The sequence below is a fragment of the Thalia democratica genome, chromosome 3, assembly GCF_965202585.1.
Source record: "Thalia democratica chromosome 3, ktThaDemo2.hap1.1, whole genome shotgun sequence".
NCBI classification, from domain to species: domain Eukaryota; kingdom Metazoa; phylum Chordata; class Thaliacea; order Salpida; family Salpidae; genus Thalia; species Thalia democratica.
In genome coordinates, this window is record NC_139167.1 from 47,361,982 (window position 1) to 47,434,070 (window position 72,089).

At 25.3% G+C, this 72,089-nt stretch overlaps 6 protein-coding genes across 7 annotated transcripts in view; 1 reads left to right on the forward strand and 5 right to left on the reverse strand.

Moving 5' to 3' along the window:
* Window positions 1–2,101: 2,101 nt before the first annotated feature.
* Window positions 2,102–4,231, reverse strand: LOC145831300 (solute carrier family 35 member G1-like). Its single transcript, XM_082938499.1, has 2 exons — window positions 3,364–4,231; window positions 2,102–2,260 (listed from the first exon to the last, which is right to left on the reverse strand). The coding sequence occupies exons 1-2, from the start codon at window positions 4,186–4,188 to the stop codon at window positions 2,141–2,143; spliced, it is 945 nt and encodes a 314-aa protein (XP_082794625.1). The 5' UTR covers window positions 4,189–4,231; the 3' UTR covers window positions 2,102–2,140.
* On the reverse strand, window positions 4,013–27,252 carry LOC145831298 (uncharacterized). Of its 2 annotated transcripts, XM_082938498.1 has the most exons (10): window positions 27,158–27,252; window positions 23,068–23,161; window positions 13,727–13,848; window positions 9,308–9,400; window positions 9,008–9,169; window positions 7,672–7,820; window positions 7,207–7,402; window positions 6,416–6,690; window positions 4,420–5,539; window positions 4,013–4,130 (listed from the first exon to the last, which is right to left on the reverse strand). In XM_082938498.1, exons 1-9 carry the CDS (start codon window positions 27,221–27,223, stop codon window positions 4,447–4,449), a joined length of 2,250 nt encoding a protein of 749 aa, XP_082794624.1. In that variant the 5' UTR covers window positions 27,224–27,252; the 3' UTR covers window positions 4,013–4,130; window positions 4,420–4,446. The 2 variants fall into 2 exon arrangements, with proteins under 2 accessions (XP_082794624.1, XP_082794623.1); XM_082938497.1 differs by lacking the exon at window positions 4,013–4,130 and having other exon boundaries at window positions 4,341–5,539.
* LOC145831622 (uncharacterized) lies at window positions 18,358–20,111 on the forward strand. The gene is made up of 2 exons (XM_082938930.1): window positions 18,358–19,138; window positions 19,243–20,111. The coding sequence occupies exons 1-2, from the start codon at window positions 18,358–18,360 to the stop codon at window positions 20,109–20,111; spliced, it is 1,650 nt and encodes a 549-aa protein (XP_082795056.1).
* Window positions 27,253–42,383: 15,131 nt separating the features above from the next.
* LOC145832324 (uncharacterized) lies at window positions 42,384–45,274 on the reverse strand. Its single transcript, XM_082939642.1, has 3 exons — window positions 45,149–45,274; window positions 43,995–44,175; window positions 42,384–42,549 (listed from the first exon to the last, which is right to left on the reverse strand). The coding sequence occupies exons 1-3, from the start codon at window positions 45,246–45,248 to the stop codon at window positions 42,384–42,386; spliced, it is 447 nt and encodes a 148-aa protein (XP_082795768.1). The 5' UTR covers window positions 45,249–45,274.
* Window positions 45,275–56,762: 11,488 nt separating this feature from the next.
* On the reverse strand, window positions 56,763–60,794 carry LOC145832044 (small ribosomal subunit protein uS4-like). Its single transcript, XM_082939410.1, has 5 exons — window positions 60,761–60,794; window positions 60,309–60,439; window positions 59,048–59,141; window positions 57,104–57,290; window positions 56,763–56,975 (listed from the first exon to the last, which is right to left on the reverse strand). Exons 2-5 carry the CDS (start codon window positions 60,432–60,434, stop codon window positions 56,810–56,812), a joined length of 573 nt encoding a protein of 190 aa, XP_082795536.1. The 5' UTR covers window positions 60,435–60,439; window positions 60,761–60,794; the 3' UTR covers window positions 56,763–56,809.
* Window positions 60,795–70,476: 9,682 nt separating this feature from the next.
* LOC145831692 (dynein light chain Tctex-type 5-B-like) overlaps window positions 70,477–72,089 on the reverse strand; it is a 1,946-nt gene continuing 333 nt past the window's right edge. The window contains exons 2-3 of the mRNA XM_082939005.1: window positions 71,603–71,819; window positions 70,477–71,092 (exon numbers count right to left, since the gene is read on the reverse strand). Coding sequence (XP_082795131.1) covers window positions 70,889–71,092; window positions 71,603–71,819 — 421 coding nt within the window. The 3' untranslated portion in view covers window positions 70,477–70,888. The remainder of the gene's footprint in view (window positions 71,093–71,602; window positions 71,820–72,089) is intronic.

The window sequence follows — 72,089 nt, forward strand, 5'->3', positions numbered from 1 at the left end:
ATTAATTAACTATTAAAATCTAAATTTTTTTTAAGACATGTAGTAGCTTTCTTAAAAAAGTATGTTTTTAACTTATAAATGAGGAAAAAAGTTGTTTTTTGTGTTTCACAGCTAGCATATGTAAACAAGTTACTTTCAGATTTTCAGTAAATAATAGTAATTACAGTATTATATAAAAGAAGCAGGAAGTTGAATAAAAAAAAATACTTTTGAAGTCTTTATATATTTTCTTATTAAGATAGTAAAACATATTTAATAAACATTAGTTCTTAAAAATTCTGCTCAACTAGTCCTTTCCATTAAAAAGGCAAAAACTTACTTTTGTCTTAATGGTTTTAAATTGTTGAACAATTAAATGTTGAAGGATTATTTTCAACTAACACAAAAATGACCTATAACTCCTTTGTAAAGTTTAATTGTAAGCAAAGAGATTTGACTTATGTACAATATAAACTTTTATTTTAGACTAAAAATGTGATTTACCATATTATTAGTGTCCTCTACTAGTAACCAAACCTTAAACTAGGGCCCGCGTAGAATTTGTTTTCAAATTTTGCCTCTGACTAGCAAACACCAGCAGATCCCTAACAAATTTTAAGCGTTATTTTTATAAGTTAAAAAGTATAGCTATTAAAAACAAGAACAAAAAATCAAACTATTCTTAAGTGATCAAGTTTAAAAAATAAATGATTTGATATACCATTTTAAACTTTATTTTGATCAATATCTTATCATGTTTTTTTTTTGAAATTTACAGTATAACTAGTATAGGTACAAGTATTAGAAAAAAATATTTTCTTATGATAAGAAAACAGTCATTAGACCAACTGTAGTATAAGAAACAAGTTTTTTAACTAAGTACATTTTACAATTAAGAAAAGTCAAGTTTCTGGCAACTTGTTCACAATCTTTTTTTCACTGTATTGCTATTTTTTTACGAAAACAATAAATCAATGATAAAATTGAAATACTTTTAAGTTTTTCGCTGTTTTTTTTATTAAATAAAGTAAGTAAAAACTACTTTGTTCAAAACTTGTAGTAATTGATAAAAACTTTTTATACAATACAGTAGTTTTATATCAAAAATGTTACTTCCATAATGTGGATATTTTTAATTTTCAGAAGCTATTGAATGTTTAAAACTGAAAACTATTATTTACAATATATTGTTTATTAAACGATAGAAGAGCGCTCAAAACGTTTGGTCTAAGAACTTGGTGAAAGAAAAGCCTTTCGGTTGTCAAGTCATAAACCTATAAATTTTTTATAGGCTTGACCATACAAATATAACTAAAACTTTTGGAGATTAACTCTTTGCAGGTTTAAGAACTAAAAATTGGGTGCACGACCACTATAACTCTTACAACTCAAACGACGGAAATTCAAATTATAATAATCAATTTGTTATGGATATTTTTTACATGATAAATGCTATTTTAATAGTTTTTAACATCATAATCTTATTTATTAGACATACAGGAGCTTTTTTTTTTAGACACGGCTAAAAGAAGTTTTAAACCTCTGTAAAACATAGTAATTTTCACTAGTTGAAAATTTCTATATTTAATTTACATCATATTCTTATTGACTAGATCCACAAGAAGACTTTTTTATTTTATAAAAATTTTTTGAGATGTGGCTCCTTAAAAGTCTTTAAAAGAATTTGAATTGTCAGAATTACAATTTTCATGTAACCCTAAAAATTAGAATGAATAATAATTTTTGAGTGATAAACAATCTAAAATTTTAACAATTTTAGTAATTAGAAAGATTTTTTTTTATCAAACATCACTACTGTGAAACTTTACTACTTAAATACTAATAATCGATCTAAAAACCTAAAAAATGAGTATTTATTCAGGAAAAAAACTATGTTTAAAGAAATTAACAAAACTTATTAAAAATTATTTGAAATTTTTATTTTAATCAATGATGTATACCTTTTTTTGTGAAATATACTCATAATGTAGTGTGTTCTTGCAGATTTCTAATTTAAGATAATTTTACAACATAAATAAAACACTTTTTTCTTTAAATGGTGTTATTAGAATAATCAACACTATTAGTTTAAAGCATACAAAACCAAATGATTGCACAGTAGATAAACTTGAACAGTATAAATAGTTTACAAACAATAATGTTATTCTTTTTTACTGTTTTCTAGGTAAAACTTTCGAATAGTTAATCCTAGAACACTAGAAAGCAGTAAAATTGCACCAAAAATAGTCAAAGTATTTGGAAAGTCATCGAATAAAATGATCTGTAAAGAAATAATTTTAACAAGCAAAATAATTTTAAGCTAGAATGAAACAAAATACAGAAGAGTAAATAAGAAAAAAATGATAAACCTTTAAAAGCTTATCAATCAAAAAATGAATAATTTTTATTATGTTTTAGTTTTGTATAAAAGTTCTAATGGTGTTTTTTTTTTTTAATAATTAAATATAATTTTCAATGCAGATGATTCTACATATTAACTTTTTTTATCATTTTGTACATGATCTATAAAAGTGTCAAGATAAAAAACTAATGCATTTAACTAAATTTTTAAGTTGTCAATATCAAAAAACAACATTTGCTTTCAATTTTATTTTACAAACATTTCTTCATCACTGAGTTTTGAAAATAACCTAAGAAAGTCTTTTTAAGTTAAAATGTTATATATAACATATTTATATGCTTATAAAATCTATTCAAATCCTAAAACTTTTATGTTATCTCTATGGAAGAGTTTCCTAAAGGAGGCAATATTGCATATGAGAAGATTAAAAATGAAGACTCAAGATTTTTAGTGAACAGCTTGTAAAACTAATAATCGTTGGCTTATATAGATAATATATGTTTATTTATAATGGTAGCTAGTTTTTAGCAAGCTTTGATTGTAAGTCTTGGATTTAAGTACAATTTTTAAAACACAAAATAATAAGTGGATTCAGAAAAATTGGGGGCACCAAAAAAATTATAAAAATTGTTTCTATATTTTTGAAAATCATAGAAAATTTGATGAAACATACTTAAAAAAACTTTATTATTATAATTTCAAACTGAGCTAAATTAACTAATCAATTAAGTAATTAATCAATCGATTTAACTAGTTAATAAATTAACTAACAAATTAAAATGAGTCATTAGTTTGAGCTACAGCGGCAAAACTATTTTTTTAGTAGTTTTTAGTGACTTTTCAAATTAATCTTTTTAAAAGCGTTGTTTAAAACATTTAATTTGATTTTCACTAGACTAAAATTGTTATGCAACTAGGTTGTTTAGAATTAAAAATTACTTAATGTTTATATACCGTGTTGATTAGTATAAAACACTTTTTTAAGTATTTAACGCAAACAAAAAAATTAAAATTTAACTTACTTGTATAACAAATACTAGGATCAATTGCATGGACCTAAAAATTGCAACAGTGCTTGCTTTCTCCGTCTGCAACGCTTTAGTTATAGCAATCTGAGAACCTAGAGCCACTAACCCTATTGCAAACACACAAACGAGCTCGCTCATACAAGGAACATAAAATTGGTTCATTAAGAAAGCCCAAACACCACCTATTATGCTTCCGCAAAAACTAAAGTAAAACACATTTAAAACAGGGTTCACTTTTCCAAGACTGCGAATGGCAATCATTACTAATGAAATAGCAATGGCATTGATCAGAGCAAGACCAACACCTACAAGCTCATAACCCTCATAATTTTTTTCATCCTGGCCAAAAATAAATGATGGTTTAGAGATTAAAACGACGCCAGCGAATGAAACAGTTGCAAAAAAAAAGTCTAGAAGTGTGTACTTCTCGTTCAAAAACAACTTTCCGAAAATTCCTGCAAAAACTGCATTCGTGAAAGTTATTGAAACAGCATCGCCTAACGAAATTCTATCCAAAGCATTATACAACGCTATCGATCCTAAAGGTCCGAGAGTTCCTCTTATGAGCAAAACTTTTATTTTCTCACGATCAAAAACATCCAATTCATTTTTCTTAATTTCACGAGTGATAATTGGTAGAAGACAGAAAAACTGTACGCAGCTTCTAATGAAGAGTTTGAATTCAGCAGGAACTTGTGAGAACTTTACCAGAGTGGAAGCAGTAGCTAACAAACAAACATGCAACAGACACCAGGCAAGTCCTGTGTAAACACTATTCTTTATTTCACGTTTTTGTTCTTCATTAATGTCACTTGTCATATTATATTCTTATTATTTTATTTTTATTAAATATTACTTAGCACAAATATTATATTAACATTAAAAACTTATTTCTTTAAATGGAACATAAAATAGTTAAAATCTTATACTAAAACTCTTCACACGACAATACGAACTATAATTAAGAATGATACAGTAATAAAATTTATTAGAAAGTATTGCCTAGTTCGATAAAAGTATTGAGAAGTAAACGTATAAAAAATTGTTCACCATTTTTTTTACAAATACGTAAGAAAGTTAACATTGCAATTGCTGCTGATATAAAGCTGTTCTCAAAGGCGGACACACAAATTTAAAATTGTTAGCATAAGGCTGACTGTCCAAGCAAGACATGTGAAACGTTTGCGAGCACCTGCTGCATTGGATTTTCGATAAATGTTTAGTTTCCTCGCACGACAGCTTACAGTTTCGGCAGTGATCTCTCTGCGACAGGGGATCATCAAAGCAGTGACCGGCAACCGCGTCGTAAACGTGAATTCGACACGCGTCCATGTCAATCGGGTCGAGGTCGAGTAGCGAAAGGTTGACGTTTATTGATTCAGCGAAAATGCGAGCGTAAACGCAGATCATCACGCTGCAGTATCTCGTTTCTTTTCCGAGCCTGATGCACGACGGAAGGTCTCGGCTTTGATGCATTTTGCGGTCTATTTGCGTCGGATGGAAATTGTAAAACCTCTCACTCAAGCAGCTAATTTCTCCTTTGACGGAAAATACTTCGTGGTTTTCCATTTCACGCAGAGGGTTTAAAATGAGCAGTTGGCTGGATGTCATATCAGCAACAACGAGAATCATGGCTTGCTGAAAAACGGGTATGAATATCAACCTCTTGCCTGCGAAATCTCTGTCTTCCAAAACAAAGTTTGTGTGCAAGTTGTAATTTGAAACTACGTAAAACAAGTCGGAAAAGCAGTCACATAAAACTTTTAAGTAGCAGTTTATGATGTCTTCATGCACGAAACCTTCAACAAACGATTTGTCAATTTTTCGTACCAACTGCAATTCTTTCTGCAATAATTCTCGCTCTATACTTTTAAGTTTAAGTAAAGTCAATGAAGTTTGTACATTGTAGCTTCCATAAAAGTTTTGGTAAGTAATACTCTTCCGCTCATCTAACGCACTTACACAAGTTGCTGGTGGAGTGACCTTTATTCGACTTTTACAAACTAAATTAAGCGGCATGATCTTGTTTGTTGGAAAAAAACCCTCAATTTGGCTGTAGTTTGAAAATTTGTTTTTTGAGCTTCTATTTATTGTATTCCTTATTCCAGCTAACGATTCAATAAATGAATCTAAAAGAGAAACGTCCATCATATAATAATTTTCTTCAAACCTGTTGTAAATTTATTTTTTTAAGTATTATTTAAATCTAATATTTAAATAAATATAAACATATTTTTACTATAAACAGGTTAGCTACTTTTTGAACTAAAAACAATCATTAGTCACCTAAATTAGGTTTATGTCGGCAATAGTTTATATACAAGGCTTAAGTAAAGTTTGAACCTCTTTCATAATTCATTTTTACTTAGGCTTATAATTATTTATATGTTACTGTAAAAATGCTAAAAGCAGGACTGACATTAAGTGAAAACAATTGCCATACAGCTAAAAAAAAATTTCCGTAGTATTACAAAGAATTTTTTTTTTATAAGACTGAGAAATTTAAATATAACTTTACAAACAATTGTAGTATTTTATAATTTAAATTCACTTTTTGTAATTAACGGTGATTATGAAATTGATGTATTTATAAAATAATTAAATTATCAAACAAATTTTAAGTTTTTTTAGAAAGATTTATCTTAAGTGCTTAGCTTTGTATTTAGTTAGAAGATTATACGAATTTGATTCATAAACATAACTTTTAAGTAGTTTTACCATCAAAATAAAAATTGAATGCAATAGAGATCTTTTCTAAAGTAAAAAAAATACAAAATAGAAAACAAATAATGTAATAAGTAATACTTATTCAGCAATATTAAAATAAATAAACAGCATTTGTTTACGAAAAATATAAGTTATTTGTTATAAAGTTTTGTTATAAAGGTTTAAATTTTAAGCATTTTTATCACAGATTTAAAAAAAATTTCTAGCTTCTTAGTCATTATATACTTACTAATATTTTAACCGTTCGTCAGTTTATAAATTAGATTTGTTAAAATTTTATTCGGTGAAAACTTTAACATTAAAAACTCATTAAACCTACCTTGCAGACAATTTTGTTAATTTTTCTGTAACTTTTTTTATTTTTGCCTTTCTTACTTGCTCTTTTAAATACTTTTTTGACCTGGGGTGACAAATTTTTAGGAGAGATAGATACCATGTGGAAAAATATTTTTTTACTAATGCTAATGTAATTTTGTATGTATATTCTTTTAAACACATCAATGACAGCATGTGTTTACAAGGTACAAGCGTGTCGTTAAACGTGCAGTTTTTGTCGTTGCATGATGGAAAACTATCGTCTGTTCCGAAATTCACCTGTGGTTTACAATTTCATAAAATTACATTAAAATAGAGATCTGACTTAAAAATTGCATTGGTACATTTATAACGTAAATAGCATAATACATGTTCAAGTTAATGACAACTAATCTCACTTTAGCTATGAAATTTTTATTAAATCAAGACTAAAACCATACAAACATTAATATTTAGACTGTATAAACAATATTTAACATATTTTAGATTACTTTTATTTTAAATAAATTCAGCTTATAAAACAATCAACAAAAAACATCGGCGAAAGTCTGCAGAACAGAAGTCCGGACTTTCGTTTGCCGTGAGACAAGCTCAAATTTAACAAAAGGATTGATCATGCCAATTCGATCATCAGACCACAAGTTTCGGTAGACCGGTCTCAGTCTACCGAAACTTGTGGTCTAATGATCAAATTGGCATGATCAACCCTTTTGCTTATAAAACAATAAATATAATTTTAAAAAGCTTAAACTATTAAAAAAGTTGAGTTGGGTATGTATTTTTTTTAATGCGAACCTTGCAAAACTTTTTCAAAGTATTATCAACTGGAACTTCTGAAAGTTTTGCGAAAAATCCCAGATTATTATCACTTAGTTCTAAGGACCAAGTCAATATTTGAGACGTAGTATTGAAATAAGGTTGTAAAATATCTTCAAAATCGTTTTCATCGAAGCATAACTTGACATTATGCATTTGATTTTCATCAACTTGCCTTTAAAATTTGATTAAATTTTTTTATTTGTCTAAAAAACTGTTTTGGGAAAATATTGGCAAAATTTATACTAAATTTCTATGTTATTTTATAGAATAAACTCGATAACTATAAAACTTTAGTAATTAATTAAATTTATAGAAAATACTATATCAATTACAACCTAATATTGCTAGGTTAAATTAGGAAAATATTTAAACATGGATACTCTGCTTCACTTAAAATGATTAGTTATAACAACAATAACAATTTACAAAGTATAAACTAACTGATCTCTTAATTTCTCATCATTACATGCTTCTTTTACATATTCTTTCATAGCATTCACAATGATTTTAGGGTTAATTCTTTTTGTTTTGTATAACTCATATATTTTGTGTAAAACTTTTTGTGGATCAATCGTCTGAAAATCCACCATCTGTATCATTTAACTTTTGTTTTTAATAAACAAAACTATAAAAGTACAAGATTGTATAACATGGTTGCTACTAACTCAGACAAAAAACTATTTTGAGTTAGTGTGAGCTTATTTTTTTTAAGCTTGAATTTCGTTTTTTTCTTATTAAAAGCTGCTATATAATTTTTTTTCAGGCTTTAAATATATGTTTGCACATTCTATGTGTACAAAACGCCATACAATATACATCTGTAAAAAGGTCAATACCTCGAAATGCGTAACAATAAATATTAAATATTTTTTATCCAGTACTGGTAGTCTACATGTTTATTTTTATCTTTAAACAACAGTACCATATTTCATTCTAAAAGTGATTACAAAGAACTAAAACTACTGATTGAAGACATATTTAGACATAGTTTTAACTTTAAATATAAACTAAAATATTGTATAAGTATCTACAAAATCTATGTACCACTAGGTAAAATATTTTATTCTAGAATTTTATTTTAATAAAAGCTCAACTAAATCTTATTTAAAGTATTAAATAAAAAATTTCAATATATATGTATATAAAAAGCGTAAATGTAGAAATATACTTAATTAAAGAAAAAGAAATGTACACTACAAAATAGTATAAATAAAAATGATTCAAGAACTCGTTCAAGATATGTTAAAACTCAATTTCTCACAAAGTTTTTAAAAATATGTTGACTAGATTGAATTACATTATTACTATTATGAGTTTGTCTACTAGGTCAAAATGTACAATCTAGCCGCGGTTATACGGAGTGTTTTAAGGATTCTTGATAGGTAGAAACATTGCTTTTTAAGAAACTATTAAAATTGATTAAAATTTTATTTAAGTTTAAAAAAATAATAACTACTTTGTCAGAAACAACATTAAGAAAATATTTTCTTATATACTTGGTATTTTTAAGTACAGAACAAATTAGTTAAAAACATGTTAAAATATACTCTCATAGTATACGCAAAGCTAATATCTTTTTTAGTCTTATTTATATATACAGTCTTAGGAATGTCTCAATATCAACGTATTAACAAAATCATTACAATATTTTAATATCACTTTTACTAGTCCAACGCATCTTTAAATGATTTTTCTATAAAAATAACAAAGTTATTTAAGCACAAATATTTTAAGAGTTTTAAATTTATTTTCAAATAAAACAATAAATTGAACCAACTGGTAAAACTTCATGACCGCTATGGTCTGTTAAATTAGGAAGCTTGATGTAACATCGGTTTTCTTGCATGTACCTGGAAAGATCATTTTCATTAGGATTAGAAAGAACTGCACGCAAGTTTTTACTCGATCGTTTTCTAGCTACCACATCAAAGATGTCTACCTACGTTAGTATCCATTAATGTTAATAATAATATACTATGTTTATGTATTTAGTATATAAAATATAGTTTAGAAAACTTATTAAAAAAACTAATAAATATTATAAACTCAAAACTAACTTTTAATAACAATCACTGACCTTAAACTCTGGAAACATCTTCACTTCTAAAGTGTTTATACAGGCTTTGCATCCTTTTTTGTTCGATGTTTCTATTGTACTAAAATCATCAACCTGAGACAATTTAGTTTTAAAGTTTAAATAAGTATTTACATAGCTATTTGATTTTCTAACTTAAACACACTACTTAAATAACTTAAACTGTTAAAAAATAGTGTAAAAATTTTCCTTGTTTATAAATGATTAACTAACCTTTTTAAACAACTGTTAGTGTACAGAAATATTTAATTAACTGACTAGCATGCTACCCATAAAAGATAAATAGCTTTATTAAATCCGAAGTACTTATTTATTAATCATATTAGAGCAAGGTTGGGCCCACGATGCAATTAATAGATTGAAAACAAAGTTTTAAAAACATATAAAGTTGAGCTTTTTCATAACTCACATTCAAAAATATGCTCCTACCTAGACTTAAAGTATTAGTACTGCTTATTAATGATAGTTTCATTACAACTTTTAATCTAAATGTTTTTAAGCTTTTTAAGCATATTTATCCCTAAAAAAGACTTTTTTATAATACATACTCAAAAAAATAGTTTGTGGTATAAAGTTAAATTTTAAATTAAAGATAAAAACTCAAATTTTACTTTATGGAGCAATTTAACTTTATATCACATACTATTTTTTAATTCTCAATTTTTGCTGAAATACTGTAAATCTTACTTTCAGTACTATAAAAAAGTAAGTAAAATATTATATTGAAACAAGGGGCTAGCTACAAGGCAGAAAACTAAACCTATACCTTAAATTAAAAACTGTGAAGTTAACAAAAACAAAATGGTAAAACATAACTTAAGTAAAAATAACAAAACATTGAAAACTAATCATCTCAATTTAATTTTAGTTCTAACAATATACTATAACTTATTTATTTGGAAACCTTTTTTCTAACTTTGAATGTATCTATCATTCAAAAGTGTATTATGGTCTAATCCATAACAGACAACTACGGCCGACAGGCTAGTTCCGGCCATAAACTTGGCAGAAAGCTAGGCCCAAGACAAAAATAGTTATACTTAAAATAACTTTTTTTTAATATTCCTTACTTAATCCTTTATGAGTTATGATGCTAATTTAACTGTTATATCACAAAGGTTAGAAGTTTTAACTATAAAGTTAAAAATTTACAAAAAGTAACATTGGAATGATTATTATTAAGCCTAAAATATAAACCATTTACTACTTTTTATAAAAACTTAAAACATTTTAATTAAATTTCAAGGTAAAAAAAATTTTGTAAAATTTTTTAATTCAAATATAGGAAGAAAACTTTTCTGTGAATAATTTTCTCGGAAATTAAAAGAAAAAACATATTGATTTTTTTTTAATACTAAAAACCTCAAATTTTTGGAAACTGTTTGTTGCACGATTATAAAAAAAGTACTTAAGCATTTAAAAGTTGATATAAAAATGGTATTTTATGACTTATATTTTGTTAATTCAATTTTTACAAATGTTAAAAGAGAATCATAATAGATTGTTTGGACTATAACTAAATACTAGACTTAATAAAGTTTGTTTAAAATAGATCTTTGATAATAGATTTTTTTAAATTTTAGTTTGCTCCTGCTGCCAAGTATCTATCGAAATCATTTACTTTAATCCACTATATCAGAATAGTACTTTGAAATTTAAAATTAAGAAAAATAGTAATAATACATTCAATTCATTCCTATTGTCAGACTTATACTTATACTTTAACAGTTTAATTTTCAATATTTTTGGAAGCCATAACTTAATTATCTATCATTTATTAAAGAAAACATTACATACATTTATAAACATAAAAAAACAAAAGTATATAACTAGTGAAAGTATCTTGCTTTAGGAATTAAACAGGGTTGCCAAAGGTTTTTTGTAAATTTCTTCCTGGTTTTTATTCAAAGTTCACAGAATTTGAAATAGATACAATTATGCACACATGCAAATCAGTCATGTTCTATGATAATACTATGTGGAAAAAACCAACAGTAATGACAACTTCGACGTACCTATGGGCTCATTTCACGGCGCTGAAGTATGTGACCTCGTAGTTATTACCTATTACACAATTTGTCTACGATAATTAATACTGAGTCAATTGGACTCTATAGAGATGATGGACTTGCTATTATCAAACAAATAAGTAAGAGTAATATTTGCAAAATAAAAAACAAAAAAACAAGAAAACTATCAGACATAGGATTCGATATTACAATCAGCGCAGGTGAAACCTCTACCAACTTCAAAGACATCCATTTAAATCTCCTAACTGATGACTATTGCCCATATATAAAACCAAACGCAAAAACTATTTATATTGACAAAGATTCGAACCATCCTAGAACGATTAAGAAAAATATCTCAAAAATGATAGATAAAAGAATTTCAAAACTAACAAAAAGCAAACTATTATTTGATAACACAAAACAAATTTACCAAAACGCTTTAAACAAAAGCAACTTCCATTACAAGCTCGAATATAATCCGACAATTGATAACACCTAAGTAAAAAACAGAAAAAGAAAGTGTATATTTTACAACCCACCTTTTTGCGAATCAGTGAAAACAAAATTCGGAAGCCTTTTTCTAAACCTGCTGGACAAACACTTCCCGAAATAAACTGAACTCTACAAAATCTTTAACAGAAATTACATAAAGATATCATATTGTTGTTCCCGAACATAAAAGCAATCATAAGTGGACACAATAAAAAGCTGCTCGAAAAACCACCAACAGAGTCAGAACTATGCAACTGCAAAAACAAAAAACAATGTCCAGTCATGAACAAATGTAAATCCGAAAAAGTATCTACAAAGCAATTGTCTCATCTAATAAAAATTAAAAAATGTCATATATTGGATCCACCCGAAGACCTTTCAAGAACAGACTATACGAACATAAAGCATCGTTTCCTAAACCCAACAAGATGAAGCCCACCAACTGTACACAACTCGCCAACTACATATGGAAATTGCATGAAAAATAAGAAAAATACACAATTGAATGGAAAATACTTAGACAGACCAACATCAGATTCAAACCAAACTTTATGTGCTCACTATGTAACCTAGAAAGACTGTATATAGCAAACGCTAACCAAAGAAAAATCATTAATAAGTAAAATGAACTGGTCTTGCAGTCCCTCATTACCCTAGGTTACATATTTTGTACCTAGGATACACTTTTTGGTTTATTTTTAACCGCATTAACTTAGTTAATTTTATTCTATTTTACTTATTGTTTCGTTATATTTATGTTTTTATTGTGTATATATTTTTGTTTTTGAATTACAACCTTTTCGTAAAAAGACCATTTCTGTTTTCTTAAAATCCCCTATAAATCCTAATATTTACACTTTTTCAAAGCTTAATATATAAAGTGTATAGTTAATAGATTACTAAAACTAAACTTACCAATATTTGATTTTAATTTAATTTAACTTTTGTAAACAGTATGTTAATGGTAACTCTTATTTTAAATATAATTGATTAATTTTTTATGTGTACTTTTGTTTTCTAATTCATCGCTGTGTATATTTTTGTTTTTCAGCTTTTATTAGCTTCTGATGAATTGCTCTGCAGGGAAACGGCGTAACGCAATAAAAGTTAGACAATAAGTTAGTATAATTTCTTCCTGGTTTTCTAAATTTCATCCAAGTTTTGAGAAAAACAAGTTTTTTGATCTATTTTTAGCATAAAATTTAACTTTAATAATAAAACTGTCTTCAATAGCTTAACAACGTTCAAAAGATACTGTAAAGTTATTTTAAGACTAATTTCAACGAAAAAAATTAATGATACAAAAATAATTATCTTTATGAAAGACTTTTCGTATCTAATCAAAACTTTCTAACTTTATTTGTAAAAATAGCTTAAAATACCAGATTTCTTTCAAAATTTATCAATTTACAGTTTTTCCTGATTTCAGGGTTGCCAAATATTTTTGGTAAATTTTCACCAGGTATTCAAAAACTTTTCCAGGTTTTTAAAATTACATGTTTTAGGGTCTATTTTTAGTTTAACATTCAGTTTAAGGTAAAAAACTGTGTTTATCAGTATAAAAACATTGAAAATTTATCTTAAAGCTTCTTTAAATGTGTTTTTTAATAAAAAATTTTTTGATGGTGACAAAAAGTTTTTATCTAGTTTAAAATTCCAGGTTTTTCCAGGTTTTATAGTGATTTTTATTAAAAGTTTTATATTTGTTTTTTAACTTCTCAATTTCCAGGTTTTCCAGGATTCCAAGTATTTTGGTAATCCTGTTATTTGTTTTGTACAAATTTTCAAAATTCAGGTTTTCCAGGAGTCCAGGTTGTTTGGCAACGCTGATTAAATTAAGAAAGTAAGGATAAAAACAATAAATAGTTTTATTTAATAAATTTTTAGAATTTCTGACCTTTCTCTTTCTGTTTACTTTATCATCAACTCCATGATACTCACAACAATATACTGTTGAAGAAAGAATAATATATGGACACCCATCTCTTAGATCCCATCTGACTTTACTCTTTTTAGGATCTGCATGAAAGTTTAATTTAAGTACAAAATATAAAATATTATGTTTTATTAACATTTATTTCAATAACAAAACATAACATTTAAATTTACAAAAAATAACCATTCTAAATCATTTTACTGTTTAAAAGCCTTATTTAAATAATAAAAAATCTATATCTACTAAACAATGATTACTAGTTTAATAGTAATCATTAGATTAAAACGTTTTTAGTTTTCAATATAGTGCTTCAGCTTTATTATCTTTTAAACTTTAATTTACTTTAACTTTATTTTTTATAGTTCACACCAGGGGCGTAGCGTGGAGAGGGACGCTGGCGCATGCGTGCCACCCAAAAAAAAAAGAAGTAAAAAAAAATGTAATATCTTTACTCTTTATTGTTTATTTTTTCTGATTAATTTGCCGGTTTTCAACTAAGTTTTTCTAGTATTTGAAAAGTAAAACGAAATTTCAAATACCAATTAGTGACAAGTTAGGGAAATCACCCAGTATACTGATTCGGTGCGTAATTTCAAATGTGCACCAATGTTGATGCAAAACTCCATAAGGAAAAAATTTATAACTTCATTAACTTCATAAGAATTTACACTCAAACAGTACGCAACCAGTTAGTGCACCGCAGTAGTATAACCTTATGAGAGAATTTTCTACAAGGACAAATGATAACATTTTGTTAGCAAACCATAAAGCTGAACCTGTTTTATAGTGATAATGATTCAAGAATTAACAAATAGTAGTAAAAATAGCAATTAATAACTGTTTATAAAATAAAAATAAATTGATAATAAGAACAAAAAATATTAACAACATAATTTAAAAGATAAATAACAAAAAAAAAATAAAACAAATAATAAATAAACAGTTCATACTGTGATTGCAGTTTTAATCTCACTGTACAAAAAGTGTTCTTTAAGTTACCCTAAACTTAAAATTCTTATTAAAAGTAGTTTCTTTTTTTATTAAGATAACAAACAAATCAAACTTTGCTATTCTATCGGCCATAAAGTTTAAAAATTAATCAATTTTTGTAGCTAGTTATTTTAAAATTTCTTCAGTCACATCATGAATAATATTATAGCAACTTGTAAAACAGATTTTTTACAATCAATATTTAGTCTTAAAGACTTAATTGATTAATTTCAAATTAAAATTTATTTAATTTTAAATCAAATTTTAATGGTATTTATTTTCTACCCACTGTTTGTAGTATTTAAAAAATGCTATTCCCTATAGATCATAGAAAAACCGATTTCAAGATAAATGAAAAGCTATATTTCTTGTGAATTTTTAAAAGCATGGAAAAGGTTGACCTTCAAAAATTTATCTTTTAAACTTTTTGTTTAGTATCAGAAACATTTAGTAAAATCTTTCCACACACTCAGGATAACTCAAGATTCTATGAAGTTTTGGAAAACTTTAGTATGACTCAGTTAAAACCAGGATAACTTTTTTAATATTTTATAAAATTAAGTATTTTTAAGCTCAGGCTGACTAAGGATATATTTGTTTTTTTGTTAACTCAGGGTAGATTTAGTGGTTTTAAAAACTTTTTTTAAGAGCCTAGTTTCTATTAGTTTTAAAACAATAAAAAATATCTTTAAAATAATTTAAAATGCCTATGATGACACATGATATTTTTAAACTAACTCAGGACAGTTATTTTGACTCAAAGAGTGGCAAGGCATCCTGATATCTTCAAAGTTGGTTGTTTTTTGAAAATTTGTGTTATAATACTAAAAAAAAAGTAAAAATCTGTTTTTAGACTATTATTTTTAAAAAATATGCAAAGTAGTATTGTATGGAATGTTGCAAATCTAAAAATATGTCAGATAAGAAAATTATCTGAAGTTCAAAAACTTGAATTGAAAAATAGCAGACCAACACCAGATATTGCTATTACTCAAGACTGCAGTTCAAGTGGTATGAAATTTTAATTTTTGTTTATATTTCAGATTTTCTTCATTTGTTAAGATATATTTTTACAGTTTTATATTGTAATATAGCCAAAAATGTATAAGTTAAAACAAAACAAAAATACTAGCTCTTTAGATTTTTTCTACAAATAAATTAAAAATTTAAGACTTTTAATTTTAATACTGAAGATTTAACATTTTTATATAAAAGACAGAGATAGTATATTAAAAGCTGCAACAAACTAAAAGTATGAGTTATTTTGAGTTTAATACAATTCTATTTGTTTATATAAAATAGATATTGAAAATTATCTAGAAAATGCACAGAGAAAATGTTTAGAGGCATTAACTGTTATACTTAGTTGACTATTTATTTGTAGTTTAAGGCCATAAGGGGGGGGGGGTAAGCCATGTTTATTAGAAGTTGATCTTTATTATAAAATTTTTTTTAAGCAATAAGGTGCTTTTTATTGTTATAAAAAATTCGAATTATTTTTTGAGATATGACTAGTCAAAGTTGGGCCGCATAATAGGTTCCCTATGGGAAGGGAAAACTAAAACAGCGAGAAAGACTATTTTGTTTAAAATCTATCTCCTCCTAAATTTTTCAAGCAATCTTCTTCCAACTTTAACAGCTTAATCTTTTTACAATAATAAAATAACAATACTTGTGAATTTAAAAAAATTATAGTAACAATGTATTTTTTATGAAAAATAAAAATAAATTTTAAAGTTTTTTTATAAAATTTTTATTTATTTTAATTATCAAAATTCATAAATTACATTTTTTTTTGTAAAGTAAGGATCATTTTCTAAAATTTATAAAGATTGCTTGAAAAATGAAGAAGAAGATGGATTTTTAATAATCTTTTAAATTTCCCAGAAAATTGACCCTGAAGTAAGTTTACATTTGTATAAGTATAAGTAGTTCTAATAAAGTTTATACTTTTTTTAATTGTTTAATTTTGTAATAAATAACTATTTTTTAAAACAGTTGCTTTGAAGTTATTTTACTTAATGAATTTATTTCAATTATATTACTTATAAAAGATATTTTTATAGCTAATTACAAAAGTTGCAACTTAGGGGATTTTTTGAGAAAAAAATTGCGCACCCCCTGACCAAAACACCACGCTACCGCTACGCCACTGGTTCACACTTATTTATAACTAAGTCTATCTTTGATTACAAGGATTTAATTACACAACATTTATATTTAAATAAGTGAGCATAATAAGAACTTAAAAAAATTATTCCTTCTCAATCTAGTTGGCGCTGGATAAAAAAGACCTTTTTAAAAGCTTAATTATGTAAAAACTATCAGCTAGAAAATGTCTTAGGTTATTTAACCATTTTTGTAAAACTTTAAAATTAATAAATAATCGTTTAATTAAAAATTAACAAGGTCTTTTACTAAATAAAAATATATTTCAACAATTTTCATCAGTGTGTTACAATTGTTACAAAATAAAGAAAATATTAAACTTATAACAATTGTAAAACACTGATGAAAATTGTTAAAAATTTTTTGTGTAAAGTAAAAGACCTTGTTTATTTTTAATCAAGTACAATGGCAGACAAATATTTAAATTGTTCAATTGTTTTAGGGACCTAAAAAATTTGAACTGTTCTTCCATTAACTTCATCAACTTAAAATTAAAAGTCAACTTTTTTTTGTATGAAAGTGTTTAAACTTGATGCAGAAGCAGACTTTGAGTATGTCACAATTACGGGTCTAGTAAACTCTTTCAATATAATATTTCAATACAATATTTCAATCAGAAAAGAAAACAAACTATCAGAAGATACAGCAGGTAAACTAAGTTTACAAAAAAAACATAAGAAACACTATATTCAAAAATTTAATTTTTTTTTTAACAAACAAAAAAGTCAAATCATTAATCTCAATAGAAAAACTAAACAAAAAGCTAAAAACAAAAAAAGTTATGCAAGATATGAATACCGTAAAAGAATGAAGAAATTAACTTTAGATAAATGTATTTTAGAACAAGCAAACTCAACAGTTGTTAACAAATCGAACATTGTTTTAAACAATGATCATAAAGTTTTACTATCACATGGTTTAAATTTTGTACCTACCCCTAAGTGGAATAACAATCTGAAAGATAATGAATGGTTAAGACTTATGAAACATATTAGAACGGTTGAGTGGCAAAATGTCTTCAACAATAATGATAACGAAACAACCTTAAAACAGCAAATTAATTTACCAACTAAATTAAAAATACAAAAGTACAATCGACCTTTGAATGTACAACTTGACGACAAAATTAAAACTTATTGTAATATGGCTAAAAGTAAACTAATAAATTTAGAAGAACAAGTAAACAAACAATATTTCAAAAGAAATAATTTGAATCCAAAACTTAGAATTTATATGATTTAAATACAAAAGTTAAAAATAAAGAAATAGTGATTTGTAAATCAGACAAAGACGGAAAGTTAATTGTTTTAAACCATTATGATTACAAACTTATAATGAATCGCGAACTTAAAACGTTTGAAAAGATCGACACATTAAACTCAAATAACATTGAAAAACATTTTGAAAATATACGTAATAAAGTTAAAGATTTTATGATTAATTTACACAAACTCAATTGCATAGATGAAAATATCCTAAAACACATAGTCGGAGTAACATTTAAGAACGGAATCTACACTAAAATCAAAGGTACACTAGCAAAAAATTTTCAATGTAATGACCCAGCCTACGCCTACCCATTATTTAAAACTCACAAACTTGAAAGTTCTAAAATAAGCAAAACAAGAGTTCTTGACATACCCGTACGCCTAGTACAGTCTGCAGGTAAAATAACCACTACAAAAGTAACCACCTTTTTAGAATTAATTTTTAAACCGATTTCAAAAAAATTTTGTCAATATAATGTTAATGAATATTGCAAGGATAGTAAAACATATTTAGAAGAATTAGCTAACTGGAAAAATAATTTAAGCAACAAAAAAAATAAAGATGAAACTCTTTACTTAGTAGCTGCAGACGTTCAAGGTTTGTACCCTAACTTGTGTCGAGAACTAATTAAAGCAAGTATTTCAAATGCTCTCCAAAAATGCACAAATTACACCCAAGAAATCAGAAAAATCATGATCGACCTCACAATTTTCTGTCTTGAAAATATTGTAGTAAAAAACGGCAATTCCTTCTACAAACAATCCAAAGGAATTATAACTGGTGACAACAACTCAGTGTCAATTGCAAATATTGCACTGCACCACGTTATAATGCCTATTGCAACTACAATTAAAACTACAAAACTCTTCAAACGCTACATTGATGATATTGTCTTTTTGTCTGAGACATTAGATGTTACAGATAATGTTAAAAGACAATTGAAATGTGCGTTTGAAGAACACAATCTTAAGCTAGTTTTCAGACAAATATCTACAAAAAATGATGGTGACGAACTTGAGTTTTTGGATGTTAACCATGTCATTGACAAGACAGAAATAAGCGGGTTTTATGTAAAAAACTACTAAAAAAACTTAAATCAATTGTATTCGGAGAGTCAATAAGACTAAGAAGATTGTGCGAACGTGACAATGATTACTTAGAAGCAATAAAGTCTTTAAAAGATAAATGTTTAAAATTTTGCTTCTGTAAGGCTTTAGTTGAGGATATGATTAATATCACAGTAGAATGGAAAGATCGGTTTAGACCTCCAATGAAGAAGGCAAGAGAAATTAACGATAATATAAGTGTTTGGACGACAAACTTTCCAAAACTATTAAAACTCACTAAGAAAGAAAGAGAACTAAACCCGAATGTTTTAGTGGCATATAAACGTCCACAAACAATTGCGGCACTATTAACAAACTATAAGATCCAAGCCTATGAAAATAGTGTAGCAATTGGTGGATCTCACCCTTGTGGAAAATGCTTATTGTGCAACCGAGGGGGAGTAGGCGGAATGGTGAAAAAAACTAACTTAATAAAATCAAAAAGTGGTAAAACAATTGAATTAAAAAAGAATTTGAATTGCAAAAATTTTGGGATTTATGCGGCAAAGTGCAATATCTGTGGTGAGCACTATGTGGGACAGACAATTACGTCTTTTTCCCAAAGATGGTGCTCTCACAGACATAACTGGAAGAACATGACCACCAGCGAGACAAATGATCGAGCTGCACTCAAACTTCACTACGCCAACAAGCATCCAACATCGAACAAAACCTTTGAAGAAGCATATTCAATCACTTTTACAGACTCAACAAGCAACCATACGAACTTAGATTATTTAGAGAGTAAATGGGTTAATTTATTACAAGCAAGTATAAACATAAATAAAACAATACTGCCTTTTTATAGATAATAGCAAACTTATAAAATCAATAATTTTACAGTAATCGGTTTTTAATAAGATAGTTTCACAAAGAATATTTTTTGTTTCACAATAGTTTTTAACCGTTTGTTTATTTGATAAAATGTTTACCTTAAAAAACAATATATTAGAAAAAAATAATTTGCTGCTGAAACAAGTTAATTTAATTCTTTATATAATTTTTGTATTATTATCTTCTTTAGATTTAAGTTTCGTTTCAAAATAGTTATTTTTATTCAGGGATTAAACTATTTCTTTAAGATAAAAAGTTTGTAAGATATAGCTTGTTATTAATAAAAGTTTTTATAATTACTTTAAGTATTGTTTGGGAAAAGTTTTTATTTTTATTTATATTTCGCCGATAGCAGTAACTATTTATTAACAATAACTAACATCAAACAGTTCCTTACTAAGATAGTTTTAATTTGAAGTTTATATTGGTAAAGTGTTTGTTTTTATATTCATTTCATTTGGATTTACTTTTACTTACAAAAATATTATTACAATGTAAAAATCGTCTAGCTTTTAAAATTTTAGTTTTATACACAGTTTTGAACTACTACGTCATAATATATTTTTTAACTTTTATTCATTTTTTTGTTGCATGAATGTGTTTAGTTCTACTAGTTTTAAAGTTTCACTGATGAAGGACGGTTGTCCGAAATTAATTTGAAGAAAACGTGCAATAAACTGGTAGATTTTTAAACCATCGTTAATTTATTTTTTGTATAATATAATATTTAAAATAAATAGCATTAACAAACACAAACCAATAAATAATCACTGTCAGCCATACAAGCATTTTTATATTGTTTGTACTGTTAATATAACAACAAATCAATAAATTTATACAAAGCTGCAAGAAAATGTTTCATAAGTTTGACTACTTTCATGTGAGTAAAAATATATTTAACACTAAATAAAAACTATAACAACGACTAGTCAAAGAATAAGAGAAGATGAATAAGTTGAAAAATTGTAAAATTTTAATTTCTATTAGCGTAAACTTATTTAATAAATAAAAATGTAAGACAAAACTGATTATTCTTAATAACAAACCTAAACTAAATAAAAAACTATGAACAGTTTCTTAAAAACGTTTAAATTTTTGATTACAATTTATATTCCTATTGAAGAAGATACATTGAAGATGTTTTGTTATAAACCAAAGTCTGATGCTTATCTGCCAAATAAACATATATAGATTCAGAATCTTTAATTTTTTTATGAAGAAATTGTTTAAAAAAGTGAAACATTGCTTTGCAAAAATTTTAAATTTTAAAGTTTTATTAATTTTCCTTGATCTCAAATTGAGAACATTAATTGTAATCTCAAAAGTTAAAAGTATATAAAATAAACACATGACAAAAACCAACTAACTTTATTCATTAAAGGCAGTTAGATAAAATCTGTTAATAGTTTTTTTTTAAATAACCATAATTTTATATAAAATAAACTTTTTTAAACTATTATTCTTTATATTATATATTATACATAATGTTAATTATTATATAGTTAGCTTTCTATTTTCATGTTTTATAAACTATAAAGATCTAAGCTGTACGAACAATGCTAATTTCTGTTATAGATAAAAAACTGTTTCTAATGTTTCTAATGGTTCTAATGTTTAAAACGTATCAAATCACTTAAATAGAAATAATTTCACTTAGTTACTATTTTATATATAACTGTTCAAAATATAGTTTTAATTGTTTGCTAATAAAAGATCCTAGTAAAGTAACTTCACTGGAATATAAATAAAAACAAATTATACAGTAATCTTCCTTTATTCTACCAACATATGTTTCTGTGTGTCAACGAATCAACACACTTTAACTGGGTTGTTAATAGGAAAGGTAACTCAGTTATCTTTCCTATTAACAACCCAGTTAAAGTGTGTTGATTCGTTGACACACAGAAACATATGTTGGTAGAATAAAGGAAGATTACTGTATAATTTGTTTTTATATTTTATATATATATATATATATATATCTACTTTTGTATTTTCAAATATTTTAGTTTATACAAGTTACTTTATTAAGTGAAACCAGTTAGGTGCAATTCTTAAAATTTTTAATAACTATTTTTTTTAGTTTTAAAAAAATCAGGTAATTATAGATACTAAATTTTCTTAATTACACAGACCATAAAAGGTAATTTAAAACAAACAAAAAATACTGCTTAATAAATTATTATTTTGCTATTTATCTTTTCAAAATTTTAATATTTAGTGGTACTAAAAAACTGTATAAACGTGATATTGAACAGCAATTTTAAACATTGAAAAATAATATTTTAAATCATGATGTTTGAACACAATACTAAAAAAAATATTATGATTTTAAATTTAGCAAACGTTTTTTACATAAAACTCATAAATAGTTATAAGTATAGGAAATTTAAACCTTATTTTTAGTTAACTATCATTTTTAACATATACAAAATACATAATGAAAATGTTTAAGTAAACAAATACTGGTAAAGATATTTTTGTTAATTTTACTAACTAAAAACTTAAAAGCAAACTCATAAATGAGAAAAACTTTTGAAATTTTCCTAATAACCATATTTTCTACTTTACTTTCAGTAGAAAAAATTCTTACAAGACTTGATAAGAGAGTATCTTAAAATAAAATAAAACATTTTTAATATTTTTTTTTAACAAAAGCAATGAAACTTATAATTTGACAATAATAATTAAATCAAGTTAGCAAGATTAGTGTGCAGTTGAAATACTTAAATATATTATATTATTTCTTTAATACTCAAATACTTAGCAGTTTTAAACTGAAATAAAAAATAATAAGTGCTTTAAGTAAAACTTTACTATTTATTAGTAAAAATAATCTATTAACACTATATTTCAATTTACTATTTCAAGTCCTTCAAATACTAACTTATCATTTCAAATAAAATCTTAATACAATTTGTAATTTAAATTTACCATATTTCTTAGAATAATTTTTTTTGAAGTGTATCATTGTCTTATCTTCAAAAGCTCTGATAATTTTTATTGCAGACTCTTCATTATGGACATACTGTGAATTTTTTATACATTAATTTATAAACTTTTTTAACCAAAGTTTTTTTAATAAATAATTTAAACTATTTTCATTCTAAATTTTACTTAAATAGTTTTAAATATTACTGACTTTTTTACTTTAAAAGTCGTTCAACTTTTATAATTTAAAATGAATAAATAAATAAAAAACTTGCATGAACTTAAGTATAAATTTATAGTGTAGAAATTTAATTTAGTATTTTTAATGAAATAATTTTAATGTACTATATTAAATATTTTTCAACTGGATCAAAACGCCATGTAGTGCTAGATCTGGCCAAAACTTGGCAAGATATGTATTAAACAAAAATTTAATTTGGTAAAAACATTTGTATCTAGTCCAGGTAATATTTGTCTGATAAAATGGTCCTACCCGGTTTCAAATAAACCTTAATAAAAATTAAAACTCCGGATCTGGTATAAGTCTGCCAGACAATAGGCTTTGCTAGATCCAGAACTTAAATCTCAATTAATGCCCAATCGAAACCAGATAAAGCTACTTTATGAAATGCAGATCCAGCTTGGACAAGCTTTAAATGTTTTTTTTCTTAATGAACTTTAGTTTGATCCAGATTTTACCAATTTGTGGCCAGCTTTGGCACTATCAGGCAATTGGATCAGGTAGAACACTAATTAACTTTTCTGTAAGTGAACAAAAAAGAAGCAAAAGATGAGCTTCATTGCTTGGGTAGGGCCAGTTCAGAAACTATTAAGCTTTTGAAAGTTGGAAATTTTTTATTTTCATGTTTTATAAACTATAAAGATCTAAGCTGTACGAACAATGCTAATTTCTGTTATAGATAAAAAAAAATGGTTCTAATGTTTAAAACGTATCAAATCACTTAAATAGAAATAGTTTCACTAAGTTACTACTTTATATATATATATATATCTACTTTTGTATTTTCAAATATTTTAGTTTATACAAGTTACTTTATTAATTGAAACCAGTTAGGTGCAGTTCTTAAAATGTTTGATAACTTTTTTTTTAGTTTTAGAAAAATCAGGTAATTATAGATACTAAATTTTCTGAATTACACAGACCATAAAAGGTAATTTAAAACAAACAAAAAATACTGCTTAATAAATTATTATTTTGCTATTTATCTTTTCAAAATTACCATTTAAGATAAATATTTAAGGATCTCAGTACATCTTACAGCAATATTAGGAGTGGAAGGTTATGCATTTTTAGGTAAAATAAGATGTTTATGGGCATAGGAGGCTAAATGACTCTTTTTCAGAATTTGATCTTAATTCGTTTTAACTAAGCTACAAATTGCACTTTACAGATTTTTGATATTCAAAATAACTTTTTAGATATAGCCAGTCAAATTTTTAGAGTTCAATAGGTTCTTAATGGAAGGAGAAAACTAAAATTGCAAATAGCTAGAAATTGTTAAAAATCCATCTCCTCCTACGTTTTTTTGAGATAATAACCTTTAACTTTTAGGAAATGTCTCTCCATTGAACTGTTTAGAAAAATATAAGGCAACAAAATTTTTTAAATAAAAAAATAAAATGTTTTCTTAAAAATTAGAGTGAGATATTGTGTGCTCAGTTTTCATCACTCATAGATGAGTCCTTGCAAAGAGTCTACTGCTGACAAAAACGGTTTTCACTCATTGTCTGGACTGCAGTCTCTAAATCTTAGAATCATTTCTGATTGTTGTTCAGGAAAAGGTTAAATGTTCAGCAAAAGGTTAAAATAAACACAGATCTTTACAATTATATTATTTTGATTCCAGCTTTCAAAGAGGTGATAATGCATTTCAAAGATCAGCCTTTCACTTCCCAAAAGGACTAAGCACCACTAAAACCTCAAAAAAAATTGTATAGTCACTTATTGCAAATCTACGCACTCATTTGGTCACGCACTCTTGTTTAGCTAGGCATTTTAGAATTAAAAAATAAAACATCAATACTATATATATATATATCACAGATGTTTTTGTGTCGAAACTTTATTCCGACTAACGGCCTTTCACTGCTCTCAAAAAAATTTAAGAACAGATCTACGGAGTCTAAAAATATTAACACACATTAGAAAAAAATCATGCATAACTATGTATAATATTTATGTGAGTAGTAACTATAAACGAATTTTATGGTTTAAAAACAAAGTTTGGAATAAAAACATAAAAATATAAAATTGTCTACAAAAACTACAAATTTAATAAAAGCATATACTAACCTAAAAAAAGCTCTAAGAATAGGCAAGTTTTTTTTTAATGAAACATAAATTAAGTTGTGCAGAAATATTATGTCTAATAAATTTAACAAATTAATCAATAAGTTTTTCAGCTTTAAAACATGTAGTATTAAACATATTGTTTGTGATTGTATATGAAAATGTTGTGAAATAAATAAGTGCAAAGTACACAGAGTTATTTAAAGTAGAATCGTCGGTTGTGAGGACAAATATATATATATTTATTTATTTATCAAATTATATAAAAACTATAATTTATACAGCTGTTTTATACATAAAATATAAAATTTCATGTACTCCTCAGTAAGCTACAGTTTATTACAATAGTAAATAGAAATTTAGATTTTGAAAATTTTATAATAATTGTGACGTAGTAATGTTACAGTTTATTGTACAGTTAGCTGAATTTGAAATAATTTGCTGTAGTTGTTAATTTATGCATTTTAGAAAAGTTTAGAAAGGTTATTTTAGAAAAATGTTTTAAGCTATTAGAAAATTTTTTAGACTGTTGGAAAAATGTTTAAAGTACTTGTGTTTGCCGCTTAAATTTTATTTTGTTTTATGATTTAGTTGGTTTTAATTTTGTTAAAAAAAATATTTTTGATAATGGATAAATATGTTTTGTCTTTTGCTTTTCTTGTTTAGTGTTACGTTCTTATCTGATTTTTCCATTTCTTTTTTTTTAAAGTTACAAAGTTTGCAGCCAAATTTAGTATTGAATTTTGATTTTGTCCTGTTTAATATTTCCCATTTAATTTTGTAGTCTGTATTGTTATCTTTTAAATTCCATATGTAGTTTGCTAGTTCTATCGTGTCTTTTGTTAATATTGTTGAATGATGATTTGTGGTTTCTGTATCTTTGTTTAAAAGTATTTCCTGTGGATCCTATATACTGCTTTGTTTTTATATTTGATGTTACTGTTGATTTATATATTATATTTGACACTAGGCATATAAAACCTTAAATACATATATATATATATTTATTTATTTATCTAGTTATATAAAAACTATAATTTATACAGCTGTTTGATTGTCAGTAAGTTACAGTTTATTATAATAGTGAACAGAAATTTCAATTTTAAAATTTTTATAATAATTGTGACGTAGTAATGGTACAGTTTATTGTACGATTAGCTGAATTTGAAATAATACGCTGTGAATGTTAATTAATGCTTTTAGGAAAGTTTAGAAAGGTTATTTTGGAAAAATGTTTAAAGCTATTAGAAAAAATATTTTAGACTGTTGGGAAAGATGTTCTAAAATACTCGTGTTTGCCGCTTTGATTTTATTTTGTTTTAATATTTAGTTGGTTTTAATTTTGTTAAAAAAGTATTTTTGATAATGGATGCATATGTTTTGTCTTTTGCTTTTCTTGTTTAGTGTTACGTTCTTATCCGATTTTTCAATTTCTATTTTTTCTAAGTTATAAAGTTTGCAGCCAAATTTAGTAGCGAATTTTGATTTTGTCCTGTTTAATATTAATTCAAAATTAAAATTCAATACTAAATTCGGCTGCAAACTTTGTAACTTAAAAAAAAAATTAAAAAATTAAAAAAAAAGAGAAAAAATAGAAATCGAAAAATCAGATAAGAAAGTAACACTAAACAAGAAAAGCGAAAGACAAAACATATGCATCCATTATCAAAAATACTTTTTTGACAAAATCAAAACCAACTAAAAAATAAAACAAATTGAAATAAATAGAAAAACTTAGTAACTATGGTTAAAACAAGGGTTAACAAATATAAATGCACTTACTTTTTTACCATCTAAATTAATCTTTTTACAAACTCTGGATGATGGTGCCTTTTGTTCCTTATACATTTAAAATAGATAAACGTTTACAACAGTTCTATATTTTTACAAACTATGTTTTACCAAGTTTTAAAATAGTTTTTAATAATTAATATACAGTCAGGGTTGCCACTCTTTGAGCCAAAAAATCTTCCCTGAGTAACCTTAAATTTCCCTGAGTTTCCCTGAGTATTTTTCAAATCTTAAAAAAAAATTTTCTCTTCTAACACAAATTATTAATACCTCATTCTCATTTTTCTGCTTTAATAATAAAAGGAAGGTTGTATGTGTATGCTTCTGCATTAAATTTATGAAAAAAACTGTTTTAAAAAACTCAATTTTAAAAGGTTTAAACCAATTAAAAATTAAAAACCAAATTTTTGCACAATTAATACAACACTAATCTGTATTTATTTTAATTTTTTTTACTGAAAACAAGTAGTTGTAAACAAATAACAAATAACTTTATTATTTAAAAAATAAGAACTAATAGTACAACATTGTGTTTTTTAAACTACATAAGTAACTAAAAATAAGTTTATTAGAACTTTTCAATGAATAGTTAACAACAACTTTAATTTCTTTAAACTGTTTGATTTTACTTAAGTAAATATAAATTTAAAACTTAAAAAAACTACAATGTTAATACTAAGAATATTGAAGAACTAGCCGCAAGGCTAAAAAAATTCTAAATAACCACTTAAATAATAAAAATTATTACTTTTGAACAAAATATTGAAACTGGATTAACTAAACCTCATTCTAGATCTAGAAAAAAAATTCCCTGAGATTTTCAAAAACTTCCCTGAAATTTAGAGAAAAAATCAAAACTTCCCTGAGTTTCCCTGAGTTAAAAGAAAAATGCCAAAATTCCCTGAGTTTTCCTGAGATTCCCTGAATTTCCCTGAGATTTTCTACAGTTTGAAAATTCCCTGAGATTCCCTGAGTTCCCTGAGTGTGTGGCAACCCTGTACAGTATTAAAAAAATATTAAAGAAAAATAACCTAAAATAATAGTTACTTAATTCACACTTTAATAACCCTCAGCACATTTAAACGTTTTTAGTGTTAAAATCCAAAATTTAACATGCTTTAGTTTTTAACTTAGTTAGTTGAAAAAATATTATACAAACAGAGTTGCTATTTGTTTTTAGCACATTTTCTCCAGGTTTTCAAAATTTCCTTCAGGATTTTAAAAGTACAAATTTTTGTGTCTACTTTCAGTTTAAAGTTAAGTTTAAGTAAAGAACTGTGTTAAATAGTATAAAAACATTGAAAACATACTGTAAAGCTACTTCAAATGTGTTTTTACTTTAAAAAAATTTAGATGATAACAAAATGTTTTTGTATATATGGTAGATTTTTGGTGTCAAATCAAAATTTTCTACTTCACATGTAAAAATGTTAAAAATATGTTATTCCAGTTTTTTTTTTCTTAAATTATAGGTTTTTCCAGATTTTTTAGCCTAAATTGACAACTCCAGGTTTATCCAGGTTTCAAGTTTTTTGGCAACCCTGTATAAAATATAACAAATTCTGTTACCATTTTCTACTTAATTTCTTTAATTTAAAAAATTATATAATATATATGGTATAAATATTTACAAAAAAATAGTATTTATCTTTATTTATATGATTAAACTAAACATCTTAAAAGTGTATTAAGTTTTTCATATCTATTCATTGAATTCTTGGTTTGTATTTATAATTTAAAAAACTAAGGAGGTTTGAAACGATATTTCTCAATATTCTATAAACACAACAACTATTTTTGATATATAGTTAATTGACTATATATATATAAAGTACTGTCAATAACAGAGTTTTCACTTTTTGAAGCAAAAATTGTGTATGAGTGATTAACTGGAGTCTTAAACAATTAGCCTAGTTAAATGTTTAACAAACTTAGTGTAAAACTTAACTGTTAACAAACTTGAATATTTTTTTAAATGTTTATAATAACATTAGAAATTAATAACAAGTTGATTTTTAAACTTAAAAGCTAGCCTGAAAAGTAGAAAATCTAAACTAGCATGAGTTAGCCTGAGTGTGTAAAACAGAAATCCTGCAATAAGTTTTTTATTGTATTTATAACTACAAAATATCTTATAAGTTGTAAGCTAGGCTAATACTTAAACAAAGAAAAGTTAAGTTTTATAAAATAAAACAACATAAAATAAACAGGTTATTAGAAAACATTTTCACTACCTCTTAAAATAATTTAAATTAAATACTTTTCAAATAACACTTGAAAAATACCAGGTTGAGATTCCTTCTTTGTGGCAAAAAAAATAATCTGCATTGCATTAAGCTATCCTGAGTTTGCCTGATTTATGAGTAAATTGCAAAAAAATAGCATTAGGTTAAAAAAAAGATAAATATATTTCTAGTTAATCTTAAATACTTATGAGTGTTAAAATAATAAGAAAACTACTTAATGTTAACAGAGTTTTTTTTAAGATTAAAAATCATAAAACCTAGCCTGTAGTTAAGGGAAAACTCCAAACTAGACTTAGTTTTTCAAAAAAGCTCAAACTACCCTGATTTATCTTGAGTAACCCAAGTGTTTTGCAGAACTGATACTACAAAGCTTTATTAATAAATATTACGAGGCTGAAGTTTGATAGAAATTCATATTTACTAAATTCATACACTTTCTAATTTTTTTTAATTATGACATCCTTTGTTGTTTACGCTATTGAAGTCGCCCTAATTATTATAAACCAATGAAACCTTAAAATATTTGTCTATTATGCATAGAACTACAGATCCTGAAAGTCTCAACGATTAACTTTGGAAACTAAAGTAGTTATAGCGTATCGAAATTATGTATTAAAAAAATCAAAAAAATAACCAAGTTTTCGAAAAGTTCAACTACACCGATTATTCGATACGCTATTGAAGTCGCCCTAATTATTATAAACCAATGAAACCTTGAAAAATTTGTCTATTATGCGTAGAACTACAGATCCTGAAAGTCTCAACGACTAACTTTGGAAACTAAAGTAGTTATAGCGTATCGAAATTATGTATTAAAAAAATCAAAAAAATAACCAAGTTTTCGAAAAGTTTAACTACACCGATTATTCGATACGCTATTGAAGTCGCCCTAATTATTATAAACCAATGAAACCTTGAAAAATTTGTCTATTATGCGTAGAACTACAGATCCTGAAAGTCTCAACGATTAACTTTGAAAACTAAAGTAGTTATAGCGTATCGAAATTATGTATTAAAAAAATCAAAAAAATAACCAAGTTTTCGAAAAGTTCAACTACACCGATTATTCGATACGCTATTGAAGTCGCCCTAATTATTATAAACCAATGAAACTTATAAAATTTGTCTATTATGCGTAGAACTACAGATCCTGAAAGTCTCAACGATTAACTTTGAAAACTAAAGTAGTTATAGCGTATCGAAATTATGTATTAAAAAAATCAAAAAAAATAACCAAGTTTTCGAAAAGTTTAACTACACTGATTATTCGATACGCTATTGAAGTCGCCCTAATTATTATAAACCAATGAAACCTTGAAAAATTTGTCTATTATGCGTAGAACTACAGATCCTGAAAGTCTCAACGATTAACTTTGAAAACTAAAGTAGTTATAGCGTATCGAAATTATGTATTAAAAAAATCAAAAAAAAAAACCAAGTTTTCGAAAAGTTTAACTACACTGATTATTCGATACGCTATTGAAGTCGCCCTAATAATACGACTTTTTTAATACATAATTTCGATACGCTATAACTACTTTAGTTTTCAAAGTTAATCGTTGAGACTTTCAGGATCTGTAGTTCTACGCATAATAGACAAATTTTATAAGTTTCATTGGTTTATAATAATTAGGGCGACTTCAATAGCGTATCGAATAATCGGTGTAGTTGAACTTTTCGAAAACTTGGTTATTTTTTTGATTATTTTAATACATAATTTCGATACGCTATAACTACTTTAGTTTTCAAAGTTAATCGTTGAGACTTTCAGGATCTGTAGTTCTACGCATAATAGACAAATTTTTCAAGGTTTCATTGGTTTATAATAATTAGGGCGACTTCAATAGCGTATCGAATAATCGGTGTAGTTGAACTTTTCGAAAACTTGGTTATTTTTTTGATTTTTTTAATACATAATTTCGATACGCTATAACTACTTTAGTTTTCAAAGTTAATCGTTGAGACTTTCAGGATCTGTAGTTCTACGCATAATAGACAAATTTTATAAGTTTCATTGGTTTATAATAATTAGGGCGACTTCAATAGCGTATCGAATAATCGGTGTAGTTGAACTTTTCGAAAACTTGGTTATTTTTTTGATTTTTTTAATACATAATTTCGATACGCTATAATTACTTTAGTTTTCAAAGTTAATCGTTGAGACTTTCAGGATCTGTAGTTCTACGCATAATAGACAAATTTTTCAAGGTTTCATTGGTTTATAATAATTAGGGCGACTTCAATAGCGTAAACAACAAAGGATGTCATAATTAAAAAAAATTAGAAAGTGTATGAATTTAGTAAATATGAATTTCTATCAAACTTCAGCCTCGTATAAATATTGTGTAGACTTGATTTTACAATTAATAACAACCAGCAACAATGCCTGATGATGTAGTAAGGAATAAGCCCTTTTCCAACTACCTTAGTGCATAAGGGGATAGTTCTTCTTCTTTCAAAAGTTGATCATGTTTTTTAGAGTTTTAACTAAGCTACAAGTTGCTTCTTACACATTAAAAAAATTCAAAACATATTTGTGATATAGCTGATTAAGTTGGAGTTATATGTTCTTTATAGGAAGAGAAAACTGAAACAGCAAATTAATAGAAATCACTAGTTTTTTTTTTCTGTATAAGTCCTGGACAAGACACTAAAAGGTATCTATTATATGAGACTTGATAAGCAAAAATTTTTTTTGTTCACCAGGTCCTAAGACCAAATGTTATGATTGTATTTTTTGTCGTTCAATATGTTATAAATAAAAATTATATATAAAAGTTTTTATGTTAAATGTTTTTTTTTAAACAAACTGAATTTTAGATTTGAAAAACAATAAAATTTGAAGTAAGCTAAGTTTCTCTGTACCCCTATGGCATACTTTCATTTTATCCTGGATCACAACCATTATTTTGTCACCATAAATGCAAAATATATATGCAAGCAAAAATACATTTCTAATGTTGTTTATTTATAGTTTATAATTTGTAGTGAGTGCATGCTGTTTTGATTTATCAAGTATTTCGATAAAAGCACCTAAAAGATTGTTTGTCCTTTTTCAGTCTTCAAAATATGGCTTTACCTGAACGACAATCTTTAAAAAAAAAAAGAAGAAATTTGAGTCATTTTTTATTGACTTAAAAATTTCAAAAAACCATAATTTCTTTATTCTTTGTTTTCTAACTATATTTTTTTACAGAGTTTAATATAAAGCTAGAATAGAATGTGTTTTTTTTTAGTTTGGGTTTATTAGGTTGGGTGCTAGGGCCTATAAAAAAATGGAATTGGGACATTTTTGCTTTTTTTAGTCCTTGCATCATATCTTGAACAATATACTTTCTTTTTATTAAAATTTTGTACTTTGTAAAAAATTAGATTTACAAAAATTCTAAATTAACTAAGTAATTAAGATATTTATTTATTATTATTACTAAAAGTTGTTTATAGACAATTTTGTAGTTTTCCAGTTCTCGCGAAAAAAAAAAATTAAATTAGCACTTTGTTTTATTTTAACACGTTTATTTTAAATATCTTAATAACTCAGTTAATTTAGAATTTTATAAATCTGATTATTTTTGACTAAGCAGTAAGACAATAGTTAAAGACTAAAACTGAAAAAAATCAATGGCCTGTATCTCAAAATATTTAAAGTTCACATAGAAAATAAATTTACTGAGCATTTCAGTTAATTTATGAGAGAATATTTTAATTTAAATTTAATAGAAAGTATATGTACTATTAAAATATGTTCCGAGGACTAAAAAAAGTCAAATGTCCCACTTTAAAAAATATATTTTGTTCTAGCTCTATTAATTAGCTATTAAAGTCTAAAAAAAACTGTATTTAAAAAACAAAGAACAAAGAAACATTGTGTTTTGGAATTTTTAAGTCAAGAAAAAAGACTCAAATTTCTTCTTATTATAGAATGATTTTTGTTTTCCTTACTTATTAGATTCCATATAAAATATTTTAGACTCAAATCTTAGTACCTGAATAACTTTAATAAATGAAATACAATGCAACTATATATTATCAGATATATATGCGATGCAATAAACTATATATCAGGGGCGTGTTTTGACTAGTTTCCTGAGCAGGCCCTGATAAAACTGGAATAAACGTAATAAACAAGCAATTAAGTATGATTCAGGGGTGTGCTTTGACTGGTTTCTTGTTTCCTGTGAACCCCTGAAAAAAAAAAATTAATAAATAAAATATTCTTAGAATATCACTAAAAACGTTGTTTATTGACTTTGTTTTGGTTACTTGATAAACTTTGAATAATGAATGTTGAATTTATAACACTGAAAGATTAAAAAGTTTCACTAACAAAAAATGCTCGTTTTCGCCCAGCTGAAATAGGTTTAAATAAAATTTTAATTGTGATGTCATAATAAGTAAAAGTTTTAAAGTAGCTTTTTTTTTCTAGGAAACCTTTTACTATGATGCTCTTTTTGCCATTATAAATTGTTACATAGTGTAAATAACTTTTGATTTTGTATTGTTTTTAAACTAGTAAGTACAACTTTACTTAAAAAATGTCCAATATAATTACTAAAGTTTTATTTTACTTAGTTTATTGTATATAATAATGTTAAGTGAAGCTTGTGTTATCTTGTTATGTAATAATGTTGTGTTTGTACTTAAACATTTATATTTTTTGTTTATGTGTCAACCAACTAGGTTTAAACCTTAAAAAATTCAATTCTGAGACTTTTCAAAATCATCTTTAGACAACTACATCACCTGGCAATTTATTCTTTTATTATTTTATGGTATTTTAATATTTTTGTTTAAGTTGTTTTATTTTTGTATATCTGTTGGCCACAAAGTTGATTCTTGATTTTTTGAAATTTTCAACTCAAAGAGATTTCAAAACCATCATTAGAATCCCTGCACCATCAGGCAAACATTTAAATAAAATATAAAGATATTTTAATCTAATTGTATAAGTCTAAACATTTTTTTAGTTAAATTTCAATTTTTATAGATTAAATTACTTTAGAAAAAATATTTATATTATAAATAGATATATGAATGTAAAGAGTTTAAAATTTAAATAAAAAATTTGTAAGAACTCCATCTATATTAATATTTAAATCAAAATTGAAATTCTATTTATAAAAATTTATTCTAGTTTTAATTATTTAATAATATTGTTTTCTGATAAAAAGGTTAATATTTTATAGATTAAGTTAGTTATATCTGTAATATATTGTTTATCTTTGAGTAATATCTTACTTCATCTATACTAACATTCAAATCAAAATTGAAATTCTCTTTATAAAAATATATTCTAGATTTAATTATTTTATAATACTGTTTCCTGATAAAAAGGTTAATTTTTTATAGAGTAAGTTAGTTATGTCTGTAATATTTTTGTTTTAAATAACAGATTTGAATTTTGATATACAATTTGTAAGTTCATAACTTTTTTCTGTTTTTTTTTAGTTTTAATTAATCTGAGTTTAAAACAGTATAATAAATAAAAAAATATTTTATTTTTTATTACTACTTATATGTTTTTTTTTTGTTACTAAGCAAAAAAAGCATTTTAAACACAGAGTTTTTCGGCTAAATATTGCGTACTAACTGGCAGTGCATACCTAAGAAATGTTTACTTAAACGGCAAACTGTGAACCCTCTTTGAAAAAAGTGTAGACACGCCCCTGTTATGATTTTTAATAAAAACAGTATACTAAAGTCCTGGACCAGACGTTAAAAGGTATCTGTGGTGTGCGACTTGATAACCGAAAGGTTTTTTTGTGCACCAGGTCCTAAAACCAAACATTTTAAGCATACTTTTTTGACGTTAAACAAGCTATATATATAAGTACATAGTTAAGATGTTAGTTTTTTAATATCAAGTACTTTTTTATTAGATTACGTCAAAAGTGTGTAGTTTTACAAGTTTATCTTGTACAAAGAAGTATATACCGTATAAATAATTTATAATTACAAACAAAAAACATTTGAAAATCTAACTTTTTATTTAAAATTACCTCATCAAAGTGTTTTAAAAAACTATTTTTGAATTGTTTTACAACTCAAAGAGTTTCATTTTTGACTAGGAAATATTTAACCAAACCACAAATTGTTTTAATTTTTGCAACATTACAAAAACCGTAGTTTTAAATTTTATTTTTGTCATTAAGTTATAAAATAATTGTACACATCTGCTATTAGTTTGCTTTTAAATATACAATTTGTTTATGAAATATGTTTTACTTTTAACTAAATGGTTTTTACTAGAATTGTTTGACTAACTAATTTATTTACACATCGTTGACTATGAATTTTATTGTTAAGACAAGTAAATTATTAGTTTAGATTAGTCATTAGTACTTTGTTTTTAGTACCTTATGTATAAAAATTTTCTTTATGTATTTTAGCTTCACAATGTTTGGCAAAATTTTTGCATTGTCAATAGTAACATAACTTAGGTTTTAATATTAATATACTAAAGATTAAAGAACTGGATTACTTATCAAGATTTTCGTTCTGATATACTAATAATTTTAATTATCTAAAGTTTAAACATGTTTACATACTATTATATATGTTTTTATTTTAGAAAACAAATAAAGAGATCTCAACTACTAGAGGAGAAATAATGAATTTAATCTTTCAAAATTTTATTTTACAAACTAAGTTTCTAGTTTTAGTTTACAAACTAAAATTTAAACTTTACCATAAATTCAATCTTATTATTAAAATTTTATTTGTTCTATTTTTAAGTGAAAACTTGTCTTTATTTAATTGTTTAAATGCTATTTTCCATTACTGTTGCATATCTTTTTAGATTTTTCATTTAAGAACTGACGACGTTTTTGACCGAAACTTAGTTTGTAAAGTAAAGCCTTGAAACAATAAATTCATGTTTACATACCTTAGAAATTTAAGACAATTATGTCATTTTTTAATGTGTATTACTAAAAGCTATTACAAAAACTACTTTATTATTGACCAAAAAAAATGAGCAACCCCAAAGAAAAACTTTAGACACGTTCCTGAAAAATCTCATAACACACACACTAACTAACTATACGATAACACAATTTGTCAAAAAATTATAACTTTTGCTGACTAGTAAAACAAATAAATGACTATTACATCGAGAACAAAAAAGTAGCAAAATTAGCTAAATACATAGTAAACGTATAAAGAAAAGTGCCATTAACGCCTTAAGTTGAACTGAGATAAAAAAGTATATTGTTTTCAAATTTATAAAATAATTTGTTAGTTAAGTTATTATAACCTACTAACGCCAGTTTGTGTAAACTTTAAAAACTTAACAAAACACGTAGGTTCTGTTACATAACAAACAAGTGTCGATACACAATCACAAAAAAATTTTTTGCAACAACGCAAAAGAAAAAAAAAATAAATAAAAATGGAATTCAAAGATTTCTCCGCAACCAACTCCAACAATGACGCAGCCGGTGCTAAGTTAGCTGCTCCAGCTGAAAGTGAAGAAGGTGCTTTAACTGAGGATGAATAACTCTTGTAGATTTTTATCCTTTGTATGTCTATGTGTGGTTTTCTTTTGAGAAACTGTTCACAGAACCACCCTTAACAAGCAACAAACTGATGATATGTGAACCGAACATCTGACACGTACCCATCGCAAAAGACTTTGATCGCCGAAAAGAGAAGTTGGCCAACTCGTTCTAGTTTAAAAACAATTAAGATTATGGCTTTCATATTAGTCTTCATTAAAATTTAAAATTTTTTAGATCCCCGTTTGTCTATCTGGTAAGTTTTAGTATAAATTTAACAAAAATAAAATTTAGGTAGAAAAGAAAAAATAGACTATTCTATGCAATTAATGTAAATAGAAGCTAAAAAATTATCTCGTAAACCACTTTAAAATAATATTTTTTACCTTTATTGTTTTAACATCGATACAGATAAAATCTAAAAGATTTTAAAATGTATAATTGTTTATCAACAGCAATTATGGATAGGTTAAAAAGTATTAATATACTACATCAAGCTTTTAAAACCATTATATTTAATTTTGTTTATAAACAAAAATTTTTAAGTCTTCAAAAAAACAACTAAAGCAAATCGTTTTTTTTTTTATAAGAAAAGAGTTACTTACTTTTTGTATTTTTAACCGTAGATTAGTTATAAATAGTTTAACAAGTTGTACAAAAATAAAAATTGCATTATAACAGCATTAAACAAAGATAGTGCTAATTTATGTTACAAAAATTTATTGCTATTACATCTTATTTTTCATACATATATAATATAAGTTTGTACAGAAAATAATTAAAAAAATGTTTGTAATATAAATAGTTTAAAACTTATGGTTTCAAAGCACTTTTTTTTTGATATTTTTGACTTGTGATATTCACGCAGACAGAATGGTTTCACTTAACTGTAACACTTTTCTCGTAAAAGAATTCTTGAACAGTGACTTAACTTGAAAACCAAGGCGACCATAAAAGTAGTGTAAAAATAAATTAAAACATTAAAGCCTTAAAAAAATGAAACATATAAATTTTTATGAGTGTAAGTGTATCCAAAAATTGCAGAATTTTTCAAACACTTTAAATTTTAAAATTTCATAAGCTTTTATAAAATATTAATGATAGAAGTTGAGCATAGCCTTAAATATTTATCTAGTAATTTACAGAAAACTACAAAAAAAACTAAGTAAAATCGTTTTTAGACACCTTTTTGTAATTAAGTTTTTCTGTTAACATTTTGTTGCAAATCTCTGGTATTAAACTTAGTGTAAATTTTTAACACAAGTCAACATATATAAATAAACTTAAAACTATTAGTTGTAAATTTTTGTTTCAAAATAAAAGACTGATATTTTAAAAAACTGATAACTAGATAAACAAAACAAGAATTTAGGAGCATAATAGTAACGATTTTAATAGCATTTTTGTCATCGAAATTAGCGACGTTCCACTGCGATAACTTTACAACACATTTAAAATGAGTACGTTGACAATCTTTTGAAAAATCAGTCGATTTTTCCATTAACTAGCATAGAAAAACGTTGTTAGTTTTATTAACTAATAAATTTTAAAATCGTATTATTATATATATGTGGGTTTTGTAAACATTCTAAGTTTTAATTTATCAAAATGTAAAGTGACCTTTAAAATTAACTAGCGTATTATTTTCTAATTTTTTACAAAAATAAAAGCTATTTAACATTAAAGTTGGAGATATGCATGTTAAAGTTGTTTTAAACTTTAAATATAATAAAGTTTTATAAACTTTTTTACTAAAAATACTGTTATATTAAAAAAATAAAATAAAGAGAAACACATTTAAATGTATATCTAGTACCGATTTAACTAATCACTTTTTTTTATAGAGATACTATTTTTAAAGCTAATAAATTTTATTTTGTTTAGAATTGTTTTAAAATCATACAATTTTTGACAAAAAAAAAGTTATGAATTACAATAACTAGTATTTTTTAGCCGACTTACTTAAATTTTTCATTTTATTTTAATCATGTCGTTAAAACAAAATTTTTAATTTTGAACTTTAAACATACCATTATGCTAAAGAATTAGAACTTAATATTTCGAACTTCAGTTATTTATAGTTCTATCAAGACGTTTTTGTTTAAAGTCATACACTTAAAACTGCAACATTTAAATTTATTTTGATAAAGATTGTATTTGTTTTGAAGATTTAAACTCAATTCATTGTGTACTGTATAATTTGTACAAGTGTTTTTTAGGTTAAGTTTAAGTTATAACTTATAAGGGAAATAATAATCAAAGTTAATCATTTAATAAATCAAGTTAGAAAACTACATTAATTATATCTATATCCCTTTTAGAAAAATTTAGTTTTTATAGAAGATTTATTGTTATATGTTTACTTTGACGTCGATATTTTAGATTAGTTTAATGAAGTTTTATTTGAATTTTTTGAAAGCGATGCATAGTTACGACCTTGCCTACAAATGCTTAGTCATGATATTTCAAGTTTTAATTTTTTTTTTATATAATTCAATAAACTTAAGACTCATAATATAATCATTTAAACTCTTGATAAAAAAATTCAATTATGTATTACTTTTCATGGCTAAAATCAAAAACTAAATTTTCATTTATTGAGTGTATAAGTAACAAAGTATTATTACTAATACTCTTAATATTACTTTTTAAGTCAAAAGTATGGTAATGTTATATTTAAGATGTAAAAATTCTAGTTCCAATGATGAACCATCAAAAATGGCGTTAAAATATATTTTTAAAATATAGTAACTATACTAATAAGTATAGCTGTTTTAGTTTCAAAAACTAGCAGCTTTTTGACGATGAAATTTTTAGTAGGTAAAATTTTTATGTGCAACAAATTAAGAAACTTTACCCAGCTACTTTTAAATAGAATATAGTTATTTCATTATAATTTTATTATTGAGTAGCTTAATTTAATTTATACTTATACGATAAAATTTTATTCCTAAATGTTGTTAAAGAATTTTACATTTACTAAACATTTTTATACTAAAAATTAATAAGAATAAAGTTGTTTTACAATAATTTAAATTAGTTTACTAATAAATTTTAAAAGTATTAAGTATAAAGTAACTTATATTATAGAATATGAATTATGATATCAGTAATACTGAATTAATTTTTTTTCAAATATTTTTTAAATGGTTATAAAAAAACTTGAAAATAATTTTTACTTTAAAATGTCTAGTAAAGTGATAGAGCTCACGCACTTTATTTATATTGTTTTTTTTTCTCTACACTATTAGCTTAAATAAGCACTAAGTACTTAATTTTACGCATTATGTATACAAAATATCAAACAATTGGTAGTTTATCGTTTTTTTTCAATAATAAAATATTAATCATTAAACTTTTCGGAATACAATTTAATTTTGTTTGTTTTCAATATAGCTGATATCGATGCAGAAAAAGACAAATATTTGTTTATATGCTATTTATTTTCATAGCGTGACTATGTTTCTATTTTAAGTTAAAAGTAGGGTATAGTTATTTTTAAGCTGTAAAAACTCTAGTTCCAATGATGAACCATCAAAAATGCCGTTAAAATAGATTTTTGAAGTATAGTAGTTATATTAAAAAGTAAAGCTGTTTTAGTTTCAAAAACTAGCAGCTTTTTGACGATAAATTTTTAGTAGGTAAAATTTTTATGCGCAACAAATTACGAAATTTTTCCCAGTTACTTTTAAATAGAATATAGTTATTTGATTACAATTCTACTATAAAGAAATAACATAATTAAATGTCTAATTATACGATAACATTTTATTCCTAAAAGTTGTTTAATAGTTTATATTAACTAAAAATTTTTATACTTAAAAATAATAAGAATAGAGTTGTTTTACAATAATTCAAATTTATTTACTAATAACTTTTTAAAGTCTACAAACTTCCTTTTTTACGCGAAATTATCAAGCATTAGAATAAGTATAGAACATTTTAAAAGTAAATATCTTGTTGTTTTTTATAAAAAAAAACTTTTTATTTAAATTTAAATTAAAAACTATACTAAGGTGGCACTAATAGCTATTATATTTGTCAATTCCCTCGACAATAAGTTCATCACTTCAACTTCTTGATTTTTTTTAATCTAGATTTTTTATACTTAAAAATATATTTATATCTGCATGTTTTAATTCATTAAAATTGCAAATATATCTAAATGTATTACTAAAAAATTTTTAGCACATTTTAAAATTCTTACTTCGTATAAAACTATACAACCCGGTAAAACTAAATAATATTCTCTACAATGTTTATAATTATGATCATAACTTAAAGTTACTTAATTGTTTATATACTTAATTCTAAGTTAGTTATTCGAGTAATGATTCCTAAACAAGACGATAAAAGGTGTCCGTGGTGTGCGACTCGATAACCGAAAGGTTCTTTGTGCAACAGGTCCTAGGACCAAATATTTTGAACGTCTTTTTTTTGTCGTTCAATAAACTATAATGAATTAATTTTTGTAAAAATGGTAGTAAAGTATTAAAAGTTTATTTTAAAGTGTCAGTTGATAGATATACAATTTTATTAACAATAATTAGAATTTGATTTTGTTGCTACAGATCATTACAAACAATAATACATTATTTTATCTTATATAAAACCATAAGAGATCATCAGTTGTTAGATATTTATTATTCAAATAGAATTAATAATAAAAAAATAAATTGAATTTAGAAAGCAGTTTAAAAATAATAATTTACATACTTTTTTAAATCACTCGTACCAAGACATTTAAGCTAAATCTCAAATTTTTAAGCTCAATTTAAATACTTTTTTGTTAAATCAACAAATAAAAAACTAAAATATATAACTTTTGTAAATAACTTTAGAATTATAAAAGTTCAAAGGTTCCTTATAAAGTTAAAAACTAAGGAAAAACTTAAAATTTACTTAAATAATTTGTTAAACAAAATGCAATTAAAATAACAATGTAAAGCAATAACTTAAAAAACATCGACTAAGAAGAAGTTTTTTTCTATCCTTAAAAAAATAAGTTTTAAACAGTATTTGAAATAGTTAATAAAACTAAAGTTCTACAATTATTTTATTAGCTTTAGTTACTAAATAATCTTATAGCTTAACTAATTGATGAAAATTTGCATACAAGCAGCTTAAAGACTGTGAAAATTTACAAACAAAGGAATTTTTATAAAGCAAGTAATTAATATAAAGACAAACTAAACAAATGTTAGTATTGGCACTAACAGTATTTTAGTGAAAATCGAGGCAGTTGAAAACATTTTGTTTAGTAACTACATTTTTAAAATTATATATGTATAAACATATATATACAAGTTTTAGGTAAAAACTTTTCATTTTTTGTTGTAAAATACGTCAATTTTTTTACAAAGAAAATACTTAGTTTATTTTCGCTTTAGACAAAACTTATGCAAAAAAAAATATTTATGTAGTACACAATACATATTGTCAATTGTAAAGCAAGTTAGTATTTTATTTAAATTATCATCGAGTTAATACTTTTGTATTCACATCTTTAGACGCTGTTGAAACCAAAGCAGCATTATTCTTTCTATCGTTTTCTGAAGAGCTGCTAGTGCAGGAGTATATCGAAGTTGCATTGCTCGGCGATGAAAATTCAGACTTTTCCGAATTATCTGCTTTGCGACCTCTGTTTATATTTTTGTTTCGTTTAAAAACTAAACATTCATGTATAATATCTAAAACTTTCGTACATTTTTTTTAGTTCAACATTAAAATTAATAAATACTGTGTTTATCTTAACTATTTAACCCAGTGTATGTATCAGCAAAAGTGTTTAAAATGAATAATAATTACAATCTTTGCTCAAACTTATCTACTTTAGACGAAAACAATTGGAATTTAGCCGATAACTTAAAATTTTAGGATTTTAGCCGTAAACATAAAAATAGTTTCATAGTTAATTAAAAAATATTTCCTTTAACGTATGTACTGAAAGATACTGAAAAAAATATAAAGATATACTGAAAACTTCGTAATTTAACTTAATTTAAAACTATATAGAACTTGCAGAAGTAGATAAAACTATTAGTACAAGTTACTTCAAAAGTTTTTATAAACAATATGTTTATTTATTTTAATTTACGGAAGTTTTGCAATCTGTATACCTTATATATTGAGAAAAAAAAACCTTTGTTGTTTACCAGATATAAAAACAAAATGTTTTAAGCTTCTTAGATCAAACAAACTTTACAGAATTATTTACTTAAGAGCCAGAATATTTTATACAACTAATGTACTTTATTTGAAAAAAATATTGTTTTATCATTTTGTTATGTGAAGTATAAAATATTTACAATACTTAATTTCACTCCAAACTTTGCACATATCTTTTCGACTGAAGTAATTCTTTAAATTTAGACTACTTTACCATTCAAAATGTTTTATATTACAGTAAGTATTGAAAAATAAATTAATAATAAATTATATGAGGTCATTTTAAGCATAAGTGTATTATCTATTATCAAAATAGAAAACTTGTGAATCTCTAATGTGAATAAACATTAGCAGTGAATCTCTAATCTGCTCCGTTTAACTTATAAAACTTATTGGATTTTTTTTTGTAATTTAATGTTTTTAATTTTGGTGCTTATGTTAAACCACCGATATAAGTCTAAAATAAACAGATCTTTCAATTAAATGAACTATTAATTTTTTATATTGTGAAACTTTAATGTAATAATAACTAAAATTTATTTGCAAACACAACTAAACTTAGAATTGTTTAGAAATTTTTTATGCACATATCAATTGAAAATAGTTACGAAACCTTCTTTGGAAAAAAGTGTATAGTTGCATAAATTAATAATTATTAAGTGTAATGTATTTAATTTAAGTTTTTTTTTTCAGTATTTCTCTGTATTTTGGTAATTTTATTTAATTATCTTTTATAAAAAACATTTATTTTTAATTTTATAATAATAAGTTGTTAAATAAGCAAGCAATAAGTTTCACGGAATTGTTTTTGATGTATAATTATTTTTATTAAAACTGCCAAATAAATAATCTTAATCAAAAGACTTAGAAAATGTTTAGTGTAATAATAAACAATTTTAAAACTAAAGTGTAACAAACCTTGAATACCCTATTGAGCTTTTTGAAAACGTAGCTCCCTTATCAGAATCACCGACAATTTCAATTTCGTATTGACAAGTATACCACATGAGCAAAAACATCACACCGAGTACTAATCCTACTATTCCGAAGTACAGCAAATAGTCAAAGTTTCCGTTGCTATTGTACATTTTTATGGCAGCTAAAATAAGTTTAACACATTACTTGATAACTTTGTTTGTAATATAAGGAGCTTGATAAATAAATAAATTAAATTATGTTGAGATAGAAAACAAAACTGATTTTCACTTCAGAACAAGCTTCATCTAAAAAAATATGTTACCAACTAGAAATTTATATCACACAAAGAACTAGCAAGTTGGAATAGAAAAAAACAAACTTTATAGATTAAGTTATTGTTCATAAAGAAACAACTTAAATAAACTTAGAGCTTTGAACTAAAGTAACAAAAAAATCTATTTAGAACTAAGTTATCACAGTTTTAAACGAAGTCATTTAATGTGAGTTTAATTGATAGTATTTCATTCACTTTTGAATTGAAAAATTAGTCCTAAAAAAATTAAACAAACTTTAATATATATTTTAATTTATTTGTCCTAGTATTGATGAAAAATTGGAAAAATATTTGTTTACTAAGTGTAGTTAGTAATTTAATTGTTTTTTTATTACTATTTTATAATAAAACAGCCAAAAAAAATACTTTTCTTCTTTATTTTTCGGTTTTTAACCTGGTAAACCTTCAAAGTTTGTTACAAATGTTAATATTTATTTATATCAATCAAAACTTAGTAGATTATACTTATTTTACCTTAAACTTAATAGAGTACAACATTATAAAAAAATAATGCTCCAAACATTCTACTTTTATTAACTATGCTTCTTTTGTTTCATATACATTTTTAGCGACGTCACGGCTCATACTTACCTAAAAATATTTAAAAACATTCAAAAATTCTAGAAATATTTTTGTAATTAAGGAATCTATACATATACAAAGTAGGAACAGAAGCTAATAAGCTTTAGAATATCCTGGAAAAATTTCAAAGTTACAGGAAAAACTTAAACTTATACTTTTTACTTATAATATAGTTTGAGACGAATAACGTGAATTTAGTAATAATAATCTAAATAGTCTGAATTAATTAAGAACCTACCAAATACAATCATAAACACTCCCAAAAATGACAGAATGCCTGCTACTATTGTCATCCAAAGACACCTGTTGTACCTCTTAATTTCTCTTGTAACAGGCATTTCTTTTTTTAGTATGCCGATTAGAAATAGTTTTTAATGAAAATTTAACAATCCTAAGCAAAGTTGTAACATAAACTGACTAACTATTTATACAAAGCAGTCTTAAAGTTTTGTTTGTTATAAATTTAATCGTTTAAATGTTATTTCCGTGTTGTTTATGTAAACAGTAAACATTAAACATTTACAAAACTATAGCGCCTTTTAACAACAAAGTTAACGACTAACTTACAATAGTAAAAAATTCAAAATAAAGTTAGTTCAAAAAATTCGTATAAGTTTAAAAATTTTATTGGTTATTTAATCTAATATAATACCTCTATGTAAAAAAAAGTTAAGTACATTCTATCATTAATTTGTTATGATTGATAAAAATTAATTTTTATGTCCTTATAGTGCTAAATCTATTAGTATCTAATTTTGTTACTAGTAGTTAACAACTGAGTTTACTTTAGTAATATTTTTAGAACATTTGAATTTAAAAATACACAGAAGCATAGTAGAGAGAAATTTGTTTAAAAAACAATTTAGTATAATAAGAAGAAGGTTTTTAAAACAAACTTTAACTTCATATCAAACACAAGCGGATACTTTTTTTAATTAATCATAAAGCGGAAACATTTTACAGTTATAAGTTTATGTAAAGTTAAGTATTTTATATTTATTTTACCTGTTTAAGTAGTAGCTGCTAAAAAAAGTTGAAAACAATATCATAACTATAGTACTATGCATTACACTATAACTCCTTTAAACAAGTTACACTAAACAAGTAGCGTTGTACCTTTATTAGTTCAAAAAATGTTAAGTTAACTATCTTTTGTTCGGAAGCTAAAGAATCTTTACTATCTAATATTAGTTGTGTGCTTTTTAATTTTTCATATCCTTCGTTTTGATAAATGCATTATAAAAGTAATAAACGGTATAGTATTTGTGTTCTTTTTTATATAAAGGTGCTTAGTAAAATATAATAATTTTTCCAGACAGTTTTTTTTTTACAGCTATGATGTGCCTATATAAATTTTATTAATACTTAAAACCATAGGTTAAGTACAATAGTGTTGTAATACAAACAATCAAACAATTTTTTTTTTCTTCTTGTTTGTGTTAAAAGAAATAAAGAATAAAAATTGTTCCCTAAATTCTTGTGATTGATTGACGTTAGGGTTAACTCTGTTATAGACATTTAATAAACAATTTAAAAAATAATTTAAACCATATTTATTACAAAAACTTTCGTAATGTTTCGTAATTACTTAATGCAATTTTATTCTACCCAAATCAATTCCTACTCTTTCGATTCCCACTCGATTAATTCCCACCCGTTCAATTCCAACTAAATTAATTCCGAGCCTATTAATTCCCAGCCAGTTAATTCCTACCTAAATCAATTGTCATGTGTTCAATTTATACCCGATTATTTCCAACTCAAATAAAACGTAACTTTTACGCAGGTGTCACTTTAGCACGAAGAATCACTTCTTTACAGCATCAATTTTGCACGGTATAACTGTGTGAAAATAAAATAAAACAAACTTTTAAAATAATTAAATGAAGTTTAATTTTTAATCCATAAACCCAGGAAAAGAATATAAAAAATCTTTAACTGTATTTTAACTTATATTTTATAAAAACTGAAATGTATTTATAGTCTTTGCTGGCGCAATATCCTCAATTTTAAAGTGTTTACCAGGTAAAGGTCTATAAAGCTGTAAAAAAAAAGATTAATGTTTTTTAAACTAAGAAAAATTAATCGAGTATATTTTCGTTTAATTAGTTTTTTGATTTGGTTTAAAGCTCCGAGTTCATTAGAATCTTGGCTTTCTGAATACTTTTATTTTCATAACATTAAAGTTATTAGTTTTTACTTAAGCAGTTGCTGTATCAATAAACTTGTAAATGACTTGCAAATTCAAAGCCCTAAGCACGTTAAAGAAAATAAACTTATGATGATAAAATTTATGCAAATATATTATTTATAAATGATACTAATATATATCAAAAAAAAAGTTTTATTAATAATCTTTTTTTCACCAAATTAAAAAAAAAAGTTACGATTATGGTCAACGTTTTCACATAAAACCATTCAATTTGGTAGCTTTTATCACAAAGTCATTGATTGACATAAAAAAGAATTCCGTGTTATCAAACTGATACTTTTTTTTCTATTTGTTTATGTAACACTTTTATTTACTTCGATTTTTTTAAACTTTCGAAATTAACTATTGTTTTATACTTCACCACGTTAAAAAAGTTTAATAAGATAAAACTTAAGTCTTCTCGGTCTAACGATTTAAAATTAGTGATCTACCAGATCCACTATTAAGGATCCGGCCGGATCCAGATCAGGATTTTTTTTAATTAAACAATTTTCAAATTAAGAAATGAACGAATCCGGATCTATTTTTTAATTTAAGATCCGACCGGATCCGGACCCAAATCTAGATCCTAAATGTTTTAAGTTTTATGTAGTTTCAATGGAGAACAAACTTATAAAATTAAGTTATAATAATACCATTAATTAGTAAAAAATGTTTCAATACAAATATTTTGTTTAAAAAAATCACGATGTTATTGTCTAAACTAAATATTGTATTTCAACATAAAAAAAAAAACGTTGTACAAAAAAAAATCTACATATATGAAATCTCAGTTTAAAAATTTTAAATTTCAGGCTACTTATACGACTATACTTGAATTTTGTACCTTGTATGACGTAAAAGAAAAAGAAATTAAATGTAAAAATGCTTTTTAAATAACAAACTTTATTTATTTTAATTATGATAAGCTTTACATTATACTTTTATTTATAAAAGTTCGAACTATAAGATTAACAATAACTTCTTTAGCAACTGTTTATGTTTACATATATAAAAGTAAGTAATTTAGTATACAACATTTACTAATATCAACGCGATTAAGCTACAAAGAAACCTATTCTTGTTTTTTCAAGTTGTTATGAACATATAAAAGTTATCGCCAGTTTTTGGAAGTGATCGACTTCGCTTTTGTTCGTACAACTAGCTTCTGAAGATAACCTTTGAGAATAAACGATAGATGGTGGTGCCAAAAGATACCTTTTTACAAACCTGGCAAGATGTGTGTACTTTTTTCTTGTTTGAGTTCAACCAAAACAAGACTTCAGCTTCTTTAACATCTTCAGCAAATAAATTTTTTCAGCCAAAGAAAACTTAATTTCTATCTCAATCTCTTGATCACCTGAATCTTGTTGCTCACTTTCGTGAGTGTTTACACTTTATTCCGATTTAAATGTCGAATAGGACGACAAAAAGAAATTTAGGAAAATCAATTTTAGGTAGTTGAGCTTTAAGTTTATTAGGCGGTACTAGAGGAACTTGACCACTTTCACCAGTCTCACGACTACTTTAATTTTTTACTTCTGATTTCAATAGCTTTACAACCTTCTGTTTTAGATTAGCAGGGAAAAAGTCAAGCTGATACCGTGGATCAACAGCTGTTGTAAGTGAAAACAAGTCGTATTCATGAAGATTTATTGGTGTGCTGTTATAAATAGTATAAATCCTTCTTTCGAAAGCCTGTTTTATATTTTCTGCTAAGGTTGCTAAGGTCGTAAAACTACTTTAACCTGGTGGACTACAAGTTTTTTATTTAATTTTTTTTTATTACTGCTGTATGCGGGAATCACACTTGAAAGCAATGTATCATAGCAATTACTATGTAAAAAAGTTCGAGCATTTTATTAAGGAGGCTAACAAGTTTCCATTTATCAGCTGTAAGAACATTTTCGGGTTTAAATTTGTTAGCTACGTAGTTCTTGACACTTATTTTTAATTTTTAAGTCTTTTCAGCATAATGTAGGTTTAGTTCCACCTTGTTTAAACACCTTGCACAAGTAGCAAGGCTTTTTTCATTGACACTGAAAGCAGGGTTTCCCATACTTTTTTTCAAATTTCTCCCTTTGAAGAAATTAAAAAGGCTATCGCCCCCTTCAACAAGACTTCATTTAAAACACCTAAGACCTTTTTTTTTTGCTTTTCATCTGCAACTCAAGAATATCTAGTGTAAGTCTCAAAATTACTAATAAATACACCTAAGACCTTTTTTTTTGCTGTTCATCTGCAACTCAAGAGTATTTAGTGTATGTTTAAATTTTTTTAAATCATCCAAAATAAACTCATTCTGAATATTAGTCCTAAACAAGACATTAAACTGTACTCGTTGCTTAAGGTTTTTTCGTTCACCAGGTCCTTAGATTAAAAATTTTAAGTGTTTTTTTTTTTGTTCAATAAACAAAATGTAAAATTTTTTTTTGTCTCATTTCTATATTTAATTACTAAATCAGAACACTTTAAAGACAAAAAACTAGCAAGGGTGACCAAAAACTAGCCGGAGTTTGTTGAAAAGCCTAAAAAAGTTTAATATTAAAAATTTTTACATGACAATTTTACGTTTATGTACTATCTAACCATAGATTAAACACAAAAATATAAAAACTAAAAATTATAAAACAAGAAAACTTTATTCCACTAATTTTTTTAAAGTTTATGTTATTAACAGTTTTATTATTTTATCGCTATAATTAAAACTATATTAAAAAAGTGCTAGTCGTACAACTAAACATTTTACCATTTAAATTTAAAATTTTGTACATACTTAATAAAAGTTAAAATTAAAAACAATGTTTTTTTTTATATAATAAGCAATCACTAATTGAAACAAATTAAAAAATTTAGACAGGAGTTTGCTTTTAAAACGAAATTTCATGAAATCTAAAAAAAGCCTGAGTGTGTTGCAACCTGTTGTTTTTTTGATAACTTATTTCCGTTGTAGCCTAATATTAATTGTCTGTCATGACTACCGACGTGTCTTTTTGAAAACACACTTTCCTTGACCACTATGTATTCTTTTTAAATCAATGAACCGTTTGCAAGAAAAAAAATGACTCTGCTAAAGTTTTTACATCGTAGTAAACTTTAGCTGTTATGTAAAAACTATAAACTAAAAAATGATTTGTTCTACCTATTTAAACCTAAACAGTAAAAATTACTATTCCATATAATATTATTAGAGCAATCTATTAGCTTTTTTTATTGTAGATCTTGTATTTACTTTCATTTAAATCAGTTAACTTTTGAATACTGCTTTTTATCAAGCTAGAGTTTCAATTTCATTTTATTAAGTTTTGATAGTTTTTGTACTTGACAAAGTGCAAGATTGAGTGTAAAATTATTAAAGTTCTATTGGATCATTTCAAATTAAGACCTAAAATAAAATCGTTGTATACTAGTGAAAATAGTTACTGTCTTTAATTCCAAGACATAGAAATAACACGATCAAAAGTACAACGTAGTACCTACTATAACTGTTAAGGTAATTCAGATTAAGAGAATTAACTAATAATCCAATCACCAAGCATATAGTCAATTTCTAACTATGAACGCTCAATTATTTAAGTCTTTTTTTATCACGGAGGATTCCCAATGAAAATACTAAAGATACAGGGTTTTTTGAAAATTTCTACTAAATAGAAGACCTTAATTTTATATAAATCTACATTCGTTAAATATCTAGACTTAACAAAAATTACCGTTACAAATAATAACTTTATAAGAAATATATTTATCAAAAAACTGTTTATCTTCCTTTACTCGTCCATTAGGCATGTATAGGAGTTAAAAATCACAGACTCAAGATACTGTAGATGTTTATCTTGTACTTAATTTTTTTGCAGTTTATGAACTGTTATTAAATATCTTTCTTCATTCATAGTTTGCTCGAAAAAGTTTTGTGAACAATTTACAAATCTATAAATAAATCATTTGCTATAAATACTGTTTTTATATGAGTTGGATCTCCATTCTAGTTGGTCAGTTTAAAATTATTAGACATCGTATGCTTTTTAAAAGTTTGAATATTAATTTGGTCACTCAAAAACTAGCATACAATCATCTTTAAAAGTTTAATATAAAAACTGCTCCAGCAACATGCAAAAAAAAAAATCGATGATTTTAATATTTTTATAAAATAATATAGGTGTTTATACTAATCAAGAGAAATAGTAACCCTGAACAAATGAGTTTTTTTTCAATTAAACTAGCACAGTGATTTAAGTGTTAACACTGGTCTAGTCAAACTTAAAGCAATATTTTTAAGTTATTGTATTTCAATTTTCATTGGTTATAGAAAAATTAGCAACCAATGCTAGTTTCAGATTTTTCGATAAATACTGAAATTTTAACCAGGTTTATTAAATGTTTTTCTTTAACTGTGCCAATTTTTAATAATTACGAGTGTTGTGAGCTTTTTACCTTGTAATTACTGCTGTAAATATTTTACCAACATTTCATTTGTAGTTTTTTTTTTCAAAATGTAAGACTTAATGTTAAATTTAGGTAATTAATATCATATACAACTTCTGTACGTTATAGATTCATCAGAATACAAATTATATTTATAGAGCTTAGTTTTATTCAGTGAACTCATCTTTTACCGATACTAACGACAATAACGTTATTTCTTTTGGCATTAATGTTGGTAAAAGTACGAAATAAACTTCTAAAATACTCTACCCAGGTTAGTGCAGAGCAAGTTTTGATAATTTTTATAGATTTTAAACAGGAATATATTCGAAACTTCTCTTTAACAATTTAAAGTATGTACAAGAATTGTATGATAAACTTATTAACATTATAAACCTTTTAATATAACAATCATATAATAAACAATGAACTTCACCGCACGACCAACAACTACAGCATCCGAGACAACCTACGACCGGTTTCGTCCTTTTTAGGACTTATCAGGCAGGCTTAGTCGCGAGAAACCGCTGATGTGATCTTAACCAAGCGGGATTAAGTGCAAATGTACTGAAGCGACCGTTTGTGGCTAAAGTCCAAAAAATTGATGCAGGCAAATAGTTCACAGCCCAACGTCTAAGACATTATCAGCTTAATGTGAGATTTTACTCTCGTTTTAAGTAAAACGTCTAATACTGGCTAAATATAACAATCAGAAATTATTGAACATCTCAGAAAAACAAAAACATATCTTTCTAGTATAAAAAAGGTGTTAGAAGAAAAGCTAAAACTCTATAAACAATGTAATTCGGATAAGAAGATGATAAAAAAGTACGAAATGTATCCAATGAGTATCAAAAAGCAGTAAAAGTATTCAACTTAAACTTTTTTTTTTCCAAAACACTTTACTGCTTCGTAAAATCAAAGCTTAACTTAGCACTGCTTTATTTTATTAATTGATGAAAACAGTTTTTCAATATCTGAATTTGATAAAGTTTCTTTTTTTACAATTATACTTCCAAAAATAATTTAATAAAGATCATAAAGACAAAAGTTTTTAACTTCTTAAAAAAACAAGGAGAGGTTACTGGCCCTCTCTTATTTGTAATTTATTTAGATTAAGAAGTTGATTAGCAGCAACATAAATCTCTTCGTAGACGACAGACAAATTTTTAGTCATTACAAAACAGCTTTACAAAAACCTTCAGGTATTTACCATCAGCTAAAAAATAAAATAGATTACCAGTAAATGTAACGTTTTAAATATTTAAAGAAAACACCTTTGACTTTAATATAAACAGCAAAAATTTATCTTCAATTAAAGTTTATTAAAGATCTTTTTGATTCTTACTGCTGAAAATTTAAAACAGAACCACCATATTAGTTATGTTTACCGAATTAAATCAACTATATAACTTAGCTTTAAAAAGTGTAAATTTACAAATATTTGAAAAACAAAATTGTAATTCATTACCATTTGTCATAAGTTGGAAAATATTACATCAATTTGGTTCCACACCTTAAAACATAATTACCAATTAAAAAAAAACATATATCAGAATAGACTCTTACCACTGTGATATTTGTTATAAGTTTTACCGTGGCAGACTAACAAAACTTAGTTTTGAAACTTTCAGCTTTTGAAAAAATTCAAAAGACTAATTTAATTTTATTGAAACTAGTTAACGGTGAAACTAGAATAAACTTACCAACCAAAAAATAACAAATTATAATTTATAATAACAAAAAATTACATGCAGACATGATTTCAATAATGATAATTGCCACACAACTCTTTGTTTCAAATCGCTCAGTTGAAATGTGGATCAAGCTTCAAACCGAAGTTATATTGTCGCAGTGTAATAAAATACCAGTTACACTGCTGTTCCATTTAGTTGAATACTAATTGTAGAACAAAATAACATTTAGGAGAAAATGATTTGGATTTAGGATGAAATATTTTTAAGCTATGTTCGGTTCTATATGTATACTGAGTTCAGGCAGTGACATTCATTCTAGACCACCTTGCTGCTGCTAACATGTAGACATTTGTATTATTTGTTATTTTTATTAAGTTTTTTTTGACACAATGCTATTTCTTGTAAGTATTTTTTTGATTTTGAACTGCAAAAATGGGAAGTTGCGTCTTAAGCGAATGTATATATCGTTAAGACAAGTTAGGAAAACCTTATATTAATAATGTTGACCTATTTAAACATTTCAATCTATAGTTTATTAATTAGATCGTGCTAATTATATCAAGCAATATGAATTTGTATGTTTACTTTCTTTCAAATTAAATGATCAGATGGACCTATCGGAGCTGTATAAACTCGCATCAACACTCCTTTATTTGTATGTATTCTATTCTTTTGAAAATTATTTATAATATATGGATACGAATTAGATCATTGCTAATACCCATAAACACCTTAAACTACATATGGGCTTAAGATTTTAGTTAAGCTTTTAAGTTATAAGAAAAATATAGTAGTCTAACAAAGTAGGAACGGATCTAATGGCCACGGATTCATTTTTGAACGAGTAAACAATTAAAAAATATTATATCAGAACTTGTTAAACATGGTTAGCAGACAGGGATAACAGTTTAAATAAAAATAATCAAGAAAATACCGAACGAAACTAATTAATGTTGAAAAAAACTTACGTGTTATTGGGCTTAAGTCTACATTCGTGCAGGTTTGAAATCTAAGAGCTTAAAATCTTTTTCATTTTAAGGTATTTTTTTTAATACTATTATCACTTTCATCAGTTTATTCAAGTAAGGAAATGGGGAGAGGTTACAAAGCCAGGATAGCTACTTATTACTAGTGATGTACCGGACCCACAATTTCGGGTCCGGCCGGACCCGGACTTTTTTTTCAAACTAGAATCCGGCCGGAACCGGACCCGGACTTTTTTTTCAAATTAGAATCCGGCCGGAACCGGACCCGGACTTTTTTTTCAAATTAGAATCCGGCCGGAACCGGATCCGGACTTTTTTTTCAAGTTAGAATCCGGCCGGATCCGGATATCAGACAAAAATGACAATATCCGGCCGGACCCGGATAGTGAGTCCGGTACATCACTAGAATAAACTAGCCTGAGTCAGAATGAGGTTTTTAAAAACTGAAGTAAAGAACTTTAATTTAATAATAAGTAGAACAGCTAGCCACAAGGTTTACAAATTTAGATGTTATTTCCAATTAAAAATCTGAAATCAAGTTCATGAACAAAATACACTAGAAAATTACAAAATATTGAAAACTGGATCAGCTCAAACTCATTCAAAATCTAAAAGAAAACTAGCCTGAGTTTTTATAAAAAACTAAACTAGCCTGAGGCAGTCAAAGATTTTCTAAAATTCCCAAAAAATTTCAAACTAGCAGGGTTGCCACTGTTTAAGTCAATAAAACTAGCTAGAGTGAGTATAAACAAGCCTGAGTCAGAATGAGGTTTTTAAAAACTGAAAAATTACTTTATTCTAATAATCAGTAGAACAGCTAGCAAAGGTTGACAATTTGGTAGTAAAGTTGTGGACTGATTGTGGTACACTTAACTTATTAGTACTACCCATCATAATTAAATCCTACCTTATTTAATTAATATCTAACAAATACTAAATTCTAACTGAGACTGCTTTCTACAATCAGACACGACAGTTTTGAGTGATGAATCTTTTATATAAAACACAACAAGAAGTACTAGCATATACAAAATTATTAATTACTTTGGTAACACTTTAAAAACTGGAAGCTATTTAAATCTATATCAAAAGACTTAAAACAAAAAACTAAATAAAACTTTTAGTAAACAAATAACTACAATTAATCTATAAACCTGGCTTAAATATTTAAACAATTAAACACCTGTTGAAGTATTCACTTTTAAGACAAACCACTACTTACAATAAGCACTCACAAAAACGTTCAAGATATTTTGTTGCTTCAAGCTATACACCAAACTAACTAACTGCTTACATATAAACTGCCTGTCATGTTCTGATGTTTTGCTGCATCAGTATTTAGTTTGAAACATTTCGTCATATGATTCTCATGGACTCGTACATTCAACCGTATTAACTCTAAATATTCTCTGAGCTCGACTTTAAACAATAAATAATGCAAGTATTCATTCCAAAGTTTTCAATTTTACAACATATGTAAAGAGTTACATTTCTTGAAATGTGTGTTTATAGTTTAAATGTAAACAAATGTAAATTAGTCACGTGTACAAAATGAGCCAATCACGGTAGGTGTTTAATTTTAACTGATGAAAATGAATCTTATTAATTTTCACAGGGTTTGTTTTTGAAAAAATACTTTTCAGTATGCTCTTTTTTACTAACTAGATCCGGGTCCGGCCGGACCCGGACTTTTTTTTCAAATTAGAATCCGGCCGGAACCGGACTTTTTTTTCAAATTAGAATCCGGCCGGAACCGGACTTTTTTTTCAAATTAGAGTCCGGCCGGACCCGGATGTCAGACAAAAATGGCAATATCCGGCCGGACCCGGATAGTGAGTCCGGTACATCACTACTTATTACTAAATTAAATAGAAAGTTAGAGGATACTCTACAAAAAAAATAATAAAAATTTCTCTCCCCTCTTTATATAATTGTTCAGAGTTGTCACGTTTTAGAAGTACACATTTTCGGTCTCTATTTCCAGGTTTAAAAATGTAATAAACTGCGTTAAATAGTTTTAAAATATAACATTGTAAAGCTGTTAATATGTATTTTCTAATCAAAACTTTTTTGAAGGACAATAAATTCATACTCATCGATAGCTTTCGTGCCGAATCGAAATTTTATTATTAGGCATGTTTAAAAAAATCAATTTGAGCTAAATTATCTTTCTAGGTTCTTGGCAACACAAGTTGTTTAACTTACACCGATTAGTTAGAGTTATCTTGACTTATCATTACGAACTTTGACATAACTTTATTTAATCGAATACAGTACCAGGGAGTTTATTATTGTATCCGCTAGTTATTTGTAAAATTATTACACTTAAAAAATTGGAATAGATCGCTTTAAAAGGATATCGCTCTATTATGATTTTCTACTATAAGCTTTGAAAAACGATTCATTATGTATATTTGAAAAAATTGTTCTACCTCCATTCTCTTAATCAACTGTAGACTTAAGTATCATCTATAACAATATTATTAATTATTAAAACAAACTTAGGCTCGCATAATTTATAAACTATTTAATTCAAATAATAACACGTATTTATAATCAATGATTAATAATTTATTAACTAGAATATTGTCTAATAAAAACATTTATTCTTCGTCGGATTCTCCTCCGTCTCCGCCTTTCTTCTGGTTCTTCCTCTTCACACGTCCGGCTCTGCCGCCACCGTATGGTGATTTCAATGAGAAGTCAATGTGTTTTTGCGAGTCCAGTCTTACTACAAAAGATGGCACGTTCACGACTTGCTTACGAACTCTGTTAAATAAAAAACTTAGTAACTAGGACAATTTTATTAGTAATTTAGCTTTTTTTTTCGATAGTTCAATATTTCTTAAACTACATACAATGATTAAAAAGACCTATAAAAATAAAACTCAAATTACCTAATATGCCTTTGGCGAATAAGGGTTCTGGCATGGTGGATAGATTTGGCGTATCCAAGTTTGAACACTTGGGTTTGAAGACGTCTTTCCAAGAAATCTTCAATTCTGAGACCAAGAACGAAATCGAGTTTCATTTTATCCTCACCCAGTACTCCAATACGAACTAGACGTCTCAAAAGCGCATTACCTATAAAGTAATAATTAAAACTTAATTTAAAAACATTATAATTCTTTTGATAATTTATAAAATTTTAAGTGTAATTAAACACTGCTCACTTATTTACAAAATTTTTTGTTTATTTATTCTTTTTTAGTTCTAGTGGCCTGAGCTATCCTCGGTTTTGAAATAATTCAAACTGGAATAATTGTCAAGAGTCGTCTGATATTCTTTAAAAATTTAACTGTCCTGACATAGCAAGTGTGGTATATTGCTGATACCAGTTCAAGGATGTTGCAGCAACTTATTTGATTAATGTAGTATAGGCCATGTGAGGGGTGGGGTTACATAAAATTCATGTTCTTTTTTCAGGAGTTTTTTTTTATTATGATACTTTACAATAATAATTTTCTCAATTGATGAACAAGTAAGCAGCTTGGTTAAATTTTTAATAATGCCTTAATGTTAAATAAACATGCACAACTTAGTCTCAAAACTTATGTTGAAGTTATACATAACTTAGCTTGTAAATATTAATTTGTCTATTTAACTATATGTTTTAAATATAATGCTTATTAATTTAAAATGTTCAGAGAGAATGGGGCTTTGATAACTCTACAGTACAATGTTTAAGGGCTGCTACATTTAAGCAAAGAAGTAACAAAATTTCTTCCCTTAAATATGTATAGTAAACTTGTCATATAAAATAAAGCAGTACTAACCAATTTAAAATACCAGATGCAGTTGCAGAAAAATAAAAATAGCATTATTTTGTACAAAAACTAAAATAAAATCATAAGGTATTCTATGTAAGAAGAAAATTTGGTTATGGTTAACTTTAGGTGAGCACCAATATTAAACTGAAAATATAATACTTTCAATGTCTTATTTAACCATAATTTTAGGCTAAAAGAAATGATACTTTGTTTTAAACAAACTATATAAATAAATAGAAAGAAGTAAATTAATATATTATAAACTAAAGTCTTTAATCAATTTTATTTTATAATATCATAATCAATATAAATTATTGTATTGGTATAAACACTTTATATTGTAAAATAAAAAAAATTAAATATTTAAGCTTATAAGTTTATGATATATGAGTTTAATTTTATTCATATATTTATAAACAATAATTTTTTAGCCTAAAATTATGATTAAATAAGACATTAAATTTTTTATAATTTCAGCTTGATATTGGTGCTCACCTAAAGTTAACCATAACCGAAAATTTTGTCATGTTTGATTAATAAATTTATGACATCCTTATAATAGGTCGAAAAAAACTAAAAAGGATTTCAAGATAGCTTAATCTTGCTCTATTAATAATTGAGAGTTTAAAAACCCTAGCTATCAATTTTTTAACATCTCAACTGAAGTGGTCAAACTCTTAATAATTGCTTATTACATAATTTATTACAGCATAAAATTATGCTCAGCACATTGAATTCTTAATAGTACTTATATACGAAAAACAAAAAACTACTTAATACTATTTAGTATACCTTTTCTATAAAACAAGAGAGGGGTTAAATTATATTTGAAATCATAATAAAACCATCAGTATTCATTATGAGTTATTGTATAAAAAATAATTAACATAATTTCTTTGAAGTTAAGGAACATTTTAAACAGGAAGCATTATGCAAACACTTGAAATGTTAAATTTCTATAATTTTAAAAATACTATTTTGTACAGTTTATAAAATTGTGGAAACGTACTTTGTATTGGTCTATTACACTATATGCACAAGTACATAATAGTTGGTAATAAACTCATTTACCTTCAAAAAGTCTTTTTGGGTCTTTTTCTTCTAGAGTAAGAAGGGTACGTGCAGATTTTCGGACCTTAGCAAGAGTATAACGGACACGCCATACCTGTGTTTTTTTTGTTTCGTTGGTCCACTTACACTCACAATTTAACATTAACAATATTATCAAGTTACTTCAAGATACATCAATATGTCAATTATAATAGTCTATATTTTAATTGTATTATTTATTCCTGTTAAATAATATATTAAAAATTGTCAACTAAAAACTAGTTTTGTGGGTTCCATTATATCAACTTGAAAATACTGTGAAATACCTGGCATGATTTCACACCTATATCAAGCTGAAATTATATAATACTTAATGACTTTTTGAAACATGCATTTGGACTAAAACTAGTTATGTTTTTTTCATTTGATGAGATATTATATATTTTGTTAACTGAAAGTCATCTTTAACATTATCTTAAAAATAGTTTAGTATTAAATAAAGTCTTATAGTTTGGCTTATAAATATAATGTAAAACCAATCATACCTAAAATTAATATATATATGTTTAAATATATTTAGTTTAATATACTAGGCTAAAACCAATGTTTTTACTAAATTTATGATAAATGGACATTGAATAATCTTCATTTACAGTTTGATATTGGTATGACATCATACTAGGTAATTAACAATTTTTGTCAAACTGATGTTTAGTGAAAATTTTCAACTAAATAAACTCAAGTGTAAACTAAATAATTTTCAAGATATTTTAAGTATCAGTATAAACAATATTTAAAAATAAATGTGATTAATAGATTGTAATAAGACTAGATGAAATATTTCTATAACTAGGAATTATCTGTATTTTAATTATACTTAGTTGTTACCCTCAAAATTTCGACAGATTACACTAAAGAAAGTAACAAAATAAGTTAATTGATAATTTTAATTTCCTTTGCATTTATTATTTCTTAATACTTTTACTATGTCAATTAAATAAATTGAACTAAGTTGTTTATTATTAACAATTTAATTAACAATAATAATTAAATTTTGCAAGATGGAGGTGCTAAACTTTTATGACTACTAGAAATACAATTATGATTAGTTAATTTTGTAGATTTGTGTACTCTGATTCTACAATCTCTGAACAAAAGGTTTTAATTATCAGCCTCAGGAGCATATAAGTCCTCATTATATTTAGGTCCGCTGAACTTTTATATATCATCATTGGCTGATAGTTAACTTTAAATTTTTGTATAATTATCTTAGTTAGCTTACTTCTCTTTTGTTTTTAAGTCCATATTCTCCAATTAGCTTTAACTCCTGGTCAAGGCGAGCCTTTTCATAAGGCCTCCTTGGAGTGACCATAGTCTTGCTGAAAACCAAGCTTCTTGCATGTGGCATGTTTGCTGAAATTAGTGAAAATCATAATTTTATTAATGTGAGGAAAAAAATTGATCATACTATGCAACGAATGTATGAGCATGTTAATAAGTGTATAAGTAGCATTATTTAAATGAACTTAAAACTTTAAAAGGAATTATCTGTATGTAATTGTTAAAGATTTGTTTAAACATTTAAAAAATTTTCTAACAAGACCCAACCATTTATAGTAAGTTAAAGATTAGAAGTGAATTCTTCTTGATATTGTAGAAAAAAACTAAACAATATCACATGTTGATGAGATATGAAAAAAGGAGAACAGTAAATTATGTATAACATGTACCTACCTTTGTTGATGTACTGTAGAAGAGTTAAGAATAGTTTCACTGGCTAGTAAACCAGAAAGAGCATAAATTAAATAAGCCATAAAAGTAAAACAACTTTAAGCCAAAAAAGTCAGGCAAAAACATACCAAAACTACAACAGCAACTAACTTCAGTTAATGATTGTACTTTAGTCAATAGAAGTATAGTTTTAAGCTTTTCGGTGTACAAACCTTTTTTAATTTATTTTGTCTAACATTTTTTTTAACAAAATATAAAAATTACTAAACTTTTACATTATAATTAATAACAACATAAATTTAAGTAAAAAAAGGTTTAATTTTTATTTTAGGTATTTTGTTTCATATTTTAATGGAAAAAAATAGAAAATCGCTTTCAAAATTTATTATAATTATTATATTTAATGATAGTCTTATTTTACAATTTATTTTTTAACTGCTTGTTTATAACTTTATAAAAATTTAATCAACGAAGTTTTTTTTTCTTTATTACACATAAACTAACAACATATTATTTAAAAAAAATAAGTTACTTACGAACTGTTCAGTCGAAAAAATACTTAAAGCGTTAAAACTTTACAATATAGTTTTAATAAAATAATCTAAAAAATAAACTGTTTTGTAATATTGAGTTATGTTTTTAGACTATAATTAAAATTAATGTATGTTTTTCCTTTAGTCAGGCCTGCTAGTAATTAAATGCGTTTAAATCTAGTTAATCAAACTACTGCTTTATCCTATATTAAAATTTTAAAGCTTTTTAAACACTTTATAAAAAGTTTTACGACTTTTTTAGAACTAAAAAAAAATAAAAAAAATTTTTTAATTATTTAAAGAATTTTAAATTTTTTTTAACTTAATACTTTAAAAAGTGCTAGGTTAAGAGACAGTACGTAAAAGATTTTTGCAAAAATGGCTTTTAGTATAAGTTGTAGTTTTAAGGTTTTTACTTTAGCTTCTGTTTTTAACTACATAAAAAAAATCTTTTAAGTTTATACAAAATCTAACAGTGTTTAGGACAATATAGAAAAAGTCTCTTATGTTTTTAGTCTAGCTTAATTTTATAAGGTTTTAAGTTAAGAAATTTTACTTATTAAACTTGTTATACAAACTATTTAGGAATCTAAGTATTTGTTTATGAAATATTTTTCACATTAATTTTATTTGATTTTTTAATATTAGCTTTCGTAGATAGGTTAATTTATTACTTTCTCAAGTTATTGTATAATTATTTTATAATAAAATTTAGTACTTTTTTTATATTTTGTTTTAAATATAGCACTTTTATAAATATTTTAGAAAAATATCTACTTCAATAAAGAAAAATTTTCTAAAATTTCACTAATCATCTTAACAATAACTTTTTTAAGCAGCATTTTGTTTAAATATTTGGTAAAAGTATATCTTAATTTTAATTTTCAAAACTACAATAATTGTATAGTATAGCAAAATTATAATGATAATGTTTGTGCAATTAACTTTTTTATTTATGTATACAAAAAAGTGAAATATATAATTCTACATTATCAAATAATTAATTTTAAACCTTTAGACCAGGGTTTCCCAAAGTGGGCGATATCGCCCCCTTGGGGGCGATTTTAGTAAGTCGGGGGGCGATAATTAGTAAGGGGGCGAAAAGGGGGCGATTTTTAAATTTTGGGCTGTCATAAAATTTTTACTTTTTATATTGCTATTTTACTAATTTTAGCTTGCTATTAAATATTTGACCCTGAGGTAATACTTACACAAAAAAAGTTTATATTGTTTATGTAAAATATAAAGAAAAAAAAATCAAGTGTTTATGACTCCTACTTTCAAGTAAATTACATATTTTCTAACATACATTTTCTTATTTAACAATTACATAGATCAAAGACGATCGAAATCCCTCTCACCATTTTATTACCTGATATATATGTTATTTGGGATCATAAATGGTTTGTAAAAATATATGTTATACATTACTAAATTTCTAGGTAAACTGGCAACCCTGTATACTTTTATTTCCAATTGTCTTTTGAAAAGTCACTAAGTTAGACTAAAAAATAAAACTATTCAGGGTTGCCAATTTACCTAGAAACCTGGAATTTGACAATTTAGGCCAAAATTAAAACCTAAACAATCTAGAAACTTTAACATCAACATATTAAGTAGTCAAGTTTCGATTTGACACAAAAAAGCTATCATATAGATAAAAATATGGATCCCTATAAAGCAGATCTTTTTGAAGTAAACGACTTACAGGAAACCAACTCAGAGTTACAATTTAACCTTGAACTTAAAGTAAATTTTTCCAAAGAACGATATGAAAGCTTTTGGACTCAACAAAAACTAAGGCAAAAGTATTCAATCATTTGAGAGGAATTTAGATTGTTGTTTATAGTTTTTTCTTATAGCTATGTTTTTGAGAAAGCTTTCAGTTAAGTTATCAACATCTTGAGCAAAAGATCTAATCTATATATTTGTAAAGGAGGCTTTATTTGACTGATTAGGACCAGATATAAAAAACTTGCAAACAGTCATGAACCTCATCCTTCAGATTATATCAGACTTCAGTAGCAGACATTATTTTTTAAATTTATTTTATTTGATCTTTTAAAATACTTCTTATTTAACCTGGTTTGTATTGTATTTAAGGAGTCTTTTTATAATAAAAAATTCATTAAGTTATTTATTCTACAACATATTGCCTAATAAATATTAATTACGGTAGACTTCCTTTTGAGTTCGCACTTTTTACCCAAAATAAAGTGCAAATTTATATTTTCTAAAATTTAACTTAAATAAAGTCTATTACTATCAAAGTATTAATAAAACAAAAATACATAATATTTAATAGCTTATATAGATCTATTTCTTCAATAAATGTTCGTTTTATGTTTTAGTTGATTTCATGTTTATGCATAACGTTATTGCATATAACATATTTAAATTTATCATTTTGTAAAAAAAATGGTATTAATTTTTAAGTTTGCACTGTTTGATTTTGTTCAAAGATTGTATAGATTTGATGTCTCTGTTTGAAATGACTTCAAATTTTTCATTTAAAGTATTCTTAAACTCAATTTTTTTTTCTACCTGGATTTATTATTGTTAAAAAATCTATATATCAAGGAATTTTAAACTATTAATACAACTGTTTTTTGTTTTATCTTAATATTTAATATATTAGTTATTAGAATGTGTTTTTTTTTTAATAGTTCAACACTAGCTTTTAGTTTTTCACTATTTTCTTCTGGTAAATTATTATAGGCTAATAACTAGAGGAAAAAAAAAGTTAAACAGTATTAAATAAGCCATCAAAAAGACTGCTACAGTTACAAAACAAAATTTTTAGCTAATAAAGAGAATTTATAATTGATTACTTTCTGTTAACAGAATTAACTGTAAAACTTTTGATTTTTTTTTAATTTAAATTAAGAAAAAAGAAAATGTTTAAATTAAGGTTTAGTTTCCTAAAGGTTATTCCAAGTCAAATACTATTTAATGGTATTCTACTACAAAACATATAGTTTAAAAAGTTTAAAATTAAGTTTTTAACTTTACAACTAATGTGCTTATAATATATCTTAGCATTTAAATTAATAATTTTACTGCATTAACTGAAGCTGTTGATGAAACCACTTTTCATGTGGGTAAATCAACCATTCGTTCAAACTTCCTCAAACTAGATCAGAAATTATATTTTAATATTCATTTTATTATTTGTAAAATAAACTGTTCATTCTTTTGTAGTTTTTTAATCTCTGGTATAGTAATTTTCGAGTATGCCTATTTATAAAATAATTTAAGTATTTTGTGTGGCTTAAATAAGTTACTTAGTATTAAGTTCTAAATGTCCGAAAATCGTTATATGAGAGATTATTATAATGTCAGGTTTAAGTTAAGATTTCAGATGGGCAACGTACGGTTAAGATCCAGTCCGCTTCAAAATTTCGATCCGCTAAGTAACTTGAAAACTACTTGTGCATAATAAACAAAATTTAGTTTTTTGATACTTAAAATTTTGAAATACGCTATCAATTTAGTTTTCCGTTCACAATAGTATTTCATAGATCACAATAATACTATATAATTTTATTACAATTTTGCTCAAATTTTTTAATTTTCATATATGTTATTTTTTTAAATTATGCAGCCCGCAATTACATTTTTTAAACGAGTTGAAACTATAAAAGATTTTTTAGTAAATATGAATTGCTGACTACAAAAATTGTCCACCACTACCCTAAAAGTTTCATTAGTTTCAAAACAATTCATATCTAAACAGGATTGATTACAGATTACACAAGGCTTTTTAACAACTAAGTATTTTAATACACTTTACTGGGCTTATTAGAAAACAAATGTAACTTAATTTCTCAAGCCCTGTAAACTACTTTGAACACAGCCCAAAAGTACGTGCATAAGAAGTTCCAGACTAAATTACATTTCTAATACAATTTTTTTGGCTCAAAAGTGCGTACTCCTGAAGAGAAAAATACTTTATAAGTCATGGGGGGCGATTTTTTTTCAAATTTCTGAAAAGGGGGCGATTTAGAAAATGAGTTTGGGAAACCCTGCTTTAGACTGTAGCTATCAAATTTTTTGTCCTCTTTTTAAAATTTAATTAAAGGCTAGTCATTCCTTATAAAGTTCAAAATAAAAATCTTAAATAAATTATACAACTATATTTAACAATAAGTTGCTTAATTTACATTCGATATCTGTTTTTCGATCCCCTATGTAAGCTAACCTATTACTTAAGTAATTAAAATTTATAAACCGTGTTAGCGACTGAAATGATTCTTTGACTTGTTGCTTGTACGTATACATTGCTTTTGTTCTTATATTATTTGTTAATGGTATTTTCTAACTTATGATATGGTTTGCAAAAGTAGAATCTTAAAATAAGTCTATTTAACTTTGCTTTTGTACAACATAAACTTCTTTTTGATACCGAATTTTTTATTGGTATGTTGATTTCATTCGTTTTACATGTATATATATTTTTTGAAGCTAAAATTGCTGTTTTTTGCAAACATATTTTTGGTTTTACTCAGTATAAAACTTCAGTAACTATTACAGACTCTCATTAATTCAGTTTAGACCACATCGTGATAAAACCAACTTTTTATATTTTTGGGTAGTCTATCTTTTCTTTTTTGAGTACATTTGTATGGTAGGTTTCTGAACACGGATAGTTCAAACGAAATGATGAGTATTAAAAAAGAAAGACAAAAATGTAGTATAGCGTTGAGTTTTATACAAAAGATGCAGTACATAAAAAAAAAAATTTGATGTTTACCTTAAAAATACTGACATTATGTGAAAAAGGAGAACTGCTAATTACAACCATGATAAAAAAAGGACTGCCAATGCCAACAATTCATAATCAGACTGAATTCATGGACACCGGAACGCAATTAACGTTTTTTGAAAATATTTTTACATATTTTCTAAATTAACTTTTAGGTTTTAAAAAGCACAAATTCATTTGTTTATTTATATCATAAAATTGAGTTTAAGGAAAAAAAGTATTAAATAGTATAAAAATATTAGAACCATAATATAAAGCAAGGGTCGGCAGGCAGTTGGTGCGCGCGGGCCAAATTTCAAGTTTCCAAATCTTTGCGGGCCGCAGTTTTAGTTTTAGTGATGCTAACAAAAAAATATTTTTATTCAGTTTATTACTTTTTAAGACTTTTAGCTACATATAGAATACCTACTAAAATTATACATATATAATAGAATAAAATTTTCATAAACTAATATACTCAAGACTTGATAGCTATGTACTATCTTTAAAAGTTAATAAGGTTAACTTAATATATTTTTTATTTTACTTACAACCTAACTCTCTGTAAAAACCAAGCTTTAAAACCATCTATAAGTCACTTTTATATATTTTTATATTGTCAACCACTTTTTCATATTAAAAAAAAAAATAACTGTTAAAAATAGTTTTTGTGTTTTAAATAATTTTTACTTAAAAAAAAAAAACAGCAACTAGTTAACTAAATATACTTAATACCTATATATTACGTAGAAAAATATAAGATCTTTTTAACATAATTAATGCTTGAATACTTTAATAAAATACCTTATTAATAATTAATCTTTTACATGGTTCCCACTTTTAAAGCAAAAATGTCTGAATTACATAAAACCAGCCTGAGTTTATTAAAAGTTAAAAAAGTCAAACACTTGATTTAAAAAAACAACGCTTTAATACTAAACTAAAGTATCTTCATAAAAAAGTACAAAATATTTAAAAAGAAAAGTAAAATTCATAATTAGTATATTTCACTACAGCCATAAAAACTATTCTGAGAATTCAAAGATTTATTTAAAGTGTTTGAAATAAAATTTCACACGTACACCTAAGTTTTCTAAAATGTCTCAAATAGGTTTAACCAAGTGTGAGTTTTTTAACTAGTTTGTTTGTTTGGCAGCCCTGTTTTAAATAAAACTCACGAAATATAGAAGATAATTGTAGCAATTATTTATTGTTTTATCTGCAATAAAAGTATTGCTTATAAAAAAGAGTATATTAGAATTATAAGACGATTTATAAAAATTACAAAACGTTAATTAGGAGTTGTTGTAAGAAACAAAAAAAAACAAAAACAAATCGCTTAAGTCACTTTTAACAAAGCACACTATTATCTTCAGTAACTACAAACTTATCAGAAAAATTTGTCAAGATAAGTTATAAAGAAGCAAAAGTAAATACTTCAAAGGAGACACCGTATAGATTTGATTTTTTTTATAAATATGCTTTGGTGGTAATAAAAGTTTTGTATTAATTTTTTCAGTGACAACAAAAAGTCGCTTTTAGGCAATTTCTGATCTTTCAAAGTCAAATAAATCAAATTAGGACTTTAATCGATCTATTAAGATGAAATCAACAACAAATGCTGCTCATCTGAAAAAAATTGTTTGAGGTATTTTTACTAACTTAAGTATTATTTAAAAATGTGGTTTAAAAATGAGCATCTCTGTACATTGATGTGCGTAGAAATAAATTTAAAACACACAGAAAACTTATAAAAAAAGTTATGTCAAACAAAAAATATTTGTGCTATTTTTAACTTTTAGAAAGAATGTAAACAGTTTCAGGGCTGCCAAAGGATTTTAAGAAACTTTTTCAAGGTTTTCTAAAATTATTCCATGTTTTTAAAAGTGCAAGTTTTTTAGTCTATTTTTAGAATAAAATTAAGTTTGAAGTAAAAAAACTGTCTAAAATAGTATAGCAATTTAAAAAGATACTTTTAGGCGACTTTAAATGTGTTTTTTAATAAATAAAATTGTTGAGAACAAAAAACGTATGATATGGTAGATCTTTTGTGTAAAGTCGAAGTTTCATTACTTTACATGTAAAAATTGTTTAAAACATAAAGTTTTTTTCAAAAATTCTCAAGTTCCAGATTTTTAGCTTAAATTGTCAAGTTTCAAGTTTTTTAAAAATTCAAGGTTTTTTGGCAACAATGCAATGATTGTTCAAATTTGTATGTATAGAATAATAAAAATTATATTTCCAATTATAGCAGCTGCAAGACTTAAAACTTAACGTATGTCATAATTAAAACCAAAGCTGTGAAATGAACGAAACATACATCATAGGTTTACTTTGCCACTCTTCAAAGCAAAAAATCCTGCCTGACTGATCATAAAACATTTTAGAATAAAAAAACAGTCTAAGTCAAAAGCTAAAAAATAGCTAAACTTACCTGATATTCTAAAGGTTTATAAACTAGCCTAATTTAGTTTGAGTGTGTAACAATGTTAAGTTGTTTATTTGCTTAAATTTAAACAGTTTTGATTAATAATACACAGACTCAACTAATTTATCATCCCTAAATCTAGTTTGTATTAAATAGGTATTTTCAAAAAAGATCACCTGTTTATTTAAGTGTGCAATGAAAGGCAAAGAAATTAACTTAAATTGCCCAAAATTTATGTTTGTATAATTAAAATTTAAACTGAACAAAGACTAATTTAGTTATGTCATATTAATTGTTTTAAATGTATCTGTACACTCTTAGATATTGTATGTAAAAGCAATTATAATCGTAAATTATGCTTAAATTGGACTTAATCTAACTTAATTAATGTTTTGAAAGTGGTCTAAGAATAAACATTTCTGTACATTGGTGTGCATAGGAAGTAAATTAAAGTGCACAGAAAACTTATACAACATTCAAAATGTGTTAAAGTATAAATAAAACAAACCATTTTATGTTACTTAAAATGATTATGTGTACACTTAAATATAGTGATAAAATATCTTAGGTTTAAGTTACATACTAAACAAAATATACAAACTGTAAAGAAATAACATTTTATTAATTGTTGTGCATTACTTTTGTACACAAGGGAAAACATTTGCATTTTGTTCATTTACTTAATAGGTGTTATATAAATAACTTTTAAGTACTTTTAAGACTGTTTTTTCAGACTATAATTTGTTATTTTAAGAAGAAAGTTATAATAAAACTGATATAAAAACACAGCTAGAATGCTAATCTGTCTTTTTTACATTTTTAACCCAAAGCAGTAAAGCCTTTTAATAGTTTCAAAATATTATACAAGGATTTAAAAGAAACTGATAAAATTCAAATAAACTACAACATTTTTACCATAAAAAATTAAACTTAGAATATTTTTTTTGCTCAGCGGGCCACATTTACATGCTCGCGGGCCGCAGAAATTTCTTTCGCGGGCCGCATTCAATTTAAAAAAAATCGTGCTCGTGGGCCACAGATTTACCCTTCAAGGGCCACAATTGGCCCGCGGGCCGCAGTTTGCCGACACCTGATATAAAGCTATTTTAAATTAGTTTCATAATAAACAAAACTTTTAATGATATAAAAAAATGTATATGGTTGAATTTTCATTTTGCACGAAAAATTCTTAAAAATTCTAGGTTTTTTGTAAAACCTTATACTTATTGTAAAACTTTCTTTATTGTCGGTTGTTAATAAAAATCAGCATTTAAAAAAATAGACCTATATTTTTAATAAAAAAAAAGACTGCATCTTTATTGATTTTTTATAACTGCTAATTTACTTTAAAAAACTGTCTTTTTAGTAAATTCTATGAAAACTTTTTTTTAACTAGAACAGAACTATATATATAAATTTCATTTATTTCTGTTGTTACAAAATTAACATTCACTTTCCAATTATATTCGAGTAATACAATAGTACACTGATTTAGAAACATAGTTATATACATTTCAATTATACCTTAGAACAAAATATAAAGCACTGTTTTAGTTTTATTAGTTTTATTTAAGAGAACAACCAAATAACATTCAAATTTTTGATGTTTAAAACTTTATGAACTACTGCACAGTTCAATTAAGTCACTTATTTAATTTACTTTATTTATTAAAAAGCTTATGTTGTACGTTTTAATTATGAATTAAATACCAAAAAATTAAAAACAATAGCTATAAGAAAATCATTACAAAAAACACAAAAGAAAATTTTATATAGAAACTTTAATTTTAACACAAAGCTTTGTTCTTTTCAAAGTTCGTCGATAAAGTAATTAAAAGTTTTAAGACCTTAGTAAGCTTAAAATAAAAGGTTTATAATATGTTTAGTATCTAAAGAAAGTAAATTATTTAATAGTCAACATCTAAAAATTTTCATTAATATGAATGATTAACCTTTAAAGTCTGTTAAATTATGTAGTTTTTATTTCAATATACAGTAAAAAAGTTAAGTGGATAAAATAAAAAAATAGAAACCATATCTTAGTAATACAAAAAAAAGTAAAAGCAAAATATACTAAAAAAAAATAATCTATTTAAAACTTTTTTACAGTGAGTATTGAATTTTTGATTAAAAAAAAAGTTATTTGTTGTTGAAAGAAAAAATAAATAAATTAAAGCATACATTTAAAAACATTTAAACTGTAAAACAAAAAAGTCTTGAATGTTAATTTAATGTTGGTTGAAATCGGTAGATTGGTTTGTAAATTAAGATTGTTGACGTTCAACTATTTTAAGTATCAAAATAAGTGAAAAAACCTAAAAAAATGATCAACTGAAGATTAAGTTTATTCATTTAAATCAGATTACAAATTTTACAGGTTTTGATTGATAAAAAAAATATGTTAAATGTAAAAAAGCATGCTTAATCTAATCGTAATAAACTCCGTAAACTGAGCTAATTGCAAATAGCGAAGAGTTTTTGTACACCACACTCGCACAGTTATCGTGTTTTGTGTTCCATAAACATCTACTGCCTATTCTTATTCCCTGTCCGCTTTGTTGACCAATGTGGGTGACACAAATTACCTTATATCTTGGGTCTATCAAATCTTTTGCCTTTGTTTTTATTATCTGTGATTTTTGTAAGATTAAGTTTTAAATGTACTTTTTTTTTTCCTTTAAAATATAGATTTTTAAATATTTTAATGTTACTTTTTATTCGTTATTATTTTTTGTATCATAACTTGTATTTATGTATTTACAAAATTTGAACGAAAAACAATTAATGTAGAAGAATTAAATGGAAAGAATGTAAATAAATTCACTATAATTAACGTTTAACAAAGAGATAAATATTAAACTAAGTTTTTGAAGCAAAAACAAATAATTTATTACTATGTTTCAAAGTTAATTTTTATAATTAATCATTCAGGCTTTTGTTCAGAATAAAAAAATAACGAAATAAAGTCAAAAAAAGTACTTAGTTATATATAATAATTTTTTTCAAATTATGTACAAAAAAGTACTAAATTAAGAGTTTATTGAAATAAGCTTTTTTATAATTTATAACTAAAAATGAGTTTATATACCGTTAAAAATAATGTTTTATAAATAAAATAAAATTTACAGGAAAAAACGTACTTCTGAAATTGATTTAGTAAATCTAGGACAGTTGTCTTGTTCGTAAACCTGATCTTCTAAAATATCAGTTAGCACTTCTTCTAACATAATATTTAGAAGTTTAACAGGAAAACCTCCTTTTGTTGGTTCCAACTTGTATGTGTTTTCGTATTTTATACCTCCGGAATTAGAGTTTTCTTCTTGCAAATTTTCCATGTATGAAACAGTACTGACAGAACTGTTTGTTTTTAGTGAAAATTGTTTAATTTGATTAACAGAAACTATTTTGTGTTTTTGTTTATGATGGAACTTAATGATAAAAAATATAAATAATTTTAGTTGGTCATAAATGTAACAATGTGAGACTCCTAAAAAAACAAGTGTTATGTACTACATAAAGTAGGTAACAAAAACCCGAATTAAGCTGAACCAATTATCTTTCATTCATAATAAGTTTAAATATCTAAACAAAATAATTTTTCACTTGATTCTTTATCAAAATTCTTTA

Excerpts from the sequence above, each read along its gene's own strand:
- LOC145831300 (XM_082938499.1), bottom strand. The coding sequence starts at position 4,188 with ATGACAAGTGACATTAATGAAGAACAAAAACGTGAAATAAAGAATAGT. Across the intron at positions 2,261-3,363 it reads TCCTAGTATTTGTTATACAA|ATCATTTTATTCGATGACTT; the intron begins GTAAGTTAAATT and ends ATTTCTTTACAG.
- LOC145831622 (XM_082938930.1), top strand. The coding sequence starts at position 18,358 with ATGATTAATTTACACAAACTCAATTGCATAGATGAAAATATCCTAAAA. Across the intron at positions 19,139-19,242 it reads TGTTAAAAGACAATTGAAAT|ACAGAAATAAGCGGGTTTTA; the intron begins GTGCGTTTGAAG and ends GTCATTGACAAG.
- LOC145831298 (XM_082938498.1), bottom strand. The coding sequence starts at position 27,223 with ATGTATAAGGAACAAAAGGCACCATCATCCAGAGTTTGTAAAAAGATT. Across the intron at positions 9,170-9,307 it reads AGATGTTTCCAGAGTTTAAG|GTAGACATCTTTGATGTGGT; the intron begins GTCAGTGATTGT and ends ATACTAACGTAG. Across the intron at positions 6,691-7,206 it reads CTTTGAAAAAGTTTTGCAAG|GTGAATTTCGGAACAGACGA; the intron begins GTTCGCATTAAA and ends TGTAAACCACAG.
- LOC145832324 (XM_082939642.1), bottom strand. The coding sequence starts at position 45,248 with ATGCCTGTTACAAGAGAAATTAAGAGGTACAACAGGTGTCTTTGGATG. Across the intron at positions 44,176-45,148 it reads AGTGTTTATGATTGTATTTG|CTGCCATAAAAATGTACAAT; the intron begins GTAGGTTCTTAA and ends AACTTATTTTAG. Across the intron at positions 42,550-43,994 it reads AGCTCAATAGGGTATTCAAG|AGGTCGCAAAGCAGATAATT; the intron begins GTTTGTTACACT and ends AAATATAAACAG.
- LOC145832044 (XM_082939410.1), bottom strand. The coding sequence starts at position 60,434 with ATGCCACATGCAAGAAGCTTGGTTTTCAGCAAGACTATGGTCACTCCA. Across the intron at positions 59,142-60,308 it reads GACTTAAAAACAAAAGAGAA|GTATGGCGTGTCCGTTATAC; the intron begins GTAAGCTAACTA and ends AAAAAAACACAG. Across the intron at positions 57,291-59,047 it reads CCCAAAAAGACTTTTTGAAG|GTAATGCGCTTTTGAGACGT; the intron begins GTAAATGAGTTT and ends ATTACTTTATAG.